This window comes from Bufo gargarizans, chromosome 2 (assembly GCF_014858855.1).
Source record: "Bufo gargarizans isolate SCDJY-AF-19 chromosome 2, ASM1485885v1, whole genome shotgun sequence".
NCBI lineage: Eukaryota > Metazoa > Chordata > Amphibia > Anura > Bufonidae > Bufo > Bufo gargarizans.
The window spans coordinates 591,254,857-591,319,121 of NC_058081.1; the positions used below are offsets into that span (position 1 = coordinate 591,254,857).

At 44.8% G+C, this 64,265-nt stretch overlaps 1 protein-coding gene across 1 annotated transcript; it reads right to left on the reverse strand.

Moving 5' to 3' along the window:
• Window positions 1-11,240: 11,240 nt before the first annotated feature.
• MPZL2 (myelin protein zero like 2) lies at window positions 11,241-56,109 on the reverse strand. The gene is made up of 6 exons (XM_044281856.1): window positions 55,958-56,109; window positions 46,169-46,323; window positions 23,178-23,388; window positions 19,171-19,312; window positions 17,191-17,262; window positions 11,241-13,602 (listed from the first exon to the last, which is right to left on the reverse strand). Exons 1-5 carry the CDS (start codon window positions 56,010-56,012, stop codon window positions 17,214-17,216), a joined length of 612 nt encoding a protein of 203 aa, XP_044137791.1. The 5' UTR covers window positions 56,013-56,109; the 3' UTR covers window positions 11,241-13,602; window positions 17,191-17,213.
• Window positions 56,110-64,265: the final 8,156 nt, after the last annotated feature.

Genomic DNA, 64,265 nt, shown 5'->3' on the forward strand with positions numbered 1-64,265 from the left:
TGCCAGACAGGAAGGCCCTCCCTAGGGGTTTCTTCTTGCTATCTCCCCATCTGTGCTGCTGGTAGGATGTAAGGGAATCGGTAATTTCTAACGATAATTTGTTTTCCCTTAGTCCTAACAGCAGCACACGAATATCCCACCCTTGTAAGTCTAGTTTTTTTTCTTGCTATAAACACAGTGGGCTGGGGGTTGACTCCCTTCTTTTAAGGGGATACTTAATTGCTTAAATTGAGTTATTATGCTTGGGCTCATTGAACATTCTGCCGGTCCCCCCCAGTCCATGGGGGGTGGTTAAACCCATCTGTGCTGCTGTTAGGACTAAGGGAAAACAAATTATCGTTAGAAATTAACGATTATACCCTTTCCTTAACTTTTCACTTGTTCTCAGCTCACACACAGTATAAACAATACGCTGTTCAGCCAGCCTGAAAATACTCTCTAAAATGTGCAGTGAATCCCTTATGTGTTATGTGCAGGCTGTGTTGTAGAATTAGCAGTGGATTTAAAGGGGTTCTCCTGGACTAAGAAATAAAATTACTGAAAATACTCCGATATTACTTTATTATAAATATATTACCAAATACCTTTCATTAGTTATAATGGCTCGTTTTGTCTGGGGAGCAATCATTAGGAGAAATAAAATGGCCACCTTCCTATTAGTACATACAAAACCGGTCCTAATTACTTAACAACACAGAGGTAAAGAGCCGCCTCAGCCTCTACTCTGCTCTACTTGTCAGGGGATTATAATCCTGAATACAGCTGATAAGACCTTTAGCTGAATCTCTGTAGGAGTGGAGTTCATGAGGAGACATGAAGTACAGAGAGGAGGTGAGGATGTGGATAATGAGCAGCAACTCTTGTATATAGTCTCTATTACCACAGTCTGTCCTGTCCATCCTCTCTGTACTTTATGTCTCCCTGCCTTTCCGGGGCATTAACTTTTTTATTTTTCCGTTTACACCATTTAATATTGCATACGATGTAGTGGAGCTGGAAAAAACTAAACAAATGGGCTGAAATTGGAATAAAAAAACACATTTCCACAACAGTTTTATGGGTTTTGCTTTTATGGTGTTCCATATACGGTAAAACTGACCTGTTACTTTTATTCCTCAGTTCTCCAGCATTTTAACCCCTTCCCGACTGCAATCCATCTATATACGTGCTATTTGCACATGCCCCGTACAGTTAGCACGTGTACAGACATCATGGCAGCTCTTTAATCCAACTGCTGCAAAACGTTTGGATTAAAGCTTCTGCCCCTGCCCTGCTGCTGTCACGGACAGAGGTGCTGCGCCTAATTAATCGCTTCTTAGGGAGAAGGCCCTGCCGCCGATGTCCGGGACCCAATTGTTTGGATTCGCTGCGCTCACGCCGGGGCGGTGGGCGGATGGCTCCACATGCGTCACTGGCAACGGTGCGCTGATAGGAGGAGGATTGGGAGGAGTCTCGATGACACAGTGATCACGTAGACGGAGCGGCTGATGATCAGGTGACTCGGAGACGGCCATGTGACGAAATGGCCCCGCCCCCTCTGACATGCGCGCTGGGTGTTACAGGACGCTCGGGAGACGTGCACCATGCAGGTATGTGGGGGGCTGGGTCATATGCCCGTAGCGGGCGCATACTATGACACCATATATGAGCACTTATATTGACACCTGTGATGTTAATAGCACTTCGCCGATGGGGCGATTGGCCACATCTGTGAGAGTAGGTGTGGTCTTTAATATTTAGGCATGATCCTCTAGAGCACATATTGTGTTTGATAAAGGCTGTGGGTCAGCCGAAACGTAACTACCTCTTGCACGCGTATTCACTGTAGCGGCTCCCAATAAAGGGACATTTTGTACCGGACATGCTGCCTCCATCTCTATTTATTGGACTATACATATAGGAGCCCTGATGGATCTTGGACTCCAGACAGGCTGTTGCATTCCGGATGACCACAAGTTCTGGTGAGTGCGATTCCACAACATTTCTTCATATTGTATGGATCCAAGGAGTCAGCACCGGGGTTGATGCTTCAGACATGGAAGGAACCTCAGGATCTACTAAGGTCAGTGAAACCGCCAATGTGAACACGTGTTTATATACAGAGGAACAGATTCAGAGACTCATTTATGGCGACAGTGGGGATGTTGCTTTTTTAAGTACCCCTTCTGCGGACCTGCTCAAAAGAAAATTGTGCGATTCCACAACATTTCTTCATACTGTTGCTGTCACGGACAGCATACAGTCCAGTAATGCCGGCAAGGGACCAATCAGAGGGGTGTAGTTTCTGAAATGGGGTCATTTATTTGGGGTTTCCACTATGTAGGCCCCACAAACTGACTTCAGACCTGGACTGGTCCCTAAAAAGTGGGTTTTGGAAATTTTCTTAAAAATTTTAAAGAATGTCTTCTAAACTTCTAAGCCTTCTAACGTCCTAAAAAAAATTACATTTACAAAATGATGCCAACATAAAGTAGACATATGGGGAATGTTAAGTAATAAATATTTTATGAGGTATCACTATGTTTTAAAAGTAGAGAAATAGAAATTTTAAAAATAGCTAATCTTTCAAAATATTTGGTAAATTTGGGATTTTTTCATAAATAAAGGTGTAATATATTGACTCAAATTTATGACTATCATGAAGTACAATGTGTCACGAGAAAACAAACTCAGAATGGTTTGGATAAGTAAAAGTGTTCCAAAGTTATTACCACATAAAGTGACACGTCAGATTTGCAAAATTAGACGTGGTCACAGGGGTATCATTGACCCTTGGTCATGAAAGGGTTAATGCTAAAAAAAAATGTTTTTTTTTTCTTTTCATCGCCATATTCTGACCCCTATAACTTTGTAGTTGTGTGTCCAGAACTGTGTGAGGGTTCATTTTTCGCGGGTCAATCTGTACATTTCAGGGATACCATTCTGGGGTATGTAAGTCTTTTTGACCACTTTATAATTTTTTGTGGAAGGTGAAACGACCAAAAAACTTGGAATTTTAATTTTTATTTAATTTCATGTTTTTGCATAATTTTTATTGTTTACATTTTGGGGAAAGGGAGTTGATGAGCATTTATATATATATATAGTAGATGAATAACGAGGCAGCACTTCCAGCTTTCAGTGAACGGGTGAAGACCCCAAACTTTAATCCAAGCAACGTTTCGGCCTGCTCAATGAGGCCTTTATCAAGCTTGATAAAGGCCTCATTGAGCAGGCCGAAACGTTGCTTGGATTAAAGTTTGGGGTCTTCACCCGTTCACTGAAAGCTGGAAGTGCTGCCTCGTTATTCATCTATTATATATCGTGGAGGAAGAGCCGACCTCTGTGGGGATTTGCACCCAGTCCGCCAACTCTGACTGTGCTGCTGCACTATCTGTGTTTTATATATATATATTTTATTTTTTTAATAAATATTTTATATCTTTTTTTTACACCATTTTATATTTATATATATAACAAGCAATCATCAGCTTGCTTCTCTCAGTGTATGAGAGTTAGAATGTATTCCTATGCAGGGACTCCATAGAAACTAATGTGCAGCAGCTTCAGTTCATTCAGGGAGGACTGAAGCTGCCGCACAATGCTCCCGACTCCCCGATCCTCGCCGGGGGGGGGGGGGCCAGATCACACCTGAAAGCATGCGCTTCTGGGTTTTAGCACATTTAGATGCCGTGGTCATATTTAACCACAGCATCTGAAGGGTTAAAATTTTGCGATCGCCATTACCATTGTCTCCACATAACTATAGAGATGACCATGCCCGTCACTCATCCCCAACCTTCTATATTGACGTACTTTCCTTTATGTATGTTGTCCTCTAGGGAGCACGACGCTGTCCTCACCTATGTACCCAAGAAACACACATTTTTATTTGACACGTTATGAAGGATTCCATAAGCCTCCATATTATATGGTCACAGTACAGACCCCAGCATGAATCATCCCATTGAACATCTTCTAGTAGTCTGTAACGCCAGCATAACAGATGAGTCTGACAGACGCTTTCTAGTACAATTTGCTTTGATAATTGCCTTTAACGGTAGAATTTTCCTTATTTTTTATTTTTATTTCTACAATAACGAGAGGAAGAGGAAATCCATCCGAGCTGTCCATCAGTGTCCCAGAAAACGGAGCGGTTTGTGGCCAGAAGAGTTACCGGTTCTGCACTGTATTTCTGACATTTTATGGAGTGTGACACGCTGACACTTGTGCCCCATTATATCCTTCAGCGTCTGGTTACATAATGCAGTGACTTCCGTAATAATCCTCCTCCTCCCCTAGAGGAAACAGGTCTATCAGGTTTCCGATATTCACAGACGGAAATGGAGTTATTCCCATGAAATAAATGAGCGTTACTTTAGAGACAGAGCACAGGGGTTTATATCCTTTACTTAACTTTTCACTTGTGCTCACACACAGTAGAAACAATACGCCGTTCGGCCAGCCTGAAAATCATCTCTAAAATTTGCAGTGAATCCCTTATGTGTTATGTGCAGGCTGTGTCGTAGAATTAGCAGTGGATTTTAAGGGGGTCTCCTGGACTAAGAGATAAGATTACTGAAAATGCTTAGATATTACCTTATCATAAATATATTCCCAAATACTTTTCATTAGTTATAATGGCTCGTTTTGTCTGGGGAGCAATCATTAGGAGAAATAAAATGGCCGCCGTCCTATTAGTACTGTGACAGGATTAGCGGACGCAGTATAGAGGCAACAACAAGTTCTTTGGATCAAACAGTTCAGTGTTTCATTCACACTTTAGGCAAGTGACAAAACAATCAGTCATAGTAAAGCAAAAAGTCACCTTGTGGTGTTGGTGGTAATTCACACCATGCGGCAATTCTGCTTTAACCACCTCTGGACCGCCTAACGCAGATGTGCGGTCCGGAGGCAGCGGCCCTGCGCAGAGTCACACATATACGAGTCATCTCGCGAGGGCCGGGATTTCCTGTGAACGCGCGCGCGCTCACAGGAACGGAAGGTAAGCGAGTGGATCTCCAGCCTGCCAGCGGCAATCGCTCGCTGGCAGGCTGGAGATCTGATTTTCTTAACCCCTAACAGGTATATTAGACGCTGTTTTGATAACAGCGTCTAATATACCTGCTACCTGGTCCTCTGGTGGTCCCTTTTGTTAGGATCGACCACCAGAGGACACAGGTAGGTCAGTAAAGTCGCACCAAACACTACACTACACTACACTACACTACACCCCCCCCCCCCGTCACTTATTAACCCTTTATGAACCCCTGATCACCCATGATCACCCCATATAAACTCCCTGATCACCCCCCTGTAAGGCTCCATTCAGACGTCCGCATGATTTTTACGGATCCATGGATACATGGATCGGATCCGCAAAACACATGCGGACGTCTGAATGGAGCCTTACAGGGGGGTGATCAATGACAGGCGGGTGATCACCCATATACACTCCCTGATCACCCCCCTGTCATTGATCACCCCCCTGTAAGGCTCCATTCAGACGTCCGCATGTGTTTTGCGGATCCGATCCATGTATCCATGGATCCGTAAAAATCATACGGACGTCTGAATAGAGCCTTACAGGGGGGTGATCAGTGACAGGGGGGTGATCATCCTGATCACCCCGTCATTGATAACCCCCCTGTAAGGCTCCATTCAGACGTCCGCATGTGTTTTGCGGATCCGATCCATGTATCCATGGATCCGTAAAAATCATACGGACGTCTGAATGGAGCCTTACAGGGGGGGGTGATCAGTGACAGGGGGGTGATCACCCTGATCACCCCCTGTCATTGATAACCCCCCTGTAAGGCTCCATTCAGACGTCCGCATGTGTTTTGCGGATCCGATCCATGTATCCATGGATCCGTAAAAATCATACGGACGTCTGAATGGAGCCTTACAGGGGGGTGATCAATGACAGGGGGTGATCAGGGAGTGTATATGGGTGATCACCCGCCTGTCATTGATCACCCCCCTGTAAGGCTCCATTCAGACGTCCGCATGTGTTTTGCGGATCCGATCCATGTATCCATGGATCCGTAAAAATCATACGGACGTCTGAATGGAGCCTTACAGGGGGGTGATCAATGACAGGGGGGTGATCAGGGAGTCTATATGGGTGATCACCCCCCTGTCATTGATCACCCCCCTGTAAGGCTCCATTCAGACGTCCGCATGTGTTTTGCGGATCCGATCCACGGAGCCGTAAAAATCATACGGACGTCTGAATGGAGCCTTACCAGGGGGGTGATCAATGACAGGGGGATCGGGGAGTCTATATGGGTGATCACCCCCCTGTCATTGATCACCCCCCTGTAAGGCTCCATTCAGACATTTTTTTGGCCCAAGTTAGCGGAAATTTTTTGTTTGTTTTTGTTTTTTCTTACTAAGTCTCATATTCCACTAACTTGTGTCAAAAAATAAAATCTCACATGAACTCGCCATACCCCTCACGGAATCCAAATGCGTAAACATTTTTAGACATTTATATTCCAGACTTCTTCTCACGCTTTAGGGCCCCTAAAAAGCTAGGGCAGTATAAATACCCCACATGTGACCCCATTTCGAAAAGAAGACACCCCAAGGTATTCCGCGAGGGGCATATTGAGTCCATGAAAGATTGAAATTTTTGTCCTAAGTTAGCGGAAAGTGAGACTTTGTGAGAAAAAAACTAAAAAAATCAATTTCCGCTAACTTATGCAAAAAAAATAAAAATTCTATGAACTCGCCAGGCCCCTCATTGAATACCTTGGGGTGTCTTCTTTCCAAAGTGGGGTCACATGTGGGGTATTTATACTGCCCTGGCTTTTTAGGGGCCCGAAAGTGTGAGAAGAAGTCTGGGATCCAAATGTCTAAAAATGCCCTCCTAAAAGGAATTTGGGCACCTTTGCGCATCTAGGCTGCAAAAAAGTGTCACACATCTGGTATCGCCGTACTCAGGAGAAGTTGGGGAATGTGTTTTGGGGTGTCATTTTACATATAACCATGCTGGGTGAGAGAAATATCTTGGCAAAAGACAACTTTTCCCATTTTTTTATACAAAGTTGGCATTTGACCAAGATATTTCTCACCCAGCATGGGTATATGTAAAATGACACCCCAAAACACATTGCCCAACTTCTCCTGAGTACGGCGATACCAGATGTGTGACACTTTTTTGCAGCCAAGGTGGGCAAAGGGGCACATATTCCAAAGTGCACCTTTCGGATTTCGCAGGCCATTTTTTACACATTTTGATTGCAAAGTACTTCTCACACATATGGGCCTCTAAATTGCCAGGGCAGTATAACTACGCCACAAGTGACCCCATTTTGGAAAGAAGACACCCCAAGGTATTCCGTGAGGGGCACGGCGAGTTCCTAGAATTTTTTATTTTTTGTCACAAGTTAGCGGAAAATTATGATTTTTCATTTTTTTTCTTTTTTCCTTACAAAGTCTCATATTCCACTAACTTGCGACAAAAAAAAAAAAAATTCTAGGAACTCGCCGTGCCCCTCACGGAATAGCTTGGGGTGTCTTTCCAAAATGGGGTCACTTGTGGCGTAGTTATACTGCCCTGGCAATTTAGAGGCCCATATGTGTGAGAAGTACTTTGCAATCAAAATGTGTAAAAAATGGCCTGCGAAATCCGAAAGGTGCACTTTGGAATATGTGCCCCTTTGCCCACCTTGGCTGCAAAAAAGTGTCACACATCTGGTATCGCCGTACTCAGGAGAAGTTGGGGAATGTGTTTTGGGGTGTCATTTTACATATACCCATGCTGGGTGAGAAAAATATCTTGGTCAAATGCCAACTTTGTATAAAAAAATGGGAAAAGTCGTCTTTTGCCAAGATATTTCTCTCACCCAGCATGGGTATATGTAAAATGACACCCCAAAACACATTCCCCAACTTCTCCTGAGTACGGCGATACCAGATGTGTCACACTTTTTTGCTGCCAAGGTGGGCAAAGGGGCACATATTCCAAAGTGCACCTTTCGGATTTCACCGGTCATTTTTTACACATTTTGATTGCAAAGTTCTTCTCACACATTTGGGCCCCTAAATTGCCAGGGCAGTATAACTACCCCACAAGTGACCCCATTTTGGAAAGAAGACACCCCAAGGTATTCCGTGAGGGGCATGGCGAGTTCCTAGAATTTTTTATTTTTTGTCTCAAGTTAGTGGAATATGAGACTTTATAAGAAAAAAATAAAAATAAAAAATCATCATCATTTTCCGCTAACTTGTGACAAAAAATAAAAAGTTCTATGAACTCACTATGCCCATCAGCGAATACCTTAGGGTGTCTACTTTCCGAAATGGGGTCATTTGTGGGTTTTTCTACTGTCTGGGCATTGTAGAACCTCAGGAATCATGACAGGTGCTCAGAAAGTCAGAGCTGCTTCAAAAAGCGGAAATTCACATTTTTGTACCATAGTTTGTAAACGCTATAACTTTTACCCAAACCATTTTTTTTTGCCCAAACATTTTTTTTATCAAAGACATGTAGAACTATAAATTTAGCGAAAAATTAATATATGGATGTTGTTTTTTTTGCAAAATTTTACAGCTGAAAGTGAAAAATGTCATTTTTTTGCAAAAAAATCGTTACATTTCGATTAATAACAAAAAAAGTAAAAATGTCAGCAGCAATGAAATACCACCAAATGAAAGCTCTATTAGTGAGAAGAAAAGGAGGTAAAATTCATTTGGGTGGTAAGTTGCATGACCGAGCGATAAACGGTGAAAGTAGTGTAGTGCAGAAGTGTAAAAAGGGCTCTGGTCATGAAGGGGGTTTCAGCTAGCGGGGCTGAAGTGGTTAAAGAGTCCTTGACCATAGCAGCACCAACCTGTTTTTGCACCAAACAGGTAGCAAGCCTTCATCCAGACACAAGGCTCCCAGATCCCGACACAGAGGCCTCTCTTATGAGCCCAGCTGCCTATTTAAAGGACAGCCAGGTGCTGCCAAAACCCGGACCGGCACTTAAAATTCAGTACAGTATTTGACCTCACCTGGCTGTAAATCAGCCCAGCAGCACATGCTGGGAGGAAAATACCTGTTTTCCCAGACCAGTGATAGGCAAACTGCGGCTCTCCAGCTGTTGCAGAACTACAACTCCCAGCATGCAAAGACTGCCTACAGCTTTCAGCCTACAGCAGGGCATGGTGGGAGTTGTAGTTTGGCAACATCTGGAGAGCCGCAGTTTGCCCATCACTGTCCCAGACCAAACCTCTCACTGTGTCACAGTACACACCAAACCTGACCTAATCCCACAGGAGGACAAGTTCCTTCACAACACTGAGCTAAAGAGCTGCCTCATCCTCCTCTCTGCTCTGCTTGTTAGGGGTTATGATCCTGAATACAGCTGATAAGATCTTCAGCTGAATCTCTGTAGGAATGGAGTTCATGAGGAGACATGAAGTACAGAGAGGAGGTGAGGATGTGGATAATGAGCAGCAGCTCTTGTATATAGTCTCCATTACCACAGTCTGTCCTGTCCATCCTCTCTGTACGTCATGTCTCCCTGCCTTACCGGGGCAATAACTTTTAATATTGCATACGATGTAGTGGAGCTCGGAAAAAAAATCCCTAATGGGCTGAAATTGGAATACAAAACGTTGGCCTCACCTATGTACCCAAGAAAGACACATTTTTGTAACATACGCTATACCATTAGAAGACAGAGAAGGCGGCTGCGCTCACCTGAATCCAAACAGAGCACAGGCGATGCCAGGAACAAAGCACTGATCCAATAGAAAAAAGTTCACAAAGCCTACAGAAATATAAAATCCAGCTTTTATTGTTCCAAGACATAAAATCCAAATAGCAAAAAAAGTCTACGTGTTTCGGGTCAGAGAGCGATCCTTAATCATGAATTTTTTGTCATGATTAAGGATCACTGTCTGACCTGAAACGCGTAGACTTTTTTTGCTATTTGGATTTTACGTCTTGGAACAATAAAAGCTGGGCTTTGTGAACTTTTTTATACTCTATACCATTCTACAGGGTGGTCCAAAAGTATGGAGACACCTGAATAAATGGAAAACGATGGTTGGGAACGTCATCCTCTGTGGGCATGTTGCTAAGGGGAAGAGAGCAAATCTGTGATGGGTCATGACTATTTTGAAAGCCGCCATCTTGGAACCAAGTTAATATTTTCAAATGGGAAGGGGTGCATGTGACATATGTATCCGATAAAGAATTTGATGAGGAATCCAAATCTGTGGCGTTCCTTTATTTCTGCCAAAGGTCTGAGCAATTTTCTCTTTGTTTCAGACATACTGTAGATATGGCTGAGGAGAAGACAGAGATTGTGTTGATCTCCGAGGAGTGCAGTAGTAAGTCATTGCAGCGGATTTCAATGCTCAGCTCCCTAATGGACCACCCATCTGCTATGGCACAGTTGGCAAATTGTTTTCCTTATTTCGCCAACCAGGTTCTGCGTTGGACATGCCAAAAAGAGGACGTAACAAAACTGCCACAGACTAGGCAACAACAATGGCCATCCTGCGTCTTTTAGCAAAAGCTAAAAAATTTGTGTAGCCCAATGGTGGTTCAACTCACCCCGCTGTCTTGTGACAGACCCTGGGTGCTATGATATGGGCTCTTGCAGAAGGACGCCAGGATGGTCATTGTTGTTGCTTCCTCTGTGGCAGTTTTGCGATGTCCATTTTTGGGAAGGTCCAACACAGAACTTGGTTGGCGAAATTTGGCAAGAAATTTACCAACTGTGCCATAGCAGATGGGTGGTCTGTTAGGGTGTTAAGTCATTGAAATCTGCTGCAATGACTTACTACTGCACTCCCCAGAGATCAGCCTAATCTCTGTCTTCTCCTCAGCTATATCTGTGTCAGTAACTAAGAGAAAATTGTTCACACCTTTGGCAGGTATAAAGGTACATCACAGATTTGGATTCCTCATCAAATTCTCTGATACATATGTCACATGCACACCACCCCTTCCCATTTGAAAATATCAAATTGATTCCAAAATTATAAAATGGCCACCGTGTAGGAACACCCACCTTCACAGAATTGCCCCCTTCCCCTTAGCAACAAGCCACATACAGGATGACATTCTCAACCACCATTTTCCATTTATTTAGGTGTCTCCATACTTTTGGATCACCCTGCATACTAAAAATGTATATTATACAGAATATAGGAGATGAACTCGGCCTCTCTCTGCTGGGACCTTACTAGACAGGATATAATGATGACCTCTCTAGAATCGACTTGGCACAAATCAAAAAAGAACAAACACGTTTTCAGTAATCAGTTTATAAAAGGCAGTGAAAAAACTCTTTACAATGACCTCTGTATAATATAGAAAACAGACTATCAACGTATACACTCGTTCATCAGATATTTAACTAGTGAACCGGATTATGTTCAGCCCTAGGACAATGTCGAAACAGAGTTTCATGGAAAGTAATGCAGAATACATGCAAGACTCCTAGAAAGCAACGAAGATGCTTTACTCTTGTATGTGAAGATAAAAATGCTGGCCCTACGACATTTTCTAGTGGTCATCAGTGTAACACTGTGCTTACCCTATAAAGGACTACTTAAGAAAACCTACAGTGTAAGTTGTTCCAATGTGGAAAGGTATCTTTAATACAACGACACATGGAGCAGTGATCAGGAGGCAGGCAGTTACCCCCACAGCCACTGCTCTGCCTTTCCTGTTGTTTTAGCTGAGGGATGAGCAAACGGTGGCTCTCCAGCTGTTGTAAAACTACAAATCCCATCATGCCCTGCTGTACGCTGATAGCTGTAGGCATACTGGGAGTTGTAGTTTTGCAACAGCTGGAGAGCCGCAGTTTGCCCATCCCTGTTTTAGCCAGTAATACGTACTGGAGTTTGACATCAGCCACTTAAAGGGGGTATTCCTATCTCAGAGTTTTAAGGGGTCCTCCAGGCTACAGATATTGACTACCTATCCTCAGAAGAGGTCATCAATATCAGATCAGTTCGGGTCTGACACATGGCCACCCTCCAATAAGCTTTTTTAAGCTGCCATGGCAGAAGCAATAGACTCCATACACTGTGTAGTATCCTGTGCTGGCATACTAAAGCTTAGCTACCATTCACTAGAATGAAAGCTGAGAAACAGTACCCCGACATGGCCACTACACAGTGTGCAGAGATGTCTTCCTTCAGCTTTGTACACTGTATAGTTTCTGGTGCCACAACAGCTGATGTCGGGAGTGCCGGGTGTTGGACCCCAACAGATCTGATATTGAGGTCATATTCTCCAGATATGTCATCAGTATCTGTAGTCTGAAGTACCCCTTTAATGGCATATCCACAGAATATGCCATAAAAATCTGAAAGTTATAGTTCCCTCTGGGACCCACTCCTATCTCTAGAACTGCAAACCCCTCCACCACCACCATCTGGATGTGGCAGCAGAGGTGGCCAGTCTACAGAAACAGCCAAGCGGATATTCTGTGGATATGCCATCATTGTCTGAGATGGTAATACTGGTTTAAATATTTAGTCTATGACTAGCTTTAGTATCAGTCCTTTCTTAAACACAATGGCACCTTTGGCTGATTTTTTTCTTCTTCTTCGTTGTTCATTAATGCAAAATTAACCAAATTTTCTAAATAGTTCTCATTAACAATTCTATTTTGTTGCTGTAGAGTCTGTGCAATTCCCGTAGATGGCAGACTGTTCTGATAGAATCGACAGCACACTTCTAAACACTGTGAATACTTTGCACACACTTACTAAATTACTATATTTCATCTTAAAAAGCAAAGACTAAGAACGTCCTTCCATATGAATTACCGAGGGCAGTTTTGTACAACAAAACAATAGTAAAATCCATGAAATGATTAAAATTTGAACAAACAAAAAACGCACAACTGGACATTAAAAATACATAGCTCCTTATGGGAGGGGAAGTATGACAGAGAACATGGCACGTGTAAAGTGAATTATGTGTTTGACACTTTTTATGAATGACACGGTTTCAAAATGTGTCATTCACATTTTGAAACAGTTTTTGGCGGCGCCAAGAGGCGTCATAAAATGTGCCAAATATATTAAAGACATGTACCATTTTTTTGTACACATCATGCCAGTCATAAGACGGCGTAGAGAAGACAATGGTGTCTAACATGGCCCAACCTAAGCCTTGTGTGCAGTTTTTTTTTATAAATCTGTTGGAGTTCATAAAATCTAACATTTTTTACATTTCCTTTTCAGTACAAGCATAGCCTCTAACTACTTATATACAAGCAATGCCCCATTCTAGTAAACTACATATTAATTCATCTACACAGCCATATTTGTAATCTGGGTGCCATATATTTTTGCCAAAAACCAAACTGAGGGAAGTCCTCATGGAAATGTTTTCCTTCTTCAGTCCACCAGGATGAATTTCTGTTTTTGGCAAGAATATACTGAGGAACACAGATGACATAAGTGGCCCCTAAACCATATCTGGGCCCTTAGCTAACCACCATCAATGCTAATAATGCAGCTGAACTGGGGATGATGAGATTCCAGAAGATGCAGCAGGACATTCAAAGGATGTCTTCAAGAGTAAACAACTTGATAATTTGCCAGTCATCACAGATTTCATAGGCAGTAGGACAAGGTTAAGAATAGGCATCTGAATTTCTGAAATGAGATGCATAAGGGGGGCAGTGAGCAAAGCAAAATATGCAGAACTTGCGCTTATTTAGTCTCCTAGCTGAGATTTCAGGTAAACTATTGATGGCGTGTGCTTGTTTTTTGCATGCATTGAGACTATTGACTTATATTTTGACATCCACAAATTCTGAACTTCCAAATAACCATTTGCAGACTACAGGATGAAGTACACATGGCAGCCTGCCTTCTTCAAATGGATATGTAGGCTTGCATGTGCAGCGATGCCCTATGCAGAGGATGGGGGTGGTAGTGGCCCTGATGAGGTGTTGTGTCACAGTGCTCCCTTGGGATCAGTGCAGAGGAAAATTGGCTTGAAGAGGCAGGCCAGAAGTAAAAGTTTAAAAATCTCTCTCAGTGCAAAATATAACTTGTTATACATCCAGCAGTAGTAGGTACAACGTGGAGTCTCGGTCACCAGGTGATGAGGTATGGTGGCTGGTTGGGTGGTTAATTAAATGGCACTTACAGGCACTTGTGGACATAGGTGTCTACAATGTGCTACAGGCTTGGTGTTTGACTGGCCTGGAGGAGGTCTAGGTGATGGTGGCGTAGTCCCTCACCTGCAGCAGGGGCTCTAAGCTGTGGCTTTGCTGATCACTCTGATGTCTAGGCACAGTGATGTTTTGATGAAGAAAGCTGTATTCTTGACTCTGACAATCTTTCTGGAGTGAAGGTCTCAAAGAAGACATTGGAGTAGGAGCTCTGACATGTACCTACTATCTCTTCTTTGTCTGGACTTGAACAGCCCCCCTCCTGGCAGGAAGTAGGACCAGCCCACTCCTACCAAAAGCAGAGGAACAGGGCGGTTAGCCCTGTTCCTGCCAACCATACCTCCACTGCTGGAGTACACAGCAGAAACATAGCATGGCATAACATTAATACACAATTTTATAATAAGCAGTTGCAGACACCCCTTGGTCTAGGTTACTGCACATTTGTATCATCCAACTATTTGCATAGACACATAGCTGTGGTTCACCTGATTAAGAGTCCATTCACACGTCCATGGTGTATTGCAAATCCGCAATACACCCGGCCGGCACCCCACATAGAACTGCATATTCTTGTCCGCAATTGCGGACAAGAATAGGACATGTTCTATTTTTTTGCAGGGCCGAAGCCCGGAAGTTCGGGGCCACGCTCCGGAAATGCGGATGCGGAGAGCACATAGCGTGCTCTCCGCATCCTGTTCTGCCCCATTGAGAATTAATGGGTCCGCACCCGTTCCCGATATTACGGAACGGATGCGGACCCATTTGCAGACGTGTGAATGGACCCTAAAGCAGTGTTATTCTTTTGATTATCCAAGGCTCCGTTCCCGAATTATGATATTTTTTCTTGATATGCAAATTAGGCATTTGATGCAATGAAGGCATCACCGTTGCTCTTGCTGCACCCAAGCTTCGCTCCTTTCTGTGGCTAGCCCTCTTCTGGCTGCTTTGCCACTGTCAGACCCTGTCAATCAAAGCAGTCAGGTAGGGCCAGCCACAGAAATGACCAGAGCTTGGGTGCAACAAGAGCAATGGTGATGACCTAATTTACATATTAAGAAAAAATATAACTCTGGAAACAGCATTTTACTCAGGTGAACCACAGCTATGTGTCTAGGACAACAGTTGGATAGGGAGGTCGCTGGTGACAGATTGCCTTTAAAGGCTACGTACACCTTTGGGACAATTTTTTATGATTGCTTTGTACTTATTTTGAGCTAAAAATCATTTTTTTAATTGGTCTTTATTAAAAATATGGAGTCCTTTTTTGTGTACAGAGCTGAGATGCTGTAGTAGCAGCCTGTAGACTTTTTGTCTTTTCCGTCATCTGGGGAGCAGTCGGACTCCTTATCTCTGCTCTCTGACCTTATAAACACTCATTAGCTCAGTTCTTATCTTACTGATAAGAATGTGGCTTAAATAAGGCTACTTTCACACTAGCGTTTTGGCTTTCCGTTTCTGAGATCTGGGCTCTCACAAGCGGTCCGAAACGGATCAGTTTTGCCCTAATGCATTCTGAATGGAAAAGGATCCGCTCAGAATGCATCAGTTTGCCTCCGTTCAGTTACCATTCCGCTGCCTGCAGCGTTTTACTGTCCGCCTGACGAAGCAGAGCCAACCAATCCGACCTGGCACACAGTGTAAGTCACTGGGGACGAATCCATTTTCTCTGACACAATAGAAAACGGATCCATCACCCAGTGACTTTCAGTGGTGTTCATGACGGATCAGTCATGGCTAAAGAAGACATAATACAACCAGATCCGTTCATGACGGAGTCACGTGATTGTATTATTGTAACGAAAGCGTTTTTGCAGATCCATGACGGATCCTCAAAAGTAGCCTAAGTGTTTATGACATCTCAGTAGTTTACAGATAAGGGTTATTAGATGATTGGCACAAAGTAAAAGTACCAGTCACACAGTTAGAAAAACAGTTAACCCTTTGTGACAGAATGGCTCAATATTTTTAATAATAAAGGCCAGTTGAAAATATGATTTTTAGCCAAAAATGAGTAAAATGCAATCATAAACAAAAATTGTCTTCAAAGACCAGGGACATAGCCTTCAAAGACCAGGGACAGCCTGACCCCTGAAACAGAAGATTCATACTTACCTGCTCCGGTCCTCTGTTTTGCCTCCGCATTCTCGATTTTCCTGTCCCCGCGCTGTTTACATCTGGCTGACTGTAGGGATGGTCACATAAAACCACTCCAGCCTGTGACTGACTTCAAGGGTGATGTGGCCATAAGACGCATGTCACCACTGAAGCCAGCCATTGGCTGGAGCGCTGCATGTGACCATTCCCATAGCGCGGGGACCAGGCTGCACTGATCATGAGGGTTCCAGGAGTCAGACCCCCACTGATCAGATATTGATGATCTATCCTGAGGATAAGCCATCAGTATTAAAATCCCTTTAATGCCGGTGACTGCTTTGTAGTACCCCAATATTAAAGAGGAGCTGACACCCATCCTGACACGTCTGTCCTAGTAACTACTTGCATCCCCCATGTAATAACAATTCTGTTCTATTATTATGACTCTATGTTGTGTCATTCCCGTATTATTCCTGCTAGAAGTTTGCAAATAAATTGGCAGCAGTCTGCAGTAAAGGTACAGCTGGGTGTTACCAGTAGCGGGTGTGTCTGACTCTGTCCAATCCGTGCTGCTGGTGTCGCACTGTGCAGGGACACACCCCCAACTGGTAACACCCACCTGTAACTTTACTGCAAGCTGCTGGCAATTACATCAAGAACTTCTAGTATAGATAAAAAAGGAAACGTATCACAAATAGATTTTCCAGAATTGTTATTAATGGCGGATGCATGGAGTTACTACAACAGACATGTCAGTAGAGGTGCAGCATGGTCTCCAGCATGGTCTCCAGCATGGTCTCCAGCATGGTCTCCAGCATGGTCTCCAGCATGGTCTCCAGCATGGTGCATAAAAGTGCCGTCAAGGGTAATTCGTGAATTCTAGGTCAACACATTTTCTGCCTGTGGATTCCAGAGGGTATAATCCAGTTACACCTATTAGTTCTTCCTATGGTTTACAGCCACTGACCTTAGGGATGTCTTCTCCTGGAGTCATGCATTCACAGTCTTATCACACGATTTGTCATTTAACTTTTCTGTACTACGAAGGAAAAGCAATTCAGATGTTAAGGACAGATCTCAAAAGGAACTTTCCAGAAGACATAAGGATGTCTGCTGAACCACAAGTATGGATGTGAAACAGATCATATTGGGGGTCATCGATTATATCTCTAAAACCTGGTGTAGAAAGTCGCTAGTTTTGTCACAATGTTTGCCACAAATTTGCAACTTTTAAGCTTTCTCCAGCGCCCTCACCACTGTTATAAAAACTGGGCACAGTGTGGTTGTAGGAAGCGGGCAGAAATCTGACGCACGTTATACTAGAAACCGTCTCCAGTTCCTTGCTGGGGTAGATTGTTTTGCACACAGACAGCAGAAGATGTGGAAGTTTTTATTAAATGACCCCCATTATATCAATACCTGGCCTTTTAAAGTTCTCCTAAGGCTACTTTCACACTAGGCAGCCGGAATGAAACTATGACATGTATGATCTATATAAATCTGACCGCTAGAACCACCACCAGTCACAAGTATGAGGGTCCCCTGTGCGAATACTGCAGTAGTGCATGTGACCACCACTCCACTGACTGTCTATGGGACTGCCGAGCACAGCGCTCACATGCTAAGGCTACATGCACACGACCATTGTGTGTTTTGCGGTCCGCAAATCGCGGATCCGCAAAACACGGATGGTGTCTGCGTGCGTTCCGCAATTTGAGGAATGGCACGGACAGCCTTTAATATAACTGCCTATTCTTGTCCGCAAAGCACATACAAGAATAGGACAGGTTATTTTTTTTTGCTGTCCACAGAACGGAGCAACGGATGCGGACAGCAAGTGAATGGGTCTGCATCCGAGCCGCCAAAACTGCGGCTTGGATGCGGACCAAAACAAGGCCCGTGTGCATGAGGCCTAACAGTCCCGAATTTACCAGGTTTGTGCCTAATTCTTAGAGGCAGTCCCTGTAAATTCAATTGTCCCCGTGTTCCTGGGTCGGTGGAGTAGGCTTAGGCCTTGTTAATTCCGGTATTAATATCCGGCAGAGGATCTCAATACCAGAATTAAACAGATCCGTTTTGAGTTTGCACATCAGGATGCATCCATTCCATTAGGATGCGGTTGCGTAAAATAAAAAACGGGAAAAAAACTGATCCATCGCTAAATACATTGAAAGTCAATGGGTGATGGATCCGGTTTTTTTAGGCTCTTAAAAAAATAGATCCGTCTCCATTGACTTACATTGTTTTCAGTGCCGGATCCGTTTTTTTCTGTTTTTATGACCGGACACAAAACGGAATGTTGCCGAAACTGAAGACGTCCTGATGCATCCTGAAAGGATCTCTTTCCATTCAGAATGCATAAGGACTAAACGGAAATGTCGTTTTCCGGTATTGAGATCGTCTGCCGGATCTTAATACCGGAAAACAACAACGAAAGTGTGAAAGTCGCCTTAAATGCCCCAAATTTACTAACACAAATATTGGCAAGTATGAGAATGCGGCTCAGCTCTCCCCTGAAGTCCCATAAAGCTGAATGGAGCAGAGGTCGCACGGGCACACTGCCGCTTCTGTCACGCACCCCTGTCCTTGTAGTCAGCGGGATCCCAGCGGTTTTACCATCATACATTTATCACCTATCCTGGTAAATCTTTTCTTATGAGAAAACCCCTTTAAGGAATTGCACAGGAGTCGGACCAGAATTGCTCCCTTGTGAAATCCTTGACATCACACAGACTACAATCCGTAAGCCGTGTCCCGTTCGGGATTTCCAGCCTTCAGCCTGCAGAAGGGAACAGTGAAGAATTTGGGCTCTCCGTATCCCTGCATGATCGCTTTCCCTGCTGATAGCGGTAGATTTGGGAATTGCCATTTATGCAATTCTCTGATACCTACAAGAATGTAAGACGACAACCTCACAGTCTACATCCATAAGACCTCCAAAGCTTACCACTCCATCAGCGACACGGCCGTGCTGCGAGTCCTCTGCTTGCGATAATAGCGAATCAATACCACGATTATAACAATGAGAATTATCACCACACTGCCGACGCCAATGACCAGCCCCAGCAGCAGGATCTCTGAGAACTTCACTGCAAAGACATGGAGGGCAACGTCAGGAGACAAAGGTACGACAGGTCACGGCTGACACCCAAAGCTAGCATTGTAAGGGCTCGTTCCCACAAACGTTTTTTGCGTTCCGTATACGGAACTATTCATTTCAATGGTTCTGTAAAAAAAAAAAAAACGGAATGTACTCTGTATGCATTCCGTTTCCGTATTTCTGTTTTTTCGTTCCATTGAAAGATAGAACATGTCCTATTATTGCCTGCAAATCACGTTCCGTGGCTCCATTCAAGTCAATGGGTTCGCAAAAAAAAACATGTCTTCCGTATCCGTTCCGTTTTTGCGGAACCATCTATTGAAAATGTATGCCCAGCCCAATTTTTTCTATGTAATTACTGTATATGCCATACGGAAAAAAGGAACAGAACCGGAAACCCTACTGAGATAAAAAAGGAAAAAAGGGATCTGGGAAAAACGGCCCGCAAAACACTAAAAAATACATATGGTCGTGTGAACGAGCCCTAAGGCCTCTTGCACACGACCGTATAAATTTGTCAGTCTTTTGCGGTCCGCAAAAAAACGTATACGCAAAAAATACAGATGATGTCCGTTTGCATTCCGTTTTTTGCAGAACGGAACAGCTGTGCCCTAATTGAACAGTACTATCCTTGTCCGTTATGCGGACAATAATAGGACATGTTCTATCTTTGAATAGAACGGAAAAGGAAGGCATACAGAGTACCTTCCGTTTTTTTTTTTTTGCGGACCCATTGAAATGAATGGTTCTGTATACGGAACGCAAAAAACGGAATGTAAACAGGAAAAAAAAAAAAAGGAATGAAATACGCTGGCAGAAACCGAACTGAAATACCACTCCAGCTGCCATGGTCCAGGTGCTCCATGTAGTTATAGAGGTCCAAACACCTCTCCTGCCAGGTGTCTAAGGCTACTTTCACACTAGCGTTCATGGGTCCGTTCGTGAGCTCCGTTTGAAGGGGCTCACGAGCGGACCCAAACGCCTCCGTCCAGCCCTGATGCAGTCTGAATGGACGCGGATCCGCTCAGACTGCATCAGTCTGGCGGCGTTCAGCCTCCGCTCCGCTCGCCTCCGCACGGACAGGCGGACAGCTGAACGCTGCTTGCAGCGTTCGGGTGTCCGCCTGGCCGTGCGGAGGTGAGCGGATCCGTTCAGACTTACAATGTAAGTCAATGGGAACGGATCCGCTTGAAGATGTCACCATATGGCTCAATTTTCAAGCGGATCCGTTCCTGATTGACTTTACATTGAAAGTCGGAACGGATCCGCGCAGGCTACTTGCGCACTTGCGAAATTTTTCTAAGTTATTAATGCAGACGGATCCGTACTGAACGGAGCCTCCGTCTGCATTTAATATGATCGGATCCGTTCAGAACGGATCCGATCAAGCGCAAGTGTGAAAGTAGCCTTAGTAAACTGTTTTATCCTCTATGAAATATCCACCCTGGAGCATCTGTTCTGCGCTGTGCTCCTCTGTTATTCTTCCTGGAAATGTATTTCTAAATGTTACCATTCCCCTTGCCAGTGTTTTGCCCCCAGAAACTCCAGCACTGTCTAAATAGTGCTGCCAGACAGTAAGGAACTAAGCAAAGGGAACAAGAATACCCAGTTGTCAGTTTAACTGCACATTTCCAGGAGGAATAACAGAGGAACAGCAAAAAAATAAAAATAAATTTGTTCTAAGTAATGCTGCAGAATAGTTTTTCATATGGAATACCAGTATGTGCTATAACAGACATGACACAATGCATTTACAACTTTTTGGGCCATTTATGCACGCACGGACAGATATTAAAGGGGTTGTCTCCTCTCCGATTCAAACAGCTGTCCTTACACGGCATCATCACTACAAAGTAAACAATGAAAAGGAGGCAGCACTCGCTCCAGCGTCTCGGCCCCTTCAAGTAGCCGATTGGTGGGGGTGTCAGGAGTCAGACCCCCCTCCACACCGATCACATATTAATGACCTATCCTGACGTGAAACCAGGCGATCCCTTTAATTAAAGGTTTGTAGTGACATATGAAAGCGCCCACATGCATTTTTGGGGATCAGGGGCATTTTATCAAAACGCAGCATGCTCTAGGTATGGTAGTAATGGCCCCCACAGCCAATGGGAAGAGGGGCACCGCTTCTGGGGGAAAAAGGCAGACCCTGCTCTCGGCGTTTTTTTGAGATTTATGCAGAGCACAGAAAACCCTCTTAAAGGAGTCTTCCCTCTAAGGGCACTTTCACACAAGCGTTATTCTTTTCCGGTATTGAAATACGGTAAAGGGTCTCAATACCGAAAAAAAAAAACGCTTTAGTTTTGTCCCAATGCATTCTGAATGGAAAGCAATCCGTTCAGTATGCATCAGGATGTCTTCCGTTCCGTCCCTTGTACGGTATTTGACCAAACGAAATACCGCAGCTTGTCGCTGTATTTTCTCTGGCCAAAATTCCGGAACACTACCGCACTTGCCAGATCCAGAATTAATTTCCATTGAAATGTTTTAATGCCAGATCCGGTACCAAGTGTTCTGGAAATTGCCGCATCGCTGGATCCGTTTTTCCAGTCTGCGCATGCGCAGTTCTTTCTAGCTTTGAAAAAAATTAAATACAGTATCAGTTATTCCGGATTAAACCAGAAAGACGGATCCGGTATTTCAATAAATAAGTCTAACCGATCCGTATCCGGAAAAAGAAGATATCCGTTTGCATGCGGATTTCCAAATCCAGCAGGCAGTTCCGGCAACAGAACTGCCTGCCGGATTCTAACAACGCTAGTGTGAAATTACCCTTAGGCTCCATTCACACGTCCGCAATTCCGTTCCGCATTTTGCGGAACGGAATTGTGGACCCATTCATTTCTATGAGGCCACACTATGTGCTGCCCGGATCCGGAAATGCGGATCCGCACTTCCAGGTCCGCAATTCCGTTCCCGAAAAAATAGAACATGTCCTATACTTGTCCGCAATTACGGACAAGATTAGGCATTTTCTATTCTAGTGCCGGCGATGTGCGGTCTGCAAAATGCGGAACGCACATTGCCGGTGTCCGTGTTTTGTGGATCCGCAAAACACATACGGATGTGTGAATGGAGCCTTAGGAAGGGTTTCTCAACTCCAGTCCTCAGGACCCCCCTGCCGGTCATGTTTGCAGGATTTCCTTAGTATTGAGCAGGTAATATAATTAGTGTCCATACATCAGGACTTACCACAGGTATTCATTCTGTGTGATATTCTCAAATCCGGACCGGTAGGTGGGTCCCGAGGACCGGCGTTGAGAAACCCTGCTCTAAGGAGTCTTCCCTGTCTCCACCAATCTCTTAGAAATTGAATAAAGCGACAGTGCTCACACTCATGCACACACTCATGCACACGCACAGGATCCCCTTCTAAATATCGTGCAGTTTCCTGCGATCATTCGCTACCGATCCTCTGGATAGGGGACAAATGTTTGCAGTGGGAATACCCCTTTAAAGCGGTGATCACATTCTGCATAGATTTCTAATAGGCTATATTCTAATGTGTATTGGCGCTATATTACTTGAGGGCTTTCTGTAGCCTGCATGACCATTAGTACTGATGCATACAGGCTGCAGCCCCCCATAGCTTTCCCAAGATGGCTGCTGTGTCTTTTGCATCCCTGTATCAGCACCTGCGCAGTAGAAGACACAGCCACCATCTTGAGAAACCTATGGGCGCTGTGGCTTTTTTACACTGGCACTCATGGGCACCAGCAGCGTATGTATCTCCATGAGAGCTAAGGTAGGTGCTGAAGCAATGCATCAGTTACGGACAACCCCTTTAATGATGGAACTATAATTCAACATTAATCTTTAAATCACATGTAGATGTTCCAGTGACTACTTGCCTTGGTCAACAACGCTCACCATAATCTCTCCAGTTTCTCCATGAGCATCTGGTGGATTCTTAACCTGGCAAAAGTAGGTCCCATTGTCCGTTTGCTGAATATTCCTGATGATTATAGATCCATCGTTGCGTTTAATGTTCCCATCCCAGACTGCTCGATTTTGGAAACGGCCCCTAGTAGTAGGAAAGGGCTCCCTATGGAAGTAGAAGACCTAATGGATGGAGCAAAGAAAGGGTTGAAAAAAGGCAATCCATTGTGTATGAGACTATCTGTATGAGATGCTTCAAGTGATGTCAACATTAGGGCTCATGCACACGAACGTATTTTCTTTCCTTGTTCGTTCCGTTTTTTTTGCAGACCGTATGCGGAACCATTCATTCCAACGGGTCCACCAAAAAAACTGAAGATACTCTGTGTGCATTCTGTTTCAGTATGTCCATTCCGCAAAAAAAAAACAAAAAAAAAAACATGCCCTATTATTGTCCGCATTACGGACAAGGACAGGACTGTTATGTTAGGGGCCACCTGTTCCATTCCGCAAAATACGGAATGCAAACGGACGTCATCCGTATTTTTTGCAGATCTGTTTTTTGCAGACCACAAAATACATACGATTGTGTGCATGAGCCCTTACTCTGGATTCAAACATCCAGTTTGTATTGCATTTTTGAGCCAAAGACAGAAATGGATCCATCAGGACTGAGTACAAGTCCTGGATCCATCAGAAAAGAGAAGTACAAGTCCTAGATCCATCAGGAAGGAGAAGTACAAGTCCTGGATCCATCAGCAAGGAGAAGTACAGTCCTGGGTCCATCAGGAAGGAGAAGTACAGTCCTGGGTCCATCAGCAAGGAGAAGTACAGTACTGGATCCATCAGGAAGGAGAAGTACAGTACTGGATCCATCAGGAAGGAGAAGTACAAGTCCTGGATCCATCAGCAAGGAGAAGTACAGTCCTGGGTCCATCAGGAAGGAGAAGTACAGTCCTGGGTCCATCAGCAAGGAGAAGTACAGTACTGGATCCATCAGGAAGGAGAACTACAGTCCTGGACCCATCAGCAAGGAGAAGTACAGTCCTGGATCCAACAGGAAGGAGAAGTACAGTCCTGGATCCATCAGGAAGGAGAAGTACAAATCCTGGAACCATCAGAAAAGAGAAGTACAAGTCCTAGATCCATCAGGAAGGAGAAGTAAAGTCCTGGATCCATCAGAAAAGAGAAGTACAAGTCCTAGATCCATCAGGAAGGAGAAGTACAAGTCCTGGATCCATCAGGAAGGAGAAGTACAAGTCCTGGATCCATCAGCAAGGAGAAGTACAGTCCTGGGTCCATCAGGAAGGAGAAGTACAGTCCTGGGTCCATCAGCAAGGAGAAGTACAGTACTGGATCCATCAGGAAGGAGAAGTACAGTCCTGGACCCATCAGCAAGGAGAAGTACAGTCCTGGATCCAACAGGAAGGAGAAGTACAGTCCTGGATCCATCAGGAAGGAGAAGTACAAATCCTGGAACCATTAGAAAAGAGAAGTACAAGTCCTAGATCCATCAGGAAGGAGAAGTACAGTCCTGGATCCATCAGGAAGGAGAAGTACAAGTCCTGGATCCATCAGCAAGGAGAAGTACAGTCCTGGATCCATCAGAAAGGAGAAGTACAGTCCTGGATCCATCAGCAAGGAGAAGTACAGTACTGGATCCATCAGGAAGGAGAAGTACAGTCCTGGACCCATCAGCAAGGAGAAGTACAGTCCTGGATCCAACAGGAAGGAGAAGTACAGTCCTGGATCCATGAGGAAAGAGAAGTACAAGTCCTAGATCCATCAAGATGGAGAAGTACAAATCCTGGAACCATCAGAAAGGAGAAGTACAAGTCCTGGGTCGATAAGGAAGAAGAAGTCCTGGATCCATCTGAAGGTGAAATACAGGTCCTGGATCCATCAGGAAGGAGTAGTACAAGCCCTGGATCCATCGGGAAATAGAAGTATAAGTCTTGGATTTATCAGGGAGGAGAAGTAGAAGTCCATTGCTTTTAAATCCACTTCTGGCTTTGGCACAAAAAAAAACACCACAAAAACTATGTCTGATTTAGGTTAAAGTGACACACATGTCCCCTTGACACAGAAAAGTGTCACCCAACAAAGGGAAGAAAGCAAGGAGTAACATAGTAAATAACCTTGTCATTGATGTCCTCTGCTCTATAGAACGGCTGATATTAAATGGTTTCTGTGGGCAAGACCTCCACTGTTTCTTTGCCCTAGTTTTCGGACATGAGCTCAGGGACTCTGTGGCTCTTCAGATGGGTCCCTACATTATATTGCATGCCTATGGCAGCTAGTTATCTCATTTGCTGAAGAAGAAATCTTTTTTTCTAAAATTTGACTTGAAACTTTAGAGAGGATATACAGAAATGTTTGCATGTTGCAATTTGGGTTCTATATAATTCTTTAGGTACTTTGATCTCAACTATATGTAGATGTTTTGATGCCTTTAAGGGCATCTCTATGGGTGCAGAGCTGTGATCTGTGACTACAGGAGGTCTGCGGTATCCTGGGACACACCTCCTGCTTCATCACCTTACAGGACCACCTTGATGAGGCATACATTTTTTTGTGTTGGCATCATTCTCCTGATTATAAAAAAAAATAATTGATGAAACTATTAATTTTCAGGTATTTAACCCCTTAGTGACCAGGGCCTTACTGAACAAGCGTTTTTCTTCCTTTTTTCATCGTCGCCTTCCAAGAGCTATAACTTTTTTATTTTTCCGTCTATGTGAGGACTTCTTTTTTGCAGGACAAGCTGAAGTTTTTAATGATACCATTTTGGGGTGCACATAACTTTCCGATTAACATTTATTAACTCTTTCTTGGAGGAAGGGAAAAAACAGCAATACTGCCACCAAGTTTTTAGGTTATAAGTTTTGTGGCGTTCATTTTTCGGCATAAATAACATATCTTTATTCTCTCTTATTTTTCTTTTTTCTTTCTATGGAGTTGTGTGAGTGCTCGATTTTTGCGGGACAACTTGTAGTTTTCATTGGTATCATTTTGATGGCTTATTATTAAGTTTTTTTGATGGCGACTAAGAATAAATTAACAATTTTGACTTTTTTGTTGTTTTTTTTTATATGGCATTCATCGTAGGGGATAATTTACATGATATTTGTCTAGTGCAAGTCGTTCTGGACGTGGCAATGCCAAACTTGTGTGGGAGATTTTATTTATTTTTAAATTTTTTAACCACTTGATAATCCCACCAGGGAACTATACCTATAGTGCATTGCATTTTAATTTCAGTGCTATACTGACATTGACCAGCAGGCTGCACCAGAGAGGCGTAGCCTGCTGGGGAACACTCAAGGCAGACTTGGGGCCTACACCAGGTCTCAGCCTGCCTATACACACATCAGCACCCCTCGATCACATTTGCAGGGTGCTGATGGGAGACAGAGGGAGTCCGCTCCCTCTGTCACCGCTCCATAGGTGGCGGGCACCATTGCCCGCGGCATGTAAAGGTTTAAACATCCCGGATCGGCACTACTGCCGGTTCAGGCTGTTAGAGCAGGCGAGTGGCTCTCTCATGCGAGAGCCGAACCCCCACTGTCGCCTGCACGGGAAAAGGCGGCGGCCCAGCCTAAGGGCCCTTAGTGACCACCATAAAAAGGTGTGTTGGTGGTCACTAAGGGGTTAACTAGGTTTTCAACGATCAGGATAGGCCATCAATATCAGATCAGTTGGGATCTGACTCTCGGCACCCTTCTAGTCAGCTGCCTGAAGTGTGCATGACAATACAAATGCAGCAGCCTCTTCATTGATATGGAGCCATCTACCTGCACACCTACTTACTGTATTTCCGATTCACTTGAACGTGACAGAGCTGCAATACCCTGCACCGCCACTACTAAGTAGACAGCATGCAGGTAGCCGGCTCCATGTTAACAATCAACAAGCACTGTGCGAGTCGGAGTCCCACCGATCCGATATTCATGACCTTTCCTAATAACAGGCCATGAATATGCTGATCCTGAAAACCCCCTTTAATTTTTGTGCTGCCAATTTCACAGTGGGCTCATGAACTTTGTAGTGACGTCCAGCGCTGCAACACTTCTGCTTGTACAACTTGCTGGGCAACTGTCATAGGAACGTCTACTACTACTTTCCTTTTATTTTATTAGAAACTGGCACAGCAGTAACACCTAAAAGAAGATAAAACTTTCCCTGTTGATATTTCCATTGCCTTCTGTGTGGATAAAATTACTTTTCAAGCAGTTAGAAGGTTGTGTCAACACGATAGTCTATGTGCCCCAGTAGGATATGTGGATATCATAGAGGGGTCTCCCATGAGGAAGGGCCGAGACCTGCTGTAAGCAGTATAATACTATATGAATGCAGGCAATGGCTAAAACGATGACTAATGGCTAAGTGCTGCTCAGGGTGACTGATCTCTGAGGGTGTGGAAGAAGCTGGATATTTGCCATACAACGAGGCACTTTGAGTTTCAGTGATAAGAGGTGGATTTAAAAAGCTATTATAGAGGAGACAGTGCTGTAGGTCGAGGAGAGCAAACTGACCTAGACTAGAGGTAGATGTTCGCCCCCATACAGTGTGTATGAGATCTTAGTTTATTCTCTATGGTGGAGGAGAATTAGCGGTTGTTGGACCCCTCTTCTTACCTCCCATGAGAACAATGGATCAGACTTGTTGAACTACAACATTCCCAATATTTTTCTACATTGGCATCTGCCATTAAAGGAGAATAAGGAGACCCCCATACATATTAGATGGTTGGCCAATCCCACCAGAATGACCAGGTTAAGCCCAACTGCCTACAGGCACCTTAAGAATTCCAGCCGATTCACCACACATCAAATACCAAGAGATATTAAAAGGGGTTATCCCATGCTCAATGTAAAAAAATTAAAGGGAACCTGTCACCAGTTTTATGGTGTCCTAACTAAGGGCAACATAAATAAGTGACTGATTCTCTTAGCAAAATGCTGGCTCACTTTCTTTAATTGACCCAGTCAATCTGCCAACATCTTGTATTAAAAAGCTCCAGCTGATAATGATGAGTCATGAATATTTATAAGCTCCTGAGTCTCCGCGCCCACCTGCTCCTGAATGACAGTTTGTTTCCATAGGAATCAGCAGCAGGTGGGCAGGGGAGTGGCTATAGCTGTTAATTAAATATACGCTGGACTCAATGACACCACGCCGGACTCAAATCAGCTCATTAGCATGTAGCATGCGGCATCTTTGTGTGTATATTATGAGGTAACCATCTGTCACACCAGTAAGTTAATACATCTAAGGTACTTTTTAGTAGTTAATGATTGTATATAATTAGTTAGATTATAATCAAATATCCACATGACAGGTTCCCTTTAAATCAGACATCCTATAGTACACGACAATTAGTGATGAACTTCGCTGAATTTGACAAAGAAATTCGCTTTTTGACGAGTTACTTTGTTGCGAGGCACATTTCTTTGTAAGTTGCAGGTGCAATGATGGTGAACGGTGATTGCGCTGCCCTCCTTCATTGAACCCCTCAGATGCTGCGTTCATCACGGATTGCGGTATCTGAGAATAATAGTGAGGGCTTTCAGGGGTTGAAGCACTGAATTTTTTTTTTATAATACTCACCTTATCCAATTCAGCGCGAAGAGGCCGCCGTGGCCATTTTGATTGGAGATCTTGCGCGGTGTGTGATGATGTCATATGTCAACGCGCGGGATCTTCAATCAAAATGGCCACGGTGGCCTCTTCGCGCTCAAATGGATGAGGCGAGTATGAATTTTTTTTTACTGCCATTTTATGTAAAAAATGGATTCGTTACCACTAAACATGAGGAAATTCAGCTTTGCGGCGAATCAAATTTTCCCTAATGACAATCTCTTTCTAACAAAGCCAGAACCAGCCCTGTACCTCACATGGATCCAGAGATCTCCTAGATTCAAGCTGGCAGCTTACGGGGCGTGCACTTTCTCAGGGGGTGTGTCCTTTCCGGATGGAACTGAGCATGTGCTTCCATCTCAGTGAGCAGGACAGAGAGATTAGAAAAGAACAAACAGCAGGTGGCGCTATACAGATAGATTTTATTAAATAACTCAGGGGCTACACTGCATTTTTAATTACATGCAATTACAAAACTATTCAAATCCAGGTGCTGGTTTTAAAAATGCAGAATATTTTTCATGGGACAACCTTTTTAAGGAACCTTGGCAACATTTTATGTGATCTAAAATACATCTCTAGTCAAGTGCTATGGGTCCTACAAACCCAATTATCCCACAAACTCAAAACACTCTTTAAAACTCTTTTACTCCTTTCCCGAGGTTCCCTTTTTGTGGGTGGGTAGCAGATCACATGAGACAATCATGCACCTGCATCTCCCAGGATGCATTGCAATTCGCACTTGTTAACCCCTTCCTTCCCCAGCATAGAAAACAGTCCCTCACATATAGCCCTAGAGGTACGTACGGTATGTAATGCACCCGAAGTTTCTTTTTCCGCTGTCTAGTGAGTGGATGGGGAGGGGGGTGTCTGGGCTTCACCTGCTTCTCTATGAGTTCACTATTCGGGCACTTAGAGGAGGGGAGCATAGGAGATACTGAGCATGTTAGTCCACAACTGAGAAGGTGGACCAGAAGGGGGCACCACCAGAGAGGAAAATGTCATGTACATATTGGAAAAAAACAAAAACAAAAAACAATATCTTTATGGCATGTATAGTGCTTCATTATTCATTGCATAGTAAGAGTATGGAACTGATACAAAACGTTATCTGACTGGAGTAGCTCTTGTATTCTTTCCAAAGATGACACCAATGTAGGTACATGTACAATAAAAATATATAAAGATAATTTAAAAAAAAAGTATACGAGTCTGGATATTCATACTTGATTCATTATGTAAGTGCTACCATACAGCAGGCCGGAGCTACTGGATCTGCACATAGTAACGCGATCAAATCCATTTATTTCTGAACAGACATTAGGTCTCCGTTCACACAAAGTTCTCATTGTTGTCCCTTTCCGAGCCTTGCAATGCGAGATGCTTACACACAGAATCCTTTACAGAACGCCTTATTGTTCAAAATACGGCAGACAAGTTGCAGTCCATTTTATGTGCAGACTCGGGTAATTCTAGTCACATACTCGTTATGAGGGCCCTCAGTGGGGAAACTGAACACTATGTAATCCCTGTAAGCCGTAAAGTTGCCCACTGGACCCGGACATATCCCCTTTTTCTGACATGAGCATTGGAGCATTTCATTCTCCGATGCTCTCCTTTGCCCTGCGTTATATTGCGCAGGGCAAGGGCTTTTTTGTTTATATTTTTCCACTGCTAGGAGGAGGCTTCCGCCTAGCAGTGTTCCCAGTGACGTCACCGGCATTTGATGGTGTAACGCCCCGCTAGGGGGCATTACCACTCTTTTTGCCCCATCACTGTTTCCTATGGTTAATGTAATGTCACCATTCGTCTTTTATAAATGTGCATTGCTTTCCTATGTAACTGTTATGTTATCATGCAATGTACCTGGTCCACCAGCAGATGGCAGCACCTCTGGCAGAGCTGCGTTAGCTGTAATGGAACCTTTCTTCCATTCCAGCCGTCTCTCTAGACAGGGAGGAGTACAATGTTAGTGAAGGTCAGAGTAGCTTACCTCCTGCCTGCGGAAGCAGCAGGTCCTCGTCCCTGCTTGACGAACCTGCAGAAGTTAGTATCAGAGCACCCCCTGTAAGGGGAAGGTCGTGTGCAAGCCAGCAGAGCTTGTCTGCTCTGTTGAGCCCAGAGGCCAAAGCTGAATGCCTCCAGAGTCAGGAGTAAAGATTCCCTGAACAAAGACAAAGGTAAAGAGAAAGATGCAGATTAAGAGAAAGACAGAGTCAGACTACAAAAAGCTAAGTTGCAGCCTACAGCAGAAGCAGAAAGGAAATGTTCCTATTTAATCCAGCCAGCATAGCAGATCTGAAATAGTACCGATGTAGCAGAGCTAAATGGGTTTGCCTGCCAGAATTGATGCCAGGATCTGCTGATAACCAAGACAAAGTTGGAAGGTTGTTCTCTGATGCAAGTTTATTCAAGTAAAGCTGTTTCAACTTCAATAAAAAAGTCTGGGCTCCATTTATTCTACAAATCCCTCAACTATTTACCCTATCATCACTGCTGCAGAGGGATATCCAGGTAGGAGCACCGTGACAAGTGCAAAGCCACACCTAAAGGGACACTATAGGCAACCCTATACCACTATACCACTCTGGCATTCCAATACCTGGGTTCCACCATCACCTTCTACATAGGGTGACTTAGTCCTTCGTTGCTGAAATGCAATTGGCGTCACAACAAAAACTCTAAAAACTCACATAACACCTGTAAAAGAGACCCCCTGGCGCGGGACCTGCCCACTGCAATGGGAGGGCTTTAGTGTTGCCCTAGCCGTCTTACAGGCTAGGGCAGCACTAAAGACAGCCATTACTGCCGGTGACATCACTGGGAACACTGCTAGGCAGAAGCCTCTGCCTAGCTTACCCATGGAGAGACCTCTACATCACCGGATCTCTGGAAAAAGCCTAAAAGAGAGCATTGGAGCATGAAATGTCAGAGGGGCTGCCTGGGTGAAAAAGGGGATAGCTCTGAACACGGACAACCCCTTTGATTATGACCAATTTTCTTATCAGTCTTTACAGCCTCCAATTTGCACTTTTTACTCCTATAAAAATCATTATTGAGTATGCCTGATGGTAGTAGGGATGCCCATGATGTTAAGTGTTTGGGTGCAAGGCAAGTCGTGTACAGTGCAATGACCGGAGTATGGTGAAGGAGTTGGTAACCAGGCCCGATGTTGCAGAATAAACATCTTTCTTTACTTAAGTTTAAAATGGTGCAAAAACACATTTTCCACAATATACAGTGTGAATCTCCCCTAATGGTTTGGGAAGGAAGGAAATAAATTACCATACTCTTTCCGCTCTATCTTTCTCAAGTTTCTTCCTGCAGAATCTATGCCTGGAAATCTCACTTTTGCAATCATGCTTGTAATTGGCAACTGAGGCGTACAGGTTGTAAGATACAAATCGGCCAAGTCGTGTTCAATATTCCCCCACTATAGTAAAGTCTAAATAGCAGGATACCTTACTGACTCAAATGCTTAGCTATGCAGATTTTTTTTACTTTCCTGTCTTTTTCACTCCTTCTGTAGATCATGCAGAGATCGGTGAGTCTCTGTAGTTTTAGTCCAGTCCTGGAAGGAATGGAGTTGCTTTCTTCCTCCAATAGCTAACTCCAGGCGAGAACTCTCTAGACTCAACTGGGGGCAGATCTAGGATCCACACTGAAGATTCCTGTAAGAGCTGTGCCAGAGTTGATTAACTTCCACCTTCCCTTATTTGAGCGATTGATATTCCACTAGCCCCCATACACATGTATGCTCAGCTTGGCCAAGCATGGATGTGTTTTCAGTCGGGGTGAGGGGAGTAAGCTGTTGCCATCTATCTCCTTATTGAGAGCAAAAGGTTTGGGCATTCTGAAATCCTATATGCCTGACCCTTCTTCAGGACATACACATTAGATAGTTATCCGCTCCTGTATTTTCGGCACATGTTTTATTTTGATCACCTGAAGGTTTTTTTCAAGAAATACATATTAAAGAGGACCTGTCACCACTCCTGACATGCCTGTTTTAATAGCTACATGCATTCCCCATGTACTAACAATTCTGGAGCATATATTCTTATGGCTCTATGTTGTGCCGTTCCTCTATTATTTCTGCTAGAAGTTATGAATGAATTGCTAGTGTAACTCCCCAGAGTGGCATTACCACTTCTGCACCCCGCTACTATCTTCTATGGTTAACCTAATGTCATTCTGTGTATTTATTTCCAGGTCCTGCATAATGTGCATCTCCTTTTCTGCAGCTGTTTTTGTTCAATTGTAATGTGCCTGGTTTACCAGCAGGTGGCAGAAGAGATGGCAGAGCTACAGGTAGAGAGTATGGAACCTTCCCTTCCATTCTAACACCCCACCTCTGTGGTGTGGTGGGCGTATCCCACTTGCTGCAGGGAGGGTGGAGTTCTAGTTAGTGGGAGTCAGTTAAGCTTACCTCCTTATTGGGAAAGGTCTAGCTTAACCCCTGCTAGGGGAAGGCAGCAGGTGCACGTAGTCATTGGACGAGCCCTGTCTAGGCTAGCTGAAGCACCTTCCAGGAGTAAAGTGACCAGGAGTAAAGTGTTCCCTGGACAAAGCTAGAGACAGACCAGATTACAAAGTGAAGTACAGTATAAAGAATAAGCTTGAGTTCTATAGCCAGCCTGTCAGTACAGCAGAGCCAGAGAGCGACTGATGTAGCAGAGAGGAGTTTGCCTGCCATAGTTAATGTCAAAGCCTGCTGGAAGAGTTTATTCAAGTAAAGCCGTTATCAACTTCATCACAAGGTCTGGACTCAATTTATTTCTTCATCCCCTTCATCAACTACCTCCTTTGCTCTGCTTCGAACGACAACGCCTGGGGTACAGCGTATCCAGGTAGGAGCACCGTGACACGTGCACAACATTTAAAGGGACATTTAGGCCCTCTACACCACTCTGGCATTCCTACACCTGGGTACCATCTACCACAATATCACTAAAAGGGGCCCTGTGCCCTTGTTGCTTCACAGCAACTGGCGTCACAAAACACATATCTCATCTTAAAGGGACCCCTGGCCACTGCCGTGCGTTGCACTAGAAGTCTGCAGTAAGTGTACAGATGGGTGGTAACCAGTTAAGGGGGGGGGGGTGTACCTGCACACACTCCCTCTATCCAACCAGTGCAGCCATTTTCAGGCTGTGCAGGGACCCCCCCCCCCCAAACGGTTACCACTCATCTGTACCTTTACTGCAGACTGCTAGCAATTCATTCACAACTGGTAGCAGAAATAACAAAGGAAGGGCTCAACATACAGACATAAGAATAGATACTCCAGGGGGGCGGAGTTTCGCAGCCAAGACGTGTGCACGCTGCTCTATGAGCTCCTCTGCTAGCCAGCCTTAACTGGGCCATTTATTAGCTCCTACACCACCTAAATATGGGCAAAACAACCAGAGACAGGTCCAGGGACCTACAAGGAACTTCAAAATTGAGCTCTATTCAAGGAGAGATCGAGCGCTTTATGAGGAAAACTCCCCCGGCTATGGCGTATGAGGCCTGCAAGATGGCGCCAACCAAGCTGAGAACTGCGCACACAACAGCAGTGGAAGACTCCGAAGCTGATTGAGGGAGCGAAGCAGAGGACAACGCTGTGGCAGTCGAGGACCAGAAGATATCCAGATCTTTCCTTAAAGACCTGCTGGCCCAGTCAATGGAACCTCTGGTACGTGAACTTAAAGACATTAAACAGGATTTAAGACACTCTTAATGCACTATAGGCTGGAGACTAGAAACGCACCAAGCGTCTATCATAGACTTTAACAATGAAGTAGCCCATAACTTAGACAGCTGCCAGGCTCATGTGATCCACCTGTATTCCCTGATAGAAGACCAGGAAAACCGTGGTAGAAGGAACAATCTAAGATTAAAGGGTCTACCCGAGTCCGTGACTCCAGACATGTTGATCCCCGCCATATCCTCCATCTTTACCGACCTACTAGGCCAAGAACCAGGTAACCTGGAAATCAGACAAAAGAGAAAATCTTTGCAGCCTCTCGGTCAGCACTCCCTATTATGTATGAATGCTCCACTATTACTATATACCAGGATTTATCTGCCATGATGCTCCGCAAAAGAAATCATCTAAGACCATTGTTGGAGGTCCTTAGGAGCAGGAAAAATCACATATAGATGGCTTTACCTCTTCGGCTTATTGATCAACTCACCTGGTCGCAAGCTGGTAGTTCGTGCCTTTGCCGACTTGCAGAGGCTATGTGAAGCCCTGGAGATAGACGCTCTGGACACCACCGACTGGAACGTTGCACAAAATATAGCCTACCTACCGTCACTCCCGGTGATCGCTTCTTGGACTCTGGTGACATCTGCCAAACAACAACAGGCCATCGGATGACGCCGAAGAGACTACAACCAGCATTGGATGATCCGTTAAATGATGCCCGAGACCTACATTTGCTTTCTAATACTGAACTGCCCATAAGGTGGTCTGAAAAACCTTCCCATCTATTGCTGGCCCGGTGCGGTGGCTATAGGCTGTGTGGATGGGAAGTTCCCCCCCAATGTCTGACTGACTGGGTCTACAGCATTGTTATTTTCCTTTTCTAATGGTTCACTTTCATTTATACCATTTAAGAGTTTTTCCTTATTGAGGAACATGTTTATAGAATTGCTCTACTGCTTTCTTTTCTCGTCTACCCTGTCTGTCATCCCCCCTACCCCAATGTCCCCCTGTCAGTTCCATTAGGATAGTACCCTAAACTATGAGAAATATAGGGTCCCCCACTGTGAGCTACTTCTATGCTGGGGCACATATACCCAGGGCTACACTGTTTCTAATACCCATCAAGATATTTTATCATATGTTCTATTTTTTCTCCTGATGAGTTACCTATGGCTACCACTAAAGTCTGCACTTTCAATGTGAAAGGACTGAACGCACCAGCAAAGAGGAGTCAAATATGCAAATTCCTGAATAAGCACAAGGTAGGAATAGTTTTGTAGCAAGAAACGCACTTTAGACATAAATATGTACTTATTATTCTGGGAAGTGACTTAAATGTGGCAATGTACCCAGCCCTGGACTTCTCTAGCCTCTCTACATCCATCCCTAAGAAGGCTCTGGATAGGCTGCGGGCGTCCTTGGCGGACTCCGCCCCAGCGGATGTCTGGCAACTGTTGCACCCAGAAGATAGGGACTACTATTTATTTTCCCATTATCATCAGTCATACCACTGACTGGACTACCTATTTGTCCCACCCCAACAACTACACCTATGCAAAAAAATCTGAGATTGGAAGCATTACCCTCTCAGACCACGCCCCAGTTTTCTTGACATACAACTTACAAGGCCTCCCTAAAGCAGCTAATAGGTGGCAACTGAACTGCAACCTTTTGAGTGCAGAAGAACATGTGCAACAAATAGACAGACATATCTGACTATTTTAAAATCAATGACTCTCCAGATTTAGCCAGAGGCCTACTCTGGAAGCCCACAAACCAGTTGTCAGAGGTCATTTTATAGCTTTAGGAGCCCACATTAACAAAATCAGACAAAAAACATAATGGAACTACATGAGAAAATTATAACCCTAGAAAAGTCCCATAAACACCAACCATCCCCTGATGTGTTGGGGAAATTAACCCAAGCACGTACAGAACTTAAAAATCTCCTCAATGTTCAAACTGCCAAACTTTTCCTCACCTCCCAGTTTAAATATTATGTGCATGGGAACAAGGCCTTCAAACTCCTAAAGGCGCAAATCAAGAAGAGGAAGGCCAACTCTTACATCTCAGCAATTAAAATCCCTACTGCACAATTATTACATACAACTGAACAAATAGCCCAGCAGCTTAGCAACTACTATAGTGACCTATACAATCTCAGGGCCCAAGCCAAGCAGGTAGACTCAGACTGTCGCAAAGATGTCATTGACGCCTGGCTATCCTCTCTCTCGCTACCCAACATCACCCATTAACAAAACCCTTCACTATGACTGAGCTGGAGGCAGCCCTGAAAGAATCACCGGTGAATAAATCACTGGGTCCCAATGGACTGCCGATTCCTTATTATAAATCTTTCAGAGAAGTCCTCATGCCATGTTTGTTAGACGTGTGCAATGCGGCTTTGGGGGGCTCACCTCTGCCTCCGCAGATGTTATCAGCACATATAACTATAATACCAAAAGAACAAAAAGACCCTACCCAATGTGCGAGTTATAGGCCCATATCATTATTGAATAATGACCTAAAACTATTTGCCAAACTCCTTGCCAGTAGACTCAAACCACTCCTCCCATCTTTAATATCCCCTGAGCAAGTGGGTTTTATCCCAGGTAGAGAGGGAAAGATGAACACAGCCCATATTCTTCACCTACTCCAATATCCAAGAAAAACAGCTACACCCCTGGTTCTACTTAGTACTGATGCAGAGAAGACTTTTGATCAGGTAGACTGGCTATTGATGACCAGAGCCCTCCTCCACTTTGGAATCCCACTATGCTTTATCTCAGCAATTATGTCTATGTACGATTCCCCCTTAGCTCAAGTCTGGGTAAATGGTACACTTTCCCCCACATTCAGTAATGGAACCAGACAGGGATGCCCTCTGTCCCCCCTCCTATTCGTTCTCAGACTGGAGACAGTTCTACAAGCCATTGGACAAGACGAGAGGATTAAGGGGCTCACCTTGGGAAATACTCATCACCAATTAGCAGCATTTGCAGATGATGTTCTCATAATTCTTACCAACCCGACAGATGCGTTCCCTGCAGTAACATCTATATTAGACCCTTTCGGAATCTTGTCTAACTTCAAAATAAACTTCAGTAAGTCCCAGGTCTTAAACGTCACCTTGCCTAACCCTACAGCCATCATGCTTCAGCACTCAACCCCATTATCCCTATTCCCAAAGTATTCTTCCAAAAACTGAGAACAACTGATCCTTTTTGTGGAAGAAACTTAAACCAAGACTCGCTCATAAATTTTTGGTGCAATCTGTGTGGGGGGGGGGATGGGCCTCCCAGATTTCAAAACATACTATAAAGCGATTTTAGGGACTAGATGACTTGATTGGCTGAGGGCTTCAAGTGAGAGATTGGATATCCAGGCCGAAAATGCCATGAACCCCACACCCCTTTGGCCAGCATTAGTTAGGAAAAAGCATTCCTTCCTCACAAATAGCAACATATACAACTCCCTTACCAAGAATACCTTACACCACTGGCACGAAGATGGAATCAGGAAAGTCTTCTGGCCCTTTGGCTCTAGTGCAGGTCGCGGACGCCCTTCTAGACTCTCCGCAAGCTTTCAGGGATACTCTCCCTCTGGAGGCCACCAACATGCGACTTTCAGTACTAGACCTTTGTCTTCAGGGGTCCTTGCCCACTTGTTATGAGCTCAAGGCCTGCCCCCAGTTAAGGGGCCTCTCTCTCTTCCATACACAGCACTTATACCGTTCGCCTCCACCCTAGCCACCCACGATGAGCACTCTCCGTTTGAAAAATTTGCTTTACAACAGAAACAACCTATCAAAAAGATCTCGACCTTTTACTACTGCCTAAGATAAGTTAGAGTGAATACTGGTTTATACCTAAAAATGGGAGAGAGATCTCAGGGTAAATTTTTCAGATAGTGAAATAAAACAACTTCTGTCCTCATCGCCGAAAATTTCTAGATGTGTAAAGCTACAGGAAAATTAGGGAAAAGGTGATGACGAGATGGCATTACACGCCAATTAAAATGTGCTGGAGGTGCAGGGGAGAGAGGGGCTCCTATGTTCACATCTGGTGGCACTGCCCCAAGATCAAAGAATTTTGGACTCTGATCTGTGCACAGCTCTCTCTCATATGCAACACCCATATTCCAGTATCCCCTCGGTTGTGCCCATTTGGCCTTATGACAGAGTTGCAAATCCCCACCAATATCATACGCCTGGTCCAAACACTTCTGGGTGCGGTCCGGATCTTAGTGGCCAGTTTTTGGAAACAAGCTGAGGCTCCAGCAATCTCACACTGGCAGAGAAGAGGGGATCAACTATACCATTTTGAGCAATTAGCCCACTGGGAACTTCACACATGAAAAAAAATGTATGGCCTCCTGGGACTCGTGGAGGAAATATAGAGGTCTAGAACTAGTCACCTCACACACTGTACAGATATAACACCCCCCCCCCCCCCCCCCGATGTGGTGCACCCCAATCTCATGGACTCTCATAAGTGGCAACTCAGACAGAAACCGATTCCCATCAACCCACCTCCCACCCCCCACCTTCCCATTATCCGCACCCTCTTCTTTCACTTCTCCTCTGTCTCCTTCATCTTTCTCGTTTGGTTATCCTACTTAGGCCTCATGCACATGACCGTTTCAAACGGAACGGGTGGCCCATTGTAGAAATGCCTATTCTTGTTTGCAAAATGGACAAGAATAGGACATGCTATATTTTTTTTGCGGGCCACGGAACGGAGCAACGGATGCGGACAGCACACGGAGTGCTGTCCGCATCTTTTGCGGCCCCATTGAAGTGAATGTGTTCGCACCCGAGCCGCAAAAAATGCTGCTCGGATGAGGACCACAACAACGGTCGTGTGCATGAGGCCTTACTTATACGAATTAGGCGGTCTTAAATCAGATTGTACTTGACTTGTTTTGTTTAATGCTTCAAGAGGGGATTGTCCCTTCCAACTAGAACTTATCTTTGATAGGTCGGTATTGACCAATTGTATCTGTAAACATATTTATGCTTTCCAGATTAAAAATATAAAAAAAAAAAAAAATGAAAAAAAGAAGAATAAATGCTCCAGAATCGTTACTACATGGGAAATGCCTGAAGCTATTAAAACAGGCAGGTCAGGATTGGTGACCGCAGCCTGTCTCCGCTATGGAAAGAATCATACTTTTACCTGCTCCCCGCAGCTCTCGTCCTGCTCGCTGGCTCCAGCAGGTCTATCTTCCACTCTGCAGCTTGTTTATTTCCTCAGGGGCATGATCACCAGCTCCGCTGCAGCCAGCCACTGGATTCAACGGCGGCCGGTCTGACACTGTCTGCACTTATTAGCGTTAGGGCTCATTTACACGACCGTATGAACAGGTCCACATCCGTTCCACAAATTTGCAGAACGGGTGCGGACCCATTCATTTCAATGGGGATTCAAAAGATGTGGACAGCACTCAGTGTGCTGTTCACACCCATTGCTCCATTTCCGTGGCGCCGCAAAAAAGATATGTGCATATCCTGTTCATATCCGTTTTGCGGACAAGAATAGGCATTTCCATAATGGGCCGTCCGTTCCGTTCCGCAAATTGAGGACCGCAAAACACGACACGGTCATGTGAATGAGCCCTTAGAGCGATCAATTCAGAGAAGAGACTAACCGCCCCCTTGGTAAACCATCAGCCACTTACATCCTGGGCGCCAGTATTTGCAGGGCCCGTATTTCTGGAATGAGGGGGGCTCAGAAACAAATTACAAAGAATGAAATACTCAGGAGGAGCAGGGATAATTTAAAGGGTTGTTGGGGCTACAGATATTGATGATGGGTAATCAATATCAGATTGGTGGAGGCCCAACTCCCTGCACCCCGGCCGATCAGTTGTTTGAAGGGGCTGTGGCCTTTATGCGGGTGCTACCACCTATTCAGTGTTTGCCTGCATGCCATCTCCCTTGTAGCGGTGCTGCAGTGTAAATACAGCTTTGTCTCCTATTCACTTGAGTGGGACAAACACCTGTTACTTCACTGCTGCTAACATAAAACATAATGTAAACCATAGAACAAGCATTTTTTTGCCTGTACTCTATAGTGCAGCATAAGCACTAGATGGAGGGGGGAAAAAAGTAAAAATCTGTTAATTTAAGTTTTTTTTTTAAATATATAAAAGAAAAACTAAAAATATTAAAAAATATCAAAAGAAAGTAAAACAAAAATATAAAAAACGCCCTATCTGGTGAGGGACCTCAGATGTACCCATACTCACTCTACTCGCTCATACCCGAACATACCCTATATGTACCTGTGTAGACGGCCACAGAATGGCGAAGTATTGTTCACTGCGGCTCCTTTCTTCTTTTGCCGAATCAGATATAATGGCACCTCCAATGCTGTTACTCTTATTATTTGATGCTTTTATTTCTGTCATTTTTATGTCTCTGTTTCTTTTATCTGCTGTATGCTTACATGCCATAACAGTTTTATATAAAACATCCTAATAAAAACTTCTTGAAAAAAAATATATATATGAAAAATGATATAATCTATTTCTCAAAAAAAAAAAAAGAATTTCTAAAACTGTCTGTGTCCTAAAGCGTGAAATAGATGATAATATAACGGTGCATTTCACAGGACGTCAGCCTCACAGGAGAGACTGACATCTTTTCTACAAGAGAGGGTACAAAATGCATGGATCCAACTAAGCCTGGGTGAAACTGATTGTACTGCTGAAATATTATAAGCCCTAAAAAAATTAATTCACCAGAGCGCTTCTTTAAATCATTTCCATCGCCACTCCTCACAGCTCAATTCGTATTTTCTAGTTATAGTAGAAAAATAATCTTATTTTTCCATCACAACTAGCTCCTAATGCCTCCCTCCACCCAGAGCACACAATACTTTCTTGTGAACATCCCTGTGTCATAGAACAATGGTGTCTGGCAAGTCATTTACAATACAATAGCTAGACATCCGGTGTGGTTTCTGTGTGAATGGTGTTATAATGGAAGTCGTCAGGACCAAAGATGTTTACACCCAATACATTAAAGGGGTCTTCTGGTCCTTTTATATTAATGACCTATCCTCAGGAAATAATATTAAATATCTGATCGGTGGGTGTCCAACATAGGGTTGTCACGATGGCAAAATATGGATTCGATTTCGATACCATAAAAAAGTATTGCCATATTCAATACCATTCGATACACTCGAAAAAAAACACCAAAAAAGCCGCGTGCAATCCATTATTTTTATTTTTATTTTTTGAGGGGAGAGGTGACTAAAAAGTGACAAATCATGCGTTTTCTGCGACGGCGTTCACCACATAGGAGATATTTTTTAATAGTTTGGACTTTTTCAGACACGGAGATACCCAATATGCTTATTTTTTTATTGTTTATTTATTTTTATATGTAATATTGGGAAAGGGAACGATTAAAAATTTTGATATTTTGGTGTTTTTTTTTAAAACGTAAAAACTTTTTTCTTTTACAACCATTAGCCCCCTTAAGGGTCTAGAAGCTGGGATCTTTTAATCCCTTGTCCTATTGACCCTAATAGAGCTCTGTGCACACAGCAGCAGGGAGCTTACCGTGGCAGCCAGGGCTTCAGTAGCGTCCTGGCTGCCATGGTAACCGATCAGAGCCCCGCAATTTCACTGCTGGGGCTCCGATCGGATGCTGCCACTGCCATGAATGAAGATACTAAGGTACTGAGGACGAGGGAAGGGGGCCCTGTGGCCACTGTGACACCAATGATTATAATACTGGGGAGGGGGGGGGCGCACTACGCCACCAATGCATATAATTAACCCTTAAACGGGTTGTCTCATTAGAGACAATGGGGCCATATGGCTACGATATGCCCCCACTGTCTTCCCTATATCGGGAACGAAGCCCCGCTAAATGGTGGCTGGCTATTTTCGGCGGCCCCAAGGAAAATGAATGGAGGGCGGCTGCGCATGTGCAGTGCACCCTCCACCACTTTCGGGGCTCTGTTATCGATATAGGTGCGGGTCCCAGCGGAGACCCGCACCTACAGTATAGGACAATGGGGGCATATACTAGCGATATACCCCCATTGTCTGTGATGAGACAACCCCTTTAAATACCATTGTAGGCTGCGGGTGCCGGCGGCATCACATACCTGGCACCCGGCCTCGATTACAGGGCGCTGCAATCCCCGTCAATTAACCCCTCAGGTACCACAGTTCGGCGAATCGCTGTGCCCTTTCATAGAGGCAGGGTCCCGGGTATGTGATAAGACAAGCAAATCCCAGTATCGTATCGATCCAGGTACAAAAGTATCAATTGTTCGACACCCGATGCAACCCTAGTCCAACACCCACCGCACCACTTCCGATCAGCTGTTCTGCAGTAGCTCTGGCGCCAGAAGTCAGTACCAGAACTACAGCTCCATCCATTGTGTAGTGGATGGAACTGGTTACTGCAGTGTTGCTTCTACTGAAGTGAATGGGAGCAAAGCCTGGACTTTTAGGTTAAAAAATTGGGTATGTTTTGTTTCTGATTTTGGATGTACCTAATCTGGGTCTCTGTATACTTTTGCACATGAATCTATGTTATCTTTGTTTCTGTATAAATGCTAAAGAAAATCAATAAAAAATGATTTGATAAAAAAAAAAAAAAAGTGCCGATTGTGGGGGTGCAGAGTGTCAGACCCCCACCGATCAGATATTGGTGGCCTATTCTGAGGATAGGCCATCATTATAAAAGTACCAAAACACCCATTTAAACGACCCCATACACAATAAACTATTACTGGTTAAATCTGTTGATTTCAGTTGGACCAGCTGACTATCTAATGTGTATGGCGAGCTCCCGACTCCCCTACATAACGGAAACGAGACGGACCCGTTATGCAGCCCATAAACTTCTATTATGACGGAATGAATAACGGAATGCCTCTAAAGGCATTCCGTTATCCATTCCTTCATAGAATTGCGTTATGGTCCGTGGTAACGGAATCCATAACACTTTTCACCTTTTACCAGTAAACGAAGCGTGAGCGAATTTCAAAACATGAAATTCGCTCATCTCTAATTGTATCAGCTGGATCACAATAGTTTAACCATTTACACACAGTGATGTGTACACGTCTGATACAGTATTATCTGGTGTCCTTTGTATGATGGTACATGAGATATCTGTCCCCGCTGAATTTGTAGATTCTGCCTTTACAAGTCTCATCAACTGGAGAACATACACAAAGGTGGGCTAAAGAAGGCCGTAAACATTAGATAAGTGTCACAGAAACCTGCTGATGTTGGTGGGACCAACCAACCATGGAACGTGTATGGTGGGCTCCTAACTCATCCCTCGCAGCTTGGATGTTCTCAGTGAGGTAGGCCACCACCAGCAGCTTACTCTCCCCTCCCAATTGGGAACACATGTACACCCGGCCGAGCCAAGTGGATATGAGTATGGGAGGATCAGTTGAGATAGTCATTGGCTGGGCAAGCATTTGGCCATCAGATATCTCATGTATATGGCCAGCTTTACATGCATCAGACAAATTGGGTTTGTTCCATCTAATCCAGTTTGGACATAGAGTTCACAAGAGGCAGTGTGGAAATGGCTCAGAGTACCAGAGGATCCTCCGGTTGGCCTGGGCTCTGACACAACAATGTACCCCTAAAACACTAGGGCTTTCTAAGGTCCAACAGAAAACTATTCAACTTTGAGCTGACTTTAGAGCCAGTCACTTACTGGTAATGTCTATTTCTAATGCTATGAAACTTAGGGAGTGGATGTGGGCATGCTCTGTATAGACTGATGGTGGGCCGACAAAATAATTCTCTCTGGTGGGCCCTGAGGTTTCTGGTGGTAGCACTCATCTCCCCATGCTCTAGTTAAATAATTGTAACATGCTCATTTAACGTAGGTACACTTCCATTGTAAAGGCATCCTTAATAGCGGACAGTCTCTCCTCTGTACACATGCACACTTGATTCCGCCATTCATGCATGTGCTGTCAATGGGGAGAGGCGAGTAAGTTGCCACCAGACACCTCAGCGGCTATGAACAAAATTTAACATCCCTGATTCTCCCCCCCCCCCCAACCAACAGAGTTGATTGACTCCCATATTCTTCAGTTAATTGGCTGGACAGCTGAAATCAGAGGTTCCGACAAATTTTTGTTTTAGTATGAAGGCCTTGCAGGGAAGTCAACCCTGTTAGACAATGATGATATGTGACAGGCGGTCCACCTGCAAAGCACTGAATACCTTGGTGAGGGTAACACAATTTATATTTATCTGTGAGCCTAAAGCGAGGCAATCTTATGATGCAAACTTGTAAGCAAATATTTCCATCCACCTCAGACCAGACACACATGAGCGAGTTCAAAGCGAGAAACTTGCAGCGTGTGTCAGTGTGAGGTCCCGTTCTGACCTCCCCTCCTCCGACAGGATCGCGCAGCATTGTAAGGATTTTTAATGCTGTGTGGCCATGAGAGACCTGGAATGTACTGAATTACACTGACATATTGCTGTCAGTGTAATACAATAGATCACAGGGACACACAGTCTTATAAAGAGGAGAGAAGGTCAGGACGGCACTCCACACCGACACGCTGCAAGTTTCTCGCATTGACCTCACTTGTGTTCGTCTGGCCTAATAGAGTAGTATTTATCCTGCAGTGCTGTACATTGGATGCGAGAAACAGACTCTCATCCTGATGAAGCAAAACAAGGAGATGCTTGATACACGCCTCTTTCCTATGGTTGGAGTTGAGGAACATGCCCGTAGATACATTTCATTGACGTGTAACATAATAGACATGCACGGCCATTGTCACAACTAGATTCTCAGCAACACCTTAATTTTTCGGAAAACTATGATTCATATAGACTATCAACAATGCATCACAGAGTGGGTACTTTAGGCATTTGCATAAATCGCTATTACTACTGTGCATTAACGTACTGCCGTCAGGCGTCAGTTTCCTGGTCCTCCTAACCCTCGGCTATTCCATCAATAGACAAAAACCTTTTCTACTGTAGTTCAACTCCCATTCCCCAGCGAAAGGCATCTGTAAGAGACAGCCTGTAATCCGCGTTGCCACAGGAAATATAAAATAAATGTTAAATCACAGTAATGTTCAATATAAATTAGCTGAATCGTCCGGCAGAGCAGGGGGGGAAATAAAGTTGGTCTTTGTAAAATGACCCTCCATTGACTTCTAAAGGAGCGTGTTTTGAGCATGCTCTGTGACTTGCACACAGGTCATTGTGCAGGGAGGGAGAGGTATTAAGCTGTGTCCAAGATTTCAGGATTATTATTATTTTTTTAAATATAGATATTGAAAATGAAAAGAAAATCAACAAACAAACATTCTTAAAATAGGTTGTTTTCCCCTTTTAACGAAAAGTTATGAGAACTAAGAGTATAGATTTATGTCTTGGATTTCATATACGTTTTTGTCACGGAGAAGCATAAAGTGGGCGTTTTTGACGAGTGAGTAATAAGTGTGTATTACAACATAGCTGTGTGACATGTGCTCACATGCAGGGGAAGGGTAAAACAAATCTAATCCCTTGAGTTACTTCATAAGCTCGCCTGTTTCTCAATGAATGGGATCATTAAAGTGAACAAATACATGGGTGTTCCAAGAATAATTAAAATATACTTACAGACTCACTACTGCCCCCCGAAAGAGGTTGGAAGGTCCAGGCCACAGTCACGTCATCGCCCAGTGGTGCATAAGTGCTGAAAGTACACTTCAGGCGGGTATCTGTCCCATTCTGAACCTGGAGCTCCTTTGAAGTATATACCTCTATTGCTGAGACTGAGGGAGAAAAGGCAATTGATACAACAGTAAGTTAAGCCCCGATTACCACCGACTCCCCCGCCCTGAAGCAAAAGCATTTCTGTATCTTCTGCCTTGCTCTACATTAGGAATCACAGAACCACCACCATTAAAACCACTTTTATTAAGGCCCCATGGTCAGGACCAAACCATGGACCTGCAAAACACGGATACTGAACGCCATTTTTTCCACATCTATAAAAATGTCGAAATAGACAAGAAAAGGACATGTTCTATTTGGGCCTCTTATACACGACCGTATGGCTTTTTCAGTATTTTGTGGTCCGCAAAAAACGTATCCGCTAAAAATACGGATGATGTCCGTGTGCATTCCGTTTTTTTGCGGAACGGAACAGCTGGCCCCTGATAGAACAGTCCTATCCTTGTCCGTTATGCGGACAATAATAGGACATGTTCTATCTTTGAATTGAAATGTAAATACGTAAACAGAAGGCATACGGGGTACCTTTTTTTTTTTTTGTGGATCCATTAAAACGAATGGTTCCGTATACGATCCTTATACGGAACGCAAAAAAAGGAGACGGAAACAGAAAAAAAAAAACGTTCGTATGCAAGAGGCCTCATTTTGTGGGCCAGAGGAACTGACATGCAGGGTGATGTCCGCAGTTTTTGCAGCCCCATTGGAAATGAAAGGTTCCACATCCGATGCGCCAAAAATGTGGATTGGATGCAGAACAAAAATACTGTCATGAGCATGGTGGCTTAGCATGCTAAAAAAAAAAATCCCTTTCGTTGAAAAAAAATCATCTACCTCCAGGCTGAAATATTCTCCCTAGACTGTACACCCTGCCTAAAAACAGAATTGGCGCCCCAATATGGGCGATCCCGTGTGAGATATATTTTAATAGAAATAATACAGTTGTAAAAAAAAATCTAATGATACATATACTATATCTTGTACACAATCCCAAACACATTTCCATGTGTTATTAAACCACAGTTATATGAAAAGTGTAGATCACAAGTGGCCAGAAACAATACACTATAGCGGTATGTGTGCGCACCAATTGCAGTACTTCCAATAAGTCAAGGGCTGCGAATCCGGAAAATAATGGCTAAATCAGCGTTCATAGGTACGGACGGTCATTAGAGATTATCTGATGGTGTAAAAGTGCCGCCAATTACCCAATGGCACAAAAATTGTCGCTTGCCCACAGCAGATCGTGCTCTGTAAACGCGCTCTGCTGAGTATGTATGGGCATGAGTGATGGCATTAGCAATAAGGTGGAAGTGATCGCTGCATGTAAATGTGTCTCCTCCACTGAGGGGCAGGCGATTGTCAGGAAGGACCTTAAGACAACTAAGCACTGCTTTGAGTGATAAATGTGTATAGGTAGGAGAGGTACAGTTAGTGGCCAAAAGGTAATGGACTGGAAATTAGGAGCCGCTAATTAGCAACCTAATATCATTTAAGCAAATACATATATGGCTGGCGACAGACAGATACTGTATGATAAAGGCACCTTTACACGGCCTGAACTTTGGGCAGATTATCGCTTACAACGGTTGTTAGCGATAATCTGCTGGTGTAAAGGTGCCGCCGATTACCCGATGAACAACCTAAACGCTCGCTCATCCAGTAATTGCGTTGTTCATGCGGACACCTAAATCATCATTTGCCAGCAGCATATCACACTGTGCTGCCGGAAAAAATTATTCAGTATAGGGACAAGAGATGTCATTAGTGATCACTCCTCCCCATACTGTGGAGGAGATCACTGCACTGACGAGCAAGCGATTGCCAGGAAGGAACGCTTAGTCCCCAACAATTGAGCATTGTAAAGGGGCATTTCCATCTAAGACAATGGGGGCATATCGCCAGCTCAGCTGTTTTCGGAGGCCCAGTAGAAATTATTGGAGGGCAGACGCGCATGCGCATGCGCAGTGCGTTCTCCTTCACTTTGCCGGCTGGGATTACCAGAGGTAGGACCCGCACCTATCAGACAATGGGGTATATCCTAGCGATATACCCCCATTGTCTCAGATGGGAATACCACTTTAAGGAATAGATTGTATGTTGCCTTGTATATGTGCATGTGCACCATAAGTAGTTACAGTCAAGGTTGGTGCTCCTCAGTCACTAAATACATGCTACTCATCCACCACAGCGCCGGCTGAAACAAGCTCAGCCAGCCAAAACCTGCCATACACTGCTATGGGCAATCAAATAAAAAAAACATCCCAGTGTATGCATTGATCTACAGCAGCATTAGGCAGTCTCGTCTGTACCTGCGTGTCCCCAGTTGGCAATTGAAGTAGTGTGATCCAGCGCTATAGCCGGCCATGTGGTGTGCAGGAAGACGCACTGTGCCTCGAAAAGGAGTTAAAAGCCGCGGCACACTTGTAGGTTGCCACTAAGCTCGATTGGGGATAAATGTGGCTTCTATAAGAGGGAAAGCATAAGGATGTCCTGCACATATGGCTGAGCTGTTAGTGTCCCTCGTATCACCACTAAGGGTGATCGACTGTCATAGGTGATGGTTCCACAGGTCATCAAAGTAGGATTGAAGCGTTCACCACGAGGCCTCCACACTTAAACCTGATCGTCGTGGGATCCCAAACAACCTGGACGATAAAGTTCCAGTCCGTAGCAGTCCAGGTTTCTCCTTCGCGACAGCACTGCAAAGAAAGGCGACGGTGGCTGTCTGTCAACGGCAGGACATGTAATGGGCACCGTGACACCAAATTTCCTTCTGCTGACTTCCTGGAAATGGTCCAAGCAGAGACAAGGGTGTGTAATGAAAATGCCACGTGTGTCTGGATGGTGGCCAATCAAACTGTGGAATCTGCTCAAGCTTGTCAGAGGATCAAATGATCCTCTCGACTGGTGGTCTGTCTGGTCCATCCGGAGCCTGTTCACCATGTGTTTGTGCCTTCACATAACCACCGCTCCCAACAACTAAAAAAGAGGTCACAACAGCCTAGAAGGCAGGCACTTCGTCAAAACGAGCATTCTGCTTCTCTCAGTCCAGTCATAAGTGCCTTTTAGTGTTGAGCGAGCATGCTAGGCCTCATGCACACGACCGTTGCTTTATTCCGTGTCCGTTGTGCCGTTTTTCGTGATTTTCTGCGGACCCATTGACTTTCAATGGGTCAGTTGAAAACTCGGCTAATGCACCGTTTGCCATCCGCGTCCGTGATCCGTGGTTCCAGTCCGTCAAAAAAACATAACCTGTCCTATTATTTTCGCGGAAAACGGTTCGTGGACCCATTCAAGTCATCGGGACCGCTAAAAAACACGGAGTCCGCGTCAGTTTTTTTTCCTATTATTTGCATGGCAAACCTATCTTAGACTTTTTTTTACTTTTCATTCTGTCTGGTGATCCTCCAAAAATAAAGGAAGACACACGGAAACAAAAATGGAAACTGCTCACGGAACAACGGAAACCCATTTTCCGGAACGGAACACAACAACGGTCGTGTGCATGAGGCCTTAGGGAGAGCTGTGCATAGGAAGGGACAGACAGTGTAGGGAGTGTAATACAAAAAAGTTTTAAGACGCCCAAAAGTCATTTTAAGGACTGTTGGGTGTGACAGCAGTAGGGCTGCAGCTAACGATTATTTGAATAATCGATTAGTTGTCAATAATTTCATCGATTAATTGGAAGAAGAAGAAAAAAAAGCACCAAAATGACAAAAAAAAAAGGGGGGTTTATATGATTTTTCTTGAAAAATTATGTTCAAAGGCCATATTAAAAGAAATGGCACTGTTATGGGAAAGGGGGATCTGTGCACTGTTATGGGAAAGGGGGATCTGTGCACTGTTATGGGAAAGGGGGATCTGGGCACTGTTATGGGAAAGGGGGATCTGTGCACTGTTATGGGAAAGGGGGATCTGGGCACTGTTATGGGAAAGGGGGATCTGTGCACTGTTATGGGAAAGGGGGATCTGTGCACTGTTATGGGAAAGGGGGATCTGTGCACTGTTATGGGAAAGGGGGATCTGTGCACTGTTATGGGAAAGGGGGATCTGTGCACTGTTATGGGAAAGGGGGATCTGTGCACTGTTATGGGAAAGGGGGATCTGTGCACTGTTATGGGAAAGGGGGATCTGTGCACTGTTATGGGAAAGGGGGATCTGTGCACTGTTATGGGAAAGGGGGATCTGTGCACTGTTATGGGAAAGGGGGATCTGTGCACTGTTATGGGAAAGGGGGATCTGTGCACTGTTATGGGAAAGGGGGATCTGTGCACTGTTATGAGAAAGGGGGATCTGTGCACTGTTATGGGAAAGGGGATCTGTGCACTGTTATGGGAAAGGGGATCTGTGCACTGTTATGGGAAAGGGGGATCTGTGCACTGTTATGGGAAAGGGGATCTGTGGATGACACTGATATGGGGGGGGGGGGGGGGGGGGGGGAATCTATGGATGACACTATATAGCATCTTATGCTAAATGTGCCATCCACAGACCCCCCTCCCCATAACAGTGCCATCCACAGATCCCCCTCCCCATAAACAGTGCCATCCACAGATCCCCCTCCCCATAACAGTGCCATCCACAGATCCCCCTCCCCATAACAGTACCATTCACAGATCCCCCTCCACATAACAGTGCACAGATCCCCCTCCCATAACAGGCCCGGCCCCGCCGCTCACAGCAGTAGACTATTCTGGCAGTAACTTTTACTCAGCGCATCTTTATTACCTTACAGTGAAGCTCCGGTAACAGGCAGAGCGGGCAGCGGCGTAACGGTCACTTACTCACGTGACGCGCCTGTTCTGCCCACTTTATGAATGAGTGACGTTACGCCGCCGCCCGCTCTGCCGGTTACTAGAACATCATTGTAAGGTAATAAAGATGCGCCGTTTCAAAGTTCAAGGACCCTCAGGCATAACGCCTGACCACTCCCGCCCGCATAGCAACGAATCGGCCGATTATTCGACAACAAATCCAGTTATTGAATATCAATAACGTCGATTAATCACTGCAGCCCTAGACAGCAGCAATATATATTTTAGCGCATCCTGCACTAAACACCCCGTGTAATAGGCCGCTGCGGACTGTTAAATTATCCGCGCCACATCTCCTGTTTATAATGTGCGCATCCCTAAAATATCAGTGATATCCAGTGCAGTTTTTCCGTATACGGTGTCCTCTTCTGACAGTGACCTGACCAGGCCCACATCTGCTGTGTAATGTGTGCGCTTCTAAAAAATTTCTGTGAATAAAATTACATTTTTCAATAGACGGTGTCCTCTTCTGTCAGTCGGGAGTTGGTAATTTGTGCGCCCTCTGCTTGCCTTCCTTGGATCTGGTAGCCGTTTCTCAGGCTCCCTCTCCGGAATCGAACACTGATTTCTAGTTACCCGTGGTCACCATGTTATGCGCATAAAAGAACATCGAAAGTTGATAGGACAGACATTCAAATGGATCATCAACGTCACAGGGGACGTGCGATCAGGCAGAAATTATCTACAGTCAACAAAGCGGCAGCAGGCCCTCGCCCATAATGTTTGCTATGGTCAGCTCACCTGCAGGCTCTAAACCATAATTTTTTCGATGGTCAGCTAAGCAGCAGGCACTCTCCCATAAGAGTCTGGTCAACACAATCCTCACCACCGGGGGTCACATTAGCACAGAGGAGTCTCGTCGGTTATAGGAATTAACCAGACAAATCGCTCCATAAACTCAGAACGGCCATGCACCACTACCCACAAAATCGACAAAAAGCTATCAATCCTTTCCGTGTCCGGGTAAAGTTTGTCGTGTTGAGTCAAATTAAGTCGCAGGCTCCACTCCTGGTGGTGCCCTTCCGTCAATTAGTTTAAGTTTCAGATTTACAACCATACTCCCCCGTAACCCAAAGACTTGGGAATAACGCAGCCGGATCGCCCGTCGGATTGTCTTCGAACCTGCGACTTTCGTTGTTGATTAATGAAAACATTCTTAGCAAATGCTTTTACTGTGGTTCGTCTTGCGCCGGTCCACGAATTTAACCTCTAGCGGCACAATACGGATGCAACCGTGGCCGTCCCTCTTAATCATGGCCCCAGTTCCGAAAAATCAACAACATTTTGGACTGAACTTGCACTTTATATACAAGTAAATATACAGGAAAGAATGTTTCCTAACAATTTTTCCTCTAAAATCGTTCATCTTCGGTTTTGTGCGTATTATTGTCAGTCTGTAAAAGCGGCATACTAATCGGACAACATCGTTCCCAGCAGTGACCTGGGAGTCCAAGATGCATCCAGACATCCTCCCAATGCTGTTCCGAACCTATTTGGGTGGTGTTTCCATCAATTTCTGACATTTTCCTATACCAGGCACCCCCCCTTCTTCATGAGCAGGGGGTGCCTGGTTTAATGCTCGGGTTCTCCCATTGACTTCCATTATACTCGGGTGCTCGGTCAAGCACCCGAACATCCCGATGTGTTCGGCCCGAGCACTACAGTGCTCGATCAACACTAGTGCCCTGTCAAAGTCTGTCAACTGGGAAAAATGTCTTCTAGTGCGTTGTCGGGGCATATCTAGCAGTTAATCTGTCACCAAGAGGTACACTACCCAAAAGTAGTCTCTGAGAGACATTTTAGTAGGCAGCAGTGGACTCACTTTTACAGCTTCTTGTGGCAAGACCCAGCGATCTGCCTGAGACATAACTGCACGCTAAGCGTTGTAGTAATCTGACATTTCTGTCTGGGTGCCTTTTTTTGGTTTTGTTTTTGTCAATAAGTGTACATTAGGCAATTATTGTATTATAAGCAAATTCACAATACATTATTATTTTCCAGATCACTCCTTTCTAGAGAAGGAGAATTTCCCTAGTAAATCATGTAACAATATGTTCTCCAGAATGCAGGTACTGTTTATGGCAGCCTGCATTATGTGACTGGTGAGCAGAGAGGCTGTTGTGAATGGAATAGCGCAGTCCGCTGTGTCATGCAGTAAAAAAAAGCATAAAACCTGATGTATAGCGCCGAATAAAAACCAAATTACCAGTCTTGGCCTCCATCAGTATAAAGGGCTCATGCATATGACTGTTATTTTAGTCCACATCCGCTCCGCATTTTTTGTGGATAGGATGCAGACCCATTCATTTCAACATAGCCGCAAAAGATGCAGACAGCACACTGTGTGCTGTCCACATTCATATGTCCGTTCCGTGCCAGCCGCAAAAAAATATAGATCACGTCCTATTCTTGTTCGCATTACGGACAAAGATAGGACAGTTCTATTATGGGCTAGATGTTCCGTTCCGCAAAATGATACGATAATGATAATGCTACGATCGTGTACATGAGGCCTTATAATGATTTATAACGCCCATGCTGTGTCTCTGCCAGACCTTAATCTACTGAATTGTTCTGACATAACGCCATCAGTGTAAGGGCTCATTCACACGACCATGGTTTGGTTGCGCATCTGAGGTGCCTTTTTTACGGCTCGGGTTCAGACCCATTCACTTCAATGGGGCCGCAAAAGATGCGGACAGCACTCTGTGTGCTGTCCACATCGGTTTCCCCGTTCCGTGGCCCCACAAAAATTATAGATCATGTCCTATTCTAGTCCATTTTGCAGGACAAGAATAGGCATTTCTATAATGGGCCATCCGTTCCGCAAATGCGGGCTGCAAAAAACACGGCACGGTCGTGTGAATGAGCCCTAATTCAGTAGATACAGGTCTGGCAGAGACAGCATTATACGAGGTGCTGAGGTCAGAATGGGAAATCACGCTTAGCACACGCACATTTACTAATGGCGCACGGCCGGTTTTGTGCATCGTACGCCAATTGGGTGTGACAAGGGCGGGGGCGTGTCAGGAGCCGTGCTGGAAATTCACTTACATTTACTGGTGCAAATGTAAGCTAAAAGCTATGCCAGCAGGGGTCGGTGTAGTTTTTACTCCAAGCGCACGGACTGCCACAGATGCGCCTAATTTATGACAAGGTGCACGCCTCATCATAAATTAGACGGATCTTACGGCAGCGCAGAGGGAGGAACTAAGACCAGCGTAAAAAGCTGGTTTTAGCACTAAGACTAGCATTTTACCCCGTGTTTGTTTACCCCCCCGTGCAGTCAGAGAAGGTGCCTAATTTATGACGAAATTCAGGCCTCATTATAAGGGTGCATCCGCTGTCAGTCCATGCACCTGGGGTAAAAACTAAAATAAACATAATCAGATAAAAAGCAATTCAAAGAGGTTAAACACCCTCGACCCGTCAGACGCCCCTGACGAAGCTTGGAGCGAAACCCGGGTCGGGCAGGACTACGAGGGTGTTTAACCTCTTTGAATAGCTTTTTTTTTAATGAGTATAATAAATTATTTTAGTATCTGACCCTTGGAGACGGTGCTTCACTATTGGTGCGACTTTCTGATATTCACAGAATTGTCCGATGAGGAAAAGGAAGTTCTACGTGGAAATAGATATTTCCCTATGCTCATAAATGTGGATGGCTCTAAATTCGGAGTATTTCTTCCTTGATATTCGAAGCAGCGCGGGCCAACAAAAACGCATTGGAGTAAAAACTACTCCAATCCTGGACCGGAGTAGTTTTACTCCACATTTACACCTGTTTCCTGGTGTGAAAGATATTAAGGGGACGTTCACATATGCGGCATGCCCGATCCAGCACGAATGTCGGCTGTCGACTGGACAAAAACTTTTGCACCGAAGTTTGGCCGAAAACTTGCCATTTATGGCAGAAAGTGTCAGGATCACCGCTGGACCCCATTATAGTCAATGGAGATCCGTCAGTTCTGGATCCGGCAAAATCCGACAGGCTGTTCTCTGCCGGATTCTGTCCACATATGCGAATGTACCCTCTGCCCCCACCACGCTCCCGTCACTCTCTCACCACTCAAAACATTGTTGCAAAAAAATAGAACATGTCTAGTGTTGAGCGAACTTGTGTTTTAAGTTTGGTGGGAAAGTTCGGGTTCGGGATATCGAAGTATCCCGTTATGGATTCCGCTACCACGGACCATAATGGAATTTAGAATCCATAACAGGATACTTTGATAACCTGAATTCGAACTTTAGACGCCGAACTTAAAAAACAAGTTCGCTCAACACTAAACATGTCCTATTATTGTCTGCATAATAGTCAAGGATATGCGGAATGCACACAGATGTCATCCGTGTTTTTTTGCGGCTCCGTGTTTTGTGTGCCCTGAAAATGCATCATAAACTGCCCGCGTGACTCCAGCCTTACGTGCGGTGTATCTATTATCATACAGGGAAGGATTCTGATAATACCAAGGAAATTTCAGTTTATGCAGTTTCCTAAAATAAAGAGTCACAGAGTTGTGTAACCGGGTTAGTTCATCGGCTGTGAAGCGCAATCACCTGGCGTACAGCAGGTAATGTACATTCTGTGGACAAGACGAGGCAGATCAGCAGGTAGACGTCAGGAAACATTAACCCATTAGGGGCCTCAATGCTCCTCCGCCTGACCATGCTCTTACCTGACCTCTACACCCAGTGGTCAGGGTGCAACCACTCCCTGCAGTGAGTCACAGTGTGGAGGGCTGTGCTCCAGGGCATTCCTAGTCATCCATTATTTAGGCTGGCATCCTCTATCATATATTCTTAACTCATTGCTTTCCATAGATCACCTGTATAGGATAGGTAACCTGCATGGACTTACCTGCAGCGATCACGGCTATCCGGACGGCTAGACCAAAGGAGCTGAGAGCAGTCATGATTGTGGCTGGGAGTTGTGCAGCCTGTCCCTCCGGAGGAATGTCTCCACAGGTTCAGGGGAGAGGTGTTCCCACCTGTACTGGTGGCTCCAGTTACTCTGGGAGGAGTTAGTACTTACATGGATCTGACAAAGACAAATGCAGGCGTGACGGACACGTCCAGGACCGTATACAATGTGGGAAATTGTTTGTCACGTTCCATAGGCATAGTTCTCCCCTGGGTATGTCACCTAGTACTTGGAGGCTGACTGATCACTTGGCTGCGGCGAGGCACGTGGAAATACACTGGATAGATGGAAATTGTCTGGCAAGCGGTGAAATTCACACCAGATATAGTGGGGGACATTTAATAAAATCTTAGTTGTCCCCCCTGCTCTGCCGTTGCATACTGCTCATTTATGACATGGCATGCACCTGTCTTAAAAACTGAAGTTTTTAATCTACTTTTTCGTGAAAAAGTAGCACATTTTCCAGGGCCCCCGACACGCTCCCCCTCCCGCTCCGTATCCCGCGCAACTGTCCTACTAGGAGTACAAAGAAAATATTGTTACACAGGCATTAAAAATGTCGCAAAAATACCCTTGGCGACTACTTTTATGCCAGTGTCTGCAACGTAAATTGAAATGTTGTGGATTTAAAGTCCGTACTGCCTGTAAAGCTATTTACGGATTCCGGTGCGAACACAAAGGTTACCCACTTTGCTGGTACTTTACCACACAGCGGATTTCAATTTATAGAACATAAAGAAAGTGAAGTTTATTCCTTAAAGCATAAGCATTTTAGCATTAATTTCAATGGGTCTCCAATAAAAACGGAATGTCCGTTCCGCATGTCCGTTCCGCAAAAAAAATAGAACATGTCCTATTATTGTCCGCATTATGGGCAGTGATAGTACTGTTCTCCTAGGGGCCAGCTGTTTTGTTCCGCAAAATACCGAATGCACACGGACATCATCCATATTTTTTTCTGATCCGTTTTTTTGCGGACCGCAAAATACACATGGTTGTGTTCATGAGCCCTAAAACTACTTCAGCTCCTTACTGGAGTAGTGTTTCGTCAACAGTTAGGCCTCATGCACACGACCTTTCCGTTTTTTTGCGGTCCATAGATCCGCAAGATAAAACGGAAGCCACCCGTGTTCCTTTGGAACAGGCGGCCCATTGTAGAAATGCCTATTCTTGTCTGCAAAACGGACAAGAATAGGACATGTTATATTTTTTTTGCGGGGCCACGGAACGGAGCAACAGATGCGGACAGCACACAGAGTGCTGTCCGCATCTTTTGCGGCCCCATTGAAGTGAATGGGTCCACACCCGAACCGCAAAAACTGTGGCTCAGATGCGGACCAGAACTACGGTCGTGTGCATGAGGCCTTACTCTTGTTTTCAGGAGTAAATGTTAGTAAATTTGTCGGAACCGATATCTCAGCCCCCACCGCGCCCCCGCTACTCCCAAATGTGGAAGTTTAAAAAGTCTCACTTCTTTTTTAATTCCGAAAACCGACATAGGTATGTTAATAAATGACCCTCCAAATGTCCACAGCGATGAATAGATGATGTACGTTTAGTGCATATGGTGTGGGAGCGCTCCACATTAGGTTCATACTGGAAAGAAATATTGGGGGTCATTTATCAAACTGGTGTAAAGTAGAACTGGCTTAGTTGCCCATAGCAACCAATCAGATTCCTCCTTTCATTTTACAAAGTAGCTGTCTAAAATAAAAGGTGGAATCTGATTGGTTGCTATAAGCAACTAAGCCAGTTCTACTTTACACCAGTTTGATAATTGACCCCCAATATACCTTGGAAATAAAAGAGGTCATTTATGATTTTTACTCCACTTTTGGTGTATTTTTATTGTAGATTTTGTCGCGAAGGGGTTTTGCGTCAAAATCTGCGACTTTTCTCCGCTCATGCCACTTTTCCAGGCTCCGCGGCAGACAAGCTCCGGACCTGCTGCGACCATCTATAAATACTTGAATTTCCCGCCCCAGAACTTCATCCACCAATAAAATGCTGGCAGAAAACAGGTGCCTCAGTAACCGGTAGGTAACCAGGAACCAATCAGAATCATTTATTAAATTACCTCAGAATCACTGGAAATAAGCAAACAAGTTAATAGGAAAAAGGGGGAAGGGGGGAGAGATAAGAGGGCAGAATAAAAGTACTACCACTCCTATCATGCTCAATGACACCAGGGTGGGCCTTCAGCATACGCTTCCGTGCCCACTATCATTATAGTTAATGGGGTCAGATGGCATTCATGTAGTTTCCAGCAATGCTGGATCCAGCGGTAGGATAACGTCAACCATCCGTAATACCCTTTTAACTACTTTGTGGCCTCTGCCTTACATGTAAGGCGAAAGGCACATCTTTAAACATGGTGCCCGTTCACGAGTGTAACGGATGCCATAGCCCCAGGGTTTTTGCTGTTCCAAACAGCAGAGACCTGCAGCACATGTATGCGATCAGCTATAAGGCCTCTTTCACACGAGCGAGTTTTCCTGTCCGTTTGCCACGCGTGAAGCAAACACATAGCATCTGGACTGAATCCTGACCCATTCATTTCAATGGTTCTGTGTACACGAGGGTCTGCATACACATTTTCATGCATCATTTGTGCGTTCAGGAAAAATCGCAGCACGTTCTATATTGTTTGTTTTTCACGCAGCTTTGACCCCATAAAAATGAATGGGGCTTGTGTGAAAAACGGAGGGTGAAAAACGCATTAAAAACTGATTGCACCCTCGCGGAAAAAGCTGAAACACTGAACGCAATTGCAGACAAAAATGACAACTTGCCTGCAAAACCATCAGTTTTTTTTTCCTGAACAGATCCGGACACAATCTGTATTGTTCGTGTGTAAAAGTCCTAAGGCTTATCGCATACATTTCACCCCTCAGATGCCGTGGTCAAATGTAACCATAGCATCTGAGCAGTCTGGAAGCGGGAGCCGTGCACTCTCGCTCCCATAACAGCGTTCCCTTGATGAGATTGGGGAACCTGTTAAGCCTCATTCATATGTCCGTGCCCAAATCCGTGAAAAAGTGGTCGATGATGCCTCCTTGAAGGATCCATGTGTTGGGTCCGTGTGTCCTTTTTTTGCTGTCTGTGTGTCATCTGTGTTTCACGGACATTATACAGCTGAAAAAAATTATTCAAAGCATTTCTTCCTAGTGATCCATGAAACACGGATGGCATCCGTCTTGCATCCGTGGTTTTCACTGACTCATAGACTATAATGGGCTTGATGGATCTGTGAACACGGACAGAATAGAGCATGCTTCCTTGCTAACACCATGGACCCACGGACTGTGGTAAAACACTGATGTGTGAATACACATATTAAAATGAAAGGGTACATGTGCTGTCCGTGGAGAACACTGACGTGTGAATGAGGCTTAAAGGGAATCTGTCACTTGGTTTGAGTATATCAAGGTGTTACTATTGCCATGTACAATAAAATACCTTATTTCCAGCTGTAGTCTTCATTTTAAGGCCTCATGCACACGGACGTTTTTTTTTGCGGTCCGCAAAAACGGTTTCCGTTGTTCCGTGATCCGTGTCCGTTTTTTCTTCCGTGGGTCTTCCTTGATTTTTGGAGGATCCACGGACATGAAAAATGAAAATCAAGTTTGCCTTTGAAATGATAGGAAAAAACGGACACGGATCACGGACGCGGATGACAATCTTGTGTGTATCCGTGATTTTTCACGGACCCATTGACTTGAATGGGTCCATGAACCGTTGTCCGTTAACACTGGAAACACGGATCACGGACGCAGATGCCAAACGGTGCATTTTCCGATTTTTCCACGGACCTATTGAAAGTCAATGGGTCCGCGGAAAAAAACGGAACAACGGCCGCGGATGCACACAACGGTCGTGTGCATGAGGCCTTAGTTTCATGGTTTCATCAGCGATAAAATCCACTTTTTATGTTAAGCAAATGAGTGTCCAAGGTGCCCAGAGGGGCGTTATTATCCTTCTCTGGAGCCCAGTTACTCGGCGCATGCCCAGTGACACATTTGATTTGAAGCTGCTGCCCTCAGTAGCGTCTGCATCACGCAGGCAGGCCGCGGTACTGCGCCTGTGTGAGATTTCACATAGCGGAGGGGGGCGGCAGCAAAGAGTTCGGGTGTGGGCAGTTACTTATGCTGGAAGAGGCGTGCTTGGGCTCTAAAGGAGGGCGGGCTGGGCACTGTACGGGGGAGTTACTGGGCTCCAGAGAAGGATAATAACGCCCCTCTGGGCACCTTGGACACTCATTTGCATAACATATAAAGTTGATTTTATCGCTAATGAAACTTTAAATGAAGACTACAGCTGGAAATAAGGTATTTTATTGTACATGGCAGTAGTAACACATTAATATGCTCAAACCAGGTGACAGATTTCCTTTAACACTGCTCTAATAGCCCGAAGCCTCAAGCAGATTTTAGCAGCTATTAGTGGAATATACCAATGCAGGACACTAGGTGGCAGTACTGTTATATTGAACATGAAGTGTTCAATGATGGCTATAATTCCATAAGTGAACACGATGGGCAATCTAATGATTTTCAGCAGTGGCGGATTACAATAGGGATGTTCGGGTCGGCAGCCCCGGGCCCAGCACCGCTGGGGGGCCCGATGCCGACCCGAACACCCACATACGCGGCGGGGCACGGGAGCGCATAGCTCCCTGTCCCGTCGCCGATCACTGCCATAGGCTTCAGGCCGCACATATGCCTGAGGCCTATGCGGTAGTGAAATCCCGGCGCAGGCGTGTGTGATGACGTCATCGCGCGCCTGTGTCGGGACGCAGCACTGCCTTATCCCGCCTTCCTCTGCAAGCCTGGCCCTGGACATAGCGTAGGTGAGTATTTAGCTTTTCATTTTTTTTTCATTTTTTTATTTTTTTATTTCATGTGCCTACTTGGGGGACATGTGGGGGGTGGGGGATAAACAGTAGGACATATTAAGAGACATCGAGTACATGGGGAGGGGGAGAATGTGGGGGCTGTGGGGCCAAATTATTATGGGGGAATACTATGTGGGGACAAATTACTGTGTGGGGACAAATTATTATGGGAGGGACTACTATGTGGGGGCAAATTATATATGGGGCAGTGTGGGGGCAAATTATTATGAGAGGGACTACTATGTGGGGGCAAATTACTATATGGGGCAATGTGGGGGCAAATTACTATGTGGGGGCAGTGTGGGGGCAGTGTGGGGTATTTGCTATGTGGGGACAGTGTGGGGTAATTGCTATGTGGGGACAGTGTGGGGTAATTTCTATGTGGGGACAGTGTGGGGAAATTGCTATGTGGGGACAGTGTGGGGTAATTGCTATGTGGGGTAATTTCTATGTGGGGACAGTGTGGGGTAATTGCTATGTGGGGACAGTGTGGGGAAATTGCTATGTGGGGAAAAATTACTATGTGGGGAAAAATTACTATGTGGGGGGCAGTGTGGGGGAAATTACTATGTGGGGGCAGTGTGGTGGAAATTACTATGTGGGGGCAGTGAGGTTGAAATTACTATGTGGGGGCAGTGAGGTGGAAATTACTATGTGGGGGCAGTGAGGTTGAAATTACTATGTGGGGGCAGTGAGGTGGAAATTACTATGTGGGGGCAGTGAGGTGGAAATTACTATGTGGGGGCAGTGAGGTGGAAATTACTATGTGGGGGCAGTGAGGTGGAAATTGCTATGTGGGGCAGTGGTGGAAATTACTATGTGGGGGCAGTGTGGTGGAAATTACTATGTGGGGGCAGTGTGGTGGAAATTACTATGTGGTGGCAGTGTGGTGGAAATTACTGTATGGGGCAGTGAGGTGGAAATTGCTATGTGGGGCAGTGGTGGAAATTACTATGTGGGGGCAGTGTGGTGGAAATTACTATGTGGGGGCAGTGTGGTGGAAATTGCTATGTGGGGCAGTGGTGGAAATTACTATGTAGGGGCAGTGTGGGGCAAATTACTATGTAGGGGCAGTGTGGGGCAAATTACTATGGGGGGATTACTATATGGGGCAGTGTGGTGGAAATTACTATATGGGGGTGTTGCTATTGGGGAGGCACTGTAGGGGCAATTCTATTATTTTTGGGGACACTATTATTGCCTGGAGCACAATATAGGGTGTTATTATTACTGTGGGCACTCTAGGGGACATTATAGCTGCTGTGGACACTATAGGAACATTTGGGGTAATTTATCAAACTGGTGTAAAGTAGAACTGGCTTAGGCTACTTTCACACCTGCGTTCGATCGGATCCGTTCTGAACGGATCCGCTCATATTAATGCAGACGGTGGCTCAGTTCAGAACGGATCCGTCTGCATTAGAACTTAGAAAAATTTTCTAAGTCTGAAAGTAGCCTGAGCGGATCCGTTCCGACTTTACATTGAAAGTCAATGGGGGACGGATCCGCTTGAAGATTGAGCCATATGGTGTCATCTTCAAGCGGATCCGTCCCCATTGACTTACATTGTAAGTCGGAACGGATCCGCTCGCCTCCGCACGGCCAGGCGGACACCCGAACGCTGCTTGCAGCGTTCAGGTGTCCGCTCACTGAGCGGAGGCTGAGCGCTGGCAGGCGGATGCATTCTCAGTGGATCCGCCTCCACTGAGAATGCATTAGGGCCAGACGGCTGCGTTCAGGGCCGCTCGTGAGCTCTTTCAAACGGAGCTCACGAGCGGACACCTGAACGCAGGTGTGAAAGGAGCCTTAGTTGCCCATAGCAGCCAATCAGATTCCACCTTTCATATTTGACAGCTCTTTTGGAAATCCAGTTCTACTTTACACCAGTTTGATAAATGACTCTAATCATGTCTATTAGGCCTCATGCACACGACCGTTTTTTTTTTTACGGTCTGCAAAAACGGGGTCCGTAGGTCCGTGATCCGTGACCGTTTTTTCGTCCGTGGGTCTTCCTTGATTTTTGGAGGCTCCACGGACATGAAAAATGAAAAAAAAATCTAAGTCAAGTTTGCCATTGAAATGATAGGAAAAAACGGACACGGATCACGGACGCGGATGACAATCTTGTGTGCATCCGTGTTTTTTCACGGACCCATTGACTTGAATGGGTTCCTGAACCGTTGGCTGTGAAAAAAATAGGACAGGTCATATTTTTTTCAAGGCCAGGAAAAACGGATCACGGATGCGGCTGCCAAACGGTGCATTTTCAGATTTTTCCACGGACCCATTGAAAGTCAATGGGTCCGCGAAAAAAAACGGAAAACGGCACAACGGCCACGGATGCACACAACGGTCGTGTGCATGAGGCCTTAGGGTCACAATTTTTTCAGCAGTATAGTACCTTGGACATTGGGGAGCAAAACAGGCACAGTATTGGGGGTTTGCAGCAGGATGACACTGTGGGGACACCAGGATGAGGAGGTTGATGGAAAAATTTAGAAATCTAACGTGTCTGTGTTACAAACTGTAGAGACGAGATGCGGCTGAAAGAATTTGCCATGGTGGTCTGGGTCAAATGGAGGAGAAGAGGAAAGAGAAGGTCTACATGACAGGAGATGTCACTGGATGTAAGAGGTATGTGGTGCTGTATTCTCCTCCATGTCTTTTTTATTATAATTATATGTATTTTAAATTTAGCGACCAAATTTTTCAGTTTAGGACCCAATTTGGGGTATTTTTTTTTAATAATCACTGCCTGAAGAACGTATTTAAAAGAAAGTCCAGACTTTAGGTTGTGTGGTGGATATAATTCAACCCCTATACCATATCACCCGAGTCTGGAGCCTGAGAATCACGGAAAGTGATATACAGACTATTCCTGTTTTTAACCTGAGATTAATAAATACTTTATTATTTTCTTTTAAATACGTTCTTCAGGCAGTGATTATTATATATATAGTGAACGTACACAATATTATTTGTTCGTGTGAGATAGTATTATTTTTTTTTGTCTGAAGATGGCCTAGGAAGAGACTGGCGCTCATGAAGCACCGCAGCCTCTTTATACAAAAAAAAAACTAAACTAAAATAGAGGGAGGGGTCCAAGTTGGGTAGACAGCCCCGGGCCTATCATGCACTTAATTCGCCCCTGATTTTCAGTTAGTCACCCAGGGCGACTTAAAAAATGTTTTTAAAAATATATTTTTAACTATAATGGAGATTGGTGGAGATCGGGCTGATCATGAGAATGGGGGCCCTGTACCTCCTGCAGCCCCCTGAAATGAACGGAGTGGCCAGTCACACATGCACACGGTTGCTCTAATCATTTGTATGGGAGTTCCAGAATTAGCT

Bases quoted from the DNA above. Each gene is read 5' to 3' on its own strand.
- MPZL2 (XM_044281856.1), bottom strand. From the start codon at position 56,012: ATGACTGCTCTCAGCTCCTTTGGTCTAGCCGTCCGGATAGCCGTGATC. The intron at 46,324-55,957 runs GTAAGTCCATGC...TTTCTCCCTCAG, and splicing joins GATAGCCGTGATCGCTGCAG to TCTCAGCAATAGAGGTATAT. The intron at 17,263-19,170 runs GTAAGCTTTGGA...TTTCCTTCGTAG, and splicing joins GCCGTGTCGCTGATGGAGTG to TACAGAAAAGTTAAATGACA.